The sequence below is a fragment of the Hibiscus syriacus genome, unplaced genomic scaffold, assembly GCF_006381635.1.
Source record: "Hibiscus syriacus cultivar Baekdansim isolate YM2019G1 unplaced genomic scaffold, ASM638163v2 tig00110984_pilon, whole genome shotgun sequence".
Taxonomy (NCBI): Eukaryota; Viridiplantae; Streptophyta; class Magnoliopsida; order Malvales; family Malvaceae; genus Hibiscus; species Hibiscus syriacus.
Genome location: NW_024062938.1, coordinates 829,350 through 901,438, shown reverse-complemented (window position 1 = coordinate 901,438; position 72,089 = coordinate 829,350). Strand labels below are relative to the sequence as shown.

The 72,089-nt window shown below is 34.1% G+C and overlaps 1 protein-coding gene and 1 pseudogene across 1 annotated transcript; one reads left to right on the top strand and one right to left on the bottom strand.

The window, feature by feature from the left end:
* The first annotated feature begins 38,393 nt into the window (after positions 1 to 38,393).
* LOC120148647 (E3 ubiquitin-protein ligase ATL6-like) lies at positions 38,394 to 39,707 on the top strand. The gene has a single exon (XM_039161712.1). It carries the CDS (start codon positions 38,421 to 38,423, stop codon positions 39,570 to 39,572), a length of 1,152 nt encoding a protein of 383 aa, XP_039017643.1. The 5' UTR covers positions 38,394 to 38,420; the 3' UTR covers positions 39,573 to 39,707.
* A 2,228-nt stretch (positions 39,708 to 41,935) lies between these two features.
* Positions 41,936 to 50,408, bottom strand: LOC120148662 (annotated as a pseudogene).
* Positions 50,409 to 72,089: the final 21,681 nt, after the last annotated feature.

Below are 72,089 nucleotides of genomic sequence, written 5' to 3'. Positions count from 1 at the left end.
AACATAATTGCCCTTACAAGATAACAAAAACTTTTTATAGTCTTGGGCTAAAGCATAAAAGATTAGTTCTGAGTATTACTCTGAGTTAATACTAAAAACTACGGGGAGATCTTCAGCAGTCCAATTGTTGAGTGTTTCACCAGGAAGACAAGGGCGAATTCCAGCCAAGTATTTGCCAGTCTTGTGGTCATTTGTGATCATATTGATAAATAATCCTCCCATAGCTTCTTCAACTATTCTTTGACCTTTTGTCAACTTTTCTTCTTAAAGAGCATCAACGAGATGTTGCTCCATATTAACCATTCCTCCGGATTTGAATGTGGACTTTAGATGAGGGAAAGACATGCGTTCCCAAGGAATTTCTTCTCCCTTCAATCTTGCCCTTCTATTTTCAACTCTTATTTTCATCTTTTTGTTCCTTTACTGAAAATTAGGCTTAAATCCAAGCCCAAAACGATATTTTTTCATCTTCATACTCACAGGAACTGAACTTCCCTGAAGATTCTTTCCCAAACCTTTCCCAGTTTTAGCTCCTATGCCTAATGTCTGTCGTACAGTCATTTTGGTGCAATCAGACAATCTGGGATGTGGAATTTTGCTTCTCTCAGCAATAAAGGTTGCATTGACAAATTCCAAAGCTCGAAAAGAGCACTTGAGAGCATCATCATTGGTTTTAATATGCGAAGCATCACTTGTCACATATACAATGATTTCTTCCTCAGCTCCTACGCATATCAGTTGACCATCAACAACGAATTTCAGTTTCTGATGTAACGACGAAGGAACAACTCCTGCAGAATGAATCCACGACCTCCCCAATAAACAATTATATGTAGGGTGGATATCCATTATCAAAAAGTTAATATTGTACACGACTGGTCCGATCAATAATGGTATTTCCATTTTTCCAAGCACCTCCTTTTGAGTGCCATCAAAAGCTCGCACTATGTTCTGATAATTCTTCATGTGCGATTTATCCACTAGCATCCTTTGAAGTGTAACCAAAGGCATCGAGTTAAGAGCAGACCCATTGTCAATTAGTACTCCTGGCAACACATGGTCATGACAATGTGTGGTAATATTCAAAGCTTTCACTAATCCCATTCCACCTTCAGGTATTTCATCATCAGTGAACGTTATGTAATTATCAGTGGCTATGTGCCCCACAATCCTGTCAAGCTTGTTGAGAGATATATCTTCAGGGATGAATGTTTGATTAAGAACTTTCATCAAGGCATTTCTATGTACTTATGAATTCATCAACAGATCAAGAATTAAAGTTCGCGCTTGCTGTTTATGTAGCTGCTCAACCACACTATATTCGCTATGTTTCAGAAATTTCAAAAATTCTTGCGCTTGTTTCTCCTTTATGGGCTCATTGACTGTTGGCGGGGATTCATCATCAAATACCTTTTGGGGCATCACTGTAGCTTTTCCCTTTGCTTTTGTCTGTTCTGATACATTCGATGTCTCGGGGGAATATCACCTCCCACTTCTAGTAAAGAATCTGACTTCACTTACTACTTCAGATGTCGAATCCACACTCTATACTTTCTCTTCTTCTTTTTCTAGAGAAACAGATCCTCATACCATTGAAACATTGGTAGTATAATTCCAAGGTACCCTGCGGGTATCCTTATATGGAAATAGTAAAGGAGTTGTGATAACCACTTTCGACTTTGTGAGTGCAGAATTCACTGTATATGATTTCACAGTAATAATCACGGGATCACTTGTTCTCTGCTTAGGTTTAGAATCTTCTGATACACAAACCTCATATTCTCTTTTTCCTGGTTCTTCTTCAAAGAACTCTATCTCTTTGTCATTCATCAGTTTTTGCACCAATCCCTTAAATTCTAGGCATAGTTGAATCCCATGTCCCTTTTCTTGATGATATTCACAATAATTCTCGCCTTCATTATGCTTTGGCTTGAATTGTTATTGAATCATACCAGATAGGGAGAGTTGTTGAAATATCCAACCAAAGGGAGATTTAATTTCAGAAACATCAATTTTTGTTTTCCTTCTGTTCTCTTCCTGGACTACGTTCATGCTTTTATCTCCATGATTTGGCAGTGAATGATTTGATGTAGCTAGTGAATTGAATTTTAATTTTCCAGTATTAATCAAATTTTGGACCACCCTTTTGAATGCCAAACAATTTTCAATAGAGTGACCCATAATTCCATCGTGATAAACACAATGTGCTTTTACATCGTACCATGGAGGGAATGATGGTTGTATGGGAATTAAAGGATAGGGTTGTATGACATCTGCTTTTAACAGCAAATCATAGGTGTCAGCGTAGGGTACTGGTAATGGTGCAAAAAGAAGGCCTTTCATTTTCCCTATGAGATCCTCTGGATTCCATTCGATTAGTGTTTTTTTTCCTTCTTGACCCTTGGCTGGGTTATTGTAACACTTTTCGAGGTATCCTTGTTGTATGCGTTCGGATTGTTAACTTCATTCTCCTTTTTTCGATACATAGGTCTTTTTGAACTAGACCCCTCACTTGATTCAATTTTGCCGCTTTTCATGACATTTTCAATGAGTTCTCCAGAAATGACCAGATCTGCAAAATTTCTGGTTGCATTCCCCATTAAATGACTTGAGTATGGGGCTTTTAAAGTGTGGATGAACATTATTGTGGCTTTTTTTTCTGATAATGGTGGCTGAACTTGGGCCGCTGTATCACGCCATCTCTGGGCGTACTGTCTGAATGTTTCATTGTTCTTTTTCTCCAGATTTTGGAGAGTCCATCTATCAGGGACCATATCTGTCATGTGACGGTACTGCTCGAGAAATGCTTTCGCCAGATCCTTCCATGATCTAATGTGGGCTTTGGTTAGTTGAGTATACCACTTTAAAGCTGGTCCTGTCAAACTATCTTGAAAGCAATGAATTAACAATTTCTCGTCTTTCACATGACCTTCCATTCCGCGACAAAACATGGTTATATGGGATGAAGGGCATGTAGTACCGTCATATATTTCAAATTTAGGAACTTTGAACTTGATGGGGAGGATTAGGTCCGGGACCAAACTCAATTCGCTGGCGTCAAATCCATAGAATGATTCAGTTACCTCTACGGATTTTATTCTTTCCTCCAAGCTCTTGATCTGTCTGGTCAATTCTTCATTGACTTTTTCTTTCTCATTCAACTCATTCAAATCTTGAATTAGATTCTCGAGATTAAATTCTCCTATCTTTATATCTGACATAAGAGGATTTTTACTTGAAGACGCGAGATCTACTTGTTGATTTTTCATTAGGTTTGGTCTCCTGAAGTGCTGAAGTGCGAGCATGAATTTGCACATGTGTGATACCAGAATGATAAACTGGTTCCGACTGGAAACCTAAAGGATACATAGGTTCCTAGTCAAAAGATACAGGATTTTCATGAATTTTCCCAATGGTAGCTTGCTTTTTGAGCATATCTTCTATTTTATGCATCATACTGTCTTGTGAGTTTGCAATGCTAGCTTTAATTTTTTCTAACTTCATTCTCATTTCTGCTTGTTCTTTACTATTTTGTTCCTCGAGACGTTGTATTTTATCCTCCATGATTTTCTTAGTCGCTTTTTTAGTACCGTAGTGATGTTGAATTTCTTGTTTGGCCAGGATAACTGTGATTGAAAATCCTTTTGATATTATTTTTTAGAATTTTATTTAATGAATGTTTATCTTAATGTAAAATAAAAATTATACATAAATAAAATAATGAAATGAATGTATGCAAAAGGTATTGATCCCAAAAAGTTAACTCTCATAGAACAACTTTCATCGGTATACAAAAGTTTCTTTATAATAGTTCATAACTACAGATATGGCATAGCTTTCCTATTAAGCTCTATGATTTCCTTCATCAGCCATGACATCTTCTTTCCAAACTTAGAAACTAGATCAACGTGATGCTCAATAATCTTTGCTTCAGCAGATAACTCCCCAATATATCTAGCAACTTCGCTCATTTGTACCATGGCCTCGAATACCATACTTCTTCTTTCTTCACTTCTTTCTTTATATAAATCAGTAGATTTTTGCCATTGTTCATTAGTTCCCTCGAGAGTTTGCTCTAATTCAGTGATTCTGACTTGACAACTGTGTAAAGTATTTTCAAGATCTCGGATTCGTCTTCGTAGTGAAGCGTTCTCCTCATAACTCTCTTTAAGATCACTAGGTCTTAGACGAACCTTTTCTTGGAATAATGATCCTTCAAGTTGTAAGATGTAAGCATTAAACTCTGTGTTTTTGTTTCTACACTGATCCAAATCCTCTTCATGTTTTGTTCGTGTTTCTTGTGTCCTTTGATTAAGCTTCTGGATTTGCACATTCTTGTTTCTACATCGTTGCATTCAATTGTTAGCTACCTCTTGCTCTACTTCAAGTCTGGTATTGAAGTTCTTTCTCTCCAAATCCCATTTTCCTTTTCAACATTGAACTCTTCAATCCTTTGGCCCCTAACTTCAAGTTCGTCAATCATATTATTCATTTCAGCTTCAAATCCCTTGAACATAATGTTTTTCTCAACCTCAAATCCCTCAAGCATGCCATTCTTCATATTTCCTAGTTCTTTGGCTCGATCCCTTTCTTTCTTCATTTCATTCATAATCTTGCAACTTTCAGCTTTGTGATTCATAGTTCGCTCCCTTTTGTCAACCTCAAGATCTTCCATTTTATGCTTTCCTTTCTCAAGGCTTTTGAGTGAACGGCTATTTTTTCCTTTCAAATCTTCAACTTGGCATTTCTGAATGTTCAATTCTTCGGTCATCTGTGTTGTTGCTCTGCTCAATCCTGATGCTCTCGTGGATTTTTGCAACTCATGGTAATTTTTCCTCAACGTTTTGAACTCACCATCTACTTTTTCTTTGTTTTCCCTTACCATTGCACATTGTGCTGAATGAAAGTTAACGTCGAAGCCCAACATATCTTTATCTCATCGAATTTGTTCTAACTATTTCGACCAACCCTCCCTTTTTGCTTCAAACTCAGCTCTTAGGGTTTTAATCTCTGATGAAACTAGCTGAATGCGATCTTCCATAGAGATATCCTCATTTTGGTCTGGTAGAGGAATATTTTCATTTTTCCTGACAGACCTCCATTCCTCATAATCAGGAGTTAACATTACTTTTGCTACTTTGGCTCGAATACAAAAAGTTGTTTTCCAAGCTTTAACAACCTCCATGATGTTTCTCTTGTAATTTTTGCTATGAAAGGCGAACTCAGACAAATGCAACCCAGCAGTAACATGAACAAATTAACGACCCTCGTACTGTCTTATAACCAGAAGTGGTGCATATCCAATTCCTTCCAACAAACCGAGCAACATCACCCAGTTGTAGTCACCACATTTGTAAAAGAATTCCCTTTGAATTTGCCATGGGGCACGCTAAACGATGTCATTGCTTTGCAGATTTCAAAGGGCATTTATCCACATATCTTTCGTGACTTCTTTCGGCCATTCTTGCTCCAGTAACTCTTTCAATGGTGAGTAGTTCGTACTAAAATGACGGTAAGAGACCTTTTCTGTCCTCCAAAAATGGCTACGGATCCATACATATAACAATTGTGCACATCCCGAAAATCGTCAACCTCCCAGTCTTCTACAAGCGCTTAAAGATCGAAAAGTCTCTTCTAGGATTGTAGAAGCATGATTGACCCTTTTTTGTAGTTACTCGAACAAATATGCTATTGCAGCTTCAATGTATCCCAATGCTTTCGGGAAGATGACCATACCATATATACCCAGAGCCAAGAGATCAAATCGTACTTTATCATCTGGATGACTGAATAATTTCTTTGATGTTGGTCCAGGCAATGCCTTCACCCTCGCCCTTTTGTTTCGTACGAGCTACCCATTCCTCTCGTACTCTTACAATCTTTGCTAATTTAACTTGGAAAGGTTGAGTTTTAACTGACCTTGAATAAATTCGATTCTCCAAAGTCCCATCTATATGTAGCAAAGTTGTGTACTCTTCAATAGTAGGAACCAAGTCCTCTTTATTGGACGTGAAGCAATTATACCCTGGATTCCAGAATTGAATCAGGGCTCGAAGCAAGTCATCATCAACTTCGATATAGAGAAAATATGGGATGTCCCCGTAAGACTGATAGAATTGCAGCTTTCTATTTGAATCCCAACTCTCCTAAATGCCTCGCAAATCTTGCATATCATTTCTTTTTAGAGAAACCGGAGCATTACTTGCTAAATCAGGTACATAATCATCCTGCATACTGTCTCCCCCTTGTCTTTGTAAGTCTTCAGACCATTGTCTTACTTCTGAGTTTGGAACTATTTGATTTGAACACTTTTTATCCATAGATGAAGGTTTTCCAATGAGACGATTAACTCGAAGATCAATACCTTTAATCTTGTATGATGCTATGCAAACTTTAAAAATAAAAACATAAAAAAGAAATAAATTAGTTCAAATAATAAAGAAGGAAAAACTTAATTTAATGATAATGTCTACCCAAATATTTCTACTTAAAGCATGCTTTTTACATAGTATAGTTTAAATAATCTAAATTCATATGCAATTCATATGCAGAGTTTCAGTTCTAAGAGTAAAGGTACCCGAATTGTCCTTGTTAGTGCCCCTTGGGCTGCCAACCCTCAATCCTAGTCCACTACAAACTTAAGCGGATCGAGTTCAATTCGAGGGGACACACTTCCCTATGCCTGACACGGAGAATAAATTCTCACGTAGACATAAAGCATATGAACCCCGAAAGCTACTTGCTAGGTCTGACACGGAGAATAAATTCTCACGAAGGCGTCGCTTTCACTCCCACTTAAAAGGGACAAGCTTGATTATAAAGCTTATGATATGCAATGCAAATGTTGTGTATAAGGAGAAATTTTCAAACCTTTAACAAGCAATTAAATAAAAAATTTAATACTTGAAAATAAAGTAAAAATATTAATAATATATATATATATAGTATAAGTATAAAAGATTTGAAAGAAAAGAATTATAAATTAAGTAAATATGAATTTTTAATTTCTAATTGATAGAGACAATTTATAATTGATTTTAAAACTTGATCAGGTCCCCAGCGGAGTCGCCAAGCTGTCGTAACCGGATTTTGCCCGGGTACGAAATTTTTTACTTTGCGGGAAAATTAAAATGATTTTGATTTTAAAAATATTTTGAGAGTCGCCATTGACCTTTTGGGTTAGGTAGGTCAAATACTTAAAAATAATCTTTTAAAATAGTTTTTTTAAACATAATTTAAAAGATAAACTGATATGCGTATAACAAAAAAAAATTAGTAAAGAAGGGATTCGTGGTCGATTACGTTTAGGGAATGATTAGCACCTCTATAACGCCCAAAATTGGTACTATTAATTATAAATTGTCTCTATTATTAGAAATTTCAAAATTCAAAGATATATTTAATTTATAATCCTATTTATTTCAAATTTATTACTATAATTTTAAGAAAATTTATTAATTTATATATATATATATATATATAATATATTTATTTATTTAAAAATATCATAAAAGGACTTATAGGTACTTTAAGACAGCTCTTTTCTTAATATTAAAAACTAAATAAATATTAATAAAAATTTATCTAAAAATAATTAAAAAAAATAGATTAATATATATAATTTATAAAAGTAAAATATTTATTTATTTAAAAATATCAGAAAATGGACATCCAGTTGCTTTAAGACTGCCCTTTCTTAATATTGAAAAATAAATATATATTAAAATATGACTATTTTTCTTAAAAATAATTTATAAAATTAAATTTATAAATATGATTTTAATAGAAAACAAATAAAATAAATAAATAAATATTATTTATTATATATATATATATATATTTATATGACTAAATAATAATAATAATAGTAATAATAATTAAATATATTAAAAATAAACATATAAAATTAAAATATAACTAAACAATGAATAAATAAAATTAAAACTATATATTTAAAATATAAAAAACAATAAAACTTGTAATTAAAAATAAATGAAAATATTAAAATTAGTGACTAAATTATAACATATTAAAATTAAATACCCTAATTCATAATTAATTATTTAAAATTACAGAGACTAAACATGCTATTTTACATTTATCTAATTTAGGGACTAAAATAAACTTATATCAAATTTGAATATTAAATTAAAACAAATTAAAACATGTTGTTCGGGACTAAAATATTATTTAACAAAATTATAATGGTTATTTCGGTTATTTTACCTAAAATATCTATTATTTTATGTAAATGACTAAAATAAATAAAATTAAAATTAAGAAACCGAATTAAAAGTATCATAAATTTAATTTAATGACTAAAATAAAAGTTTATAAACATGGGATGGCAGCGGGTATAATTTACCCCTTTAAAATTACGCATATATCCCTCCCCAAAACGGCGTCATTTGGGAAGGGGTATAAATCCCCTAAAATGGTCGGCCCTTGGCCATTTCTCTCATTCTCTTCTTTCTCTCTTTTCTCTCTAACTGAGAGAGTTTAAAAAGTCTCTTGCCTCTCTTTAAATTCCTCCAACCGGAGGAAGGTCGACCGCCGGCCTACAGTTGTCTGCCACCGTCTATTCCGCCGCCGGCCATCGCAATCGATGGCCAGAAAATTCCAAATTTTCCCAAATAATAGATCAGAGTGATCTAAACTCGATTCCAACTCCCGTTTCCCCTAAAAAGTCTCTTATTTGTGTAGATCTACAAAAGAATACCTTCGGTATTTTGTTTCTCTGGCGAGATTCAGAGGCTCCGGCGACTGCGTAGCTCCTCGGTAAGGTTTCTCTCTATTTTTTATCTCGGTATTTTGGTGATTTGGTTCTTGGGTTGTTTTCTGGCTTGCTTCTTGTTTTTTTCTTCTACAGATTTGATGGTTTTTATAACCATCACCGGTGATGGCTTCGGACCGGTTAATAAGACTTATTTTGATGAGTCACCAAACCATGGTGGTGACTCACCTATGAGTGGCGACGTGTGCGGTGGGCTTGGCTCTTCTGGAAGCTTCATTCGGCGTCGTGGCAGCGGCGGAGCGACGTGGAGGTGGTGGCAGCAGATGCGGCGGCCGCGTGGTCCCTAGGGTATCGGTTTCATAGTGGAGAGCTCTGGGTCATTGGATCTTGCCAGATCCAACGGCTGATAGCATTGACGACTATGGCTGAGATGTAAACCCTAAAAGGGTTTAGGGTTTGATTGGGCCGGTCCGGTTTTGGGCATGTAATAATAATAATATTAATAAAAATAAAGATAATAATAATAGTAATTAATAATAATAAAAAAAACTAAATGGAAAAAAACTAGTGTCTTCACTTATGGATGCCGGCTGGGTTGGTAACAGTTTTACTTGGGTCAGATTCAGGCAAAGTAACATTGTTCTTTAAGAAAGACTGAATAGGGCGTTTTGTAATGCTGAAATTATTGATCTCTTCCCCAATATTCACATAATAACTCTTACGAGACGTTACTCGGACCATCATCCGATCCTTTTGAACACCAATGTTGATTTTCAAATTGACAAGGATAGAAGACCGTTCAGATTAGAAGCCATGCGATTATCTCACCCTGACTTTAAGTAGGTGTTCGATAGAGCTTGGAACAGGAAAAAAGTTTCCCTTTCGGAGGCTATCGAAGAAACCAAGAAAGAGGTGTAGAGTTGGAAAAATCCCTACCCAGGATCAACAGAAATGAGGTGGATGATACTTCCAAGGTGATTTAGAAGAGGTTAAGAGAGCTCTTTTCTCAATGAAGAATCTCAAAGTTAATTTGGTTCTTATTCCTAAAACTAAAGATGTAGATTATTTCGTCCCATTAGTCTCTTTAAGTGTTACCTAAGATTCTGGTCAACAGGTTGAGACCTATTTTACAGAGGAGCATTGGCCCTTTCCAAAACAGCTTTTTAGCAGGAAGATGCGCAGTAGATAACATACTTATTGTTAAAGAAGTGGTGCACTCTACCATGAAGATGAAAGGAAGAAAAGGAGCCATTATCATGAAAATAGACCTTCAAAAGGCCTATGACAATGTAGATTGGAATTTTCTGCATAAAACGATGTAAGATTTCGGGTTTCCGCTAGACATGGTCCAATTAATAATGCATTGCATCCAAAACAGCGAAGTTGAAGTTCTATGGAACGGTGAAAGAATGAAAGGCTTCCATCCCGGTCAAGGATTGAGACAGAGAGATCCCTTCTCACCTTATCTATTCATTTTAGTTATGGAAAGATTATCTCACATTATTCTTGAAGAAGTTGATAACGGGGATTGCAAGTTAGCAGAGCCAAGGAATGCCTCAACATGTTCAGTAAAGCTTCGGGTCTCTCGATTAACTTGCAAAAGTCCAAATTGTTCATCTCGCCCAATATAAATCAAGACACAGCGGATTACTTAAGCTCACTGAGTGGAATTCCTCTCACTACCGACCTTGGAACGTACTTGAGAGTGCCTATTATCTATAAAAACCACAACCAAAACACTTGCTCTCACATACTGGAAAAGGTTATGAATAAACTAGCCGGTTGAAAGGGAAAAATCCTTTCCATGGCAGGGAGACGCATTTTGATTCAGGCAGTAACAACCACCATCCCTGTCCACGCAATGCAAACGACCATTCTTCCCACGACGGTTTGCAAACGACCACACAATGCAATTTTTTTCTGTAGTCCTTTTAAGTTTGCTTGAAAATTCATTTTGGTTCCTTCACTGTTTTTTAATTCTTTTGGTTTGTCATTTAATTTTGTTTTGATTCAGTCCCTTTTCCCTTTTTTTTTTTGTCGTTTTTGATTTCTTTTGTTCATGGATTTTAATTTTAATTTTATTTCAATTTAGTCTGCCCTTGATTTTGTTTATTTTATATATTCGCCCTTTATTTATGCTTTTTAATTATTTCACTAATTTAATGGTTTTTCGATTTAGTCCAACATTGTAGTTTTATTTTTATTTCTGTTATTCGATTTGTGCTAATATATTTATGATTCTATTCATTTTGATCCTATATTTCAGTATACACTCACTAAATGATGTTTGTTTAATTTTAGTTCGCAATTTGTATTAATTTGCTTAATTGGTTGTTTATTCTGTTCACATGTTTAATTTGATCCCTAATTATTTATGTTGGTTTCACTATTTGTATCTAGCATTTATTGTTCACGCCATTTTGACCTATAAATAATATATATGATGTGTTATAATACATTTATACATAATAAATTACTTTTGTATATTATTTATCATATTTACATCATATATATAATATTATTTTGAATAAATATATTTTTATATTTACTTTAAATATTACCCTATACCTTATGTATATTATTATTTTAGAATATATATATTATTATTATGGTAATTTTACGTTATTTTTAAAATATATTTTTATCATATACTTTTCAGGATGCTTTGTATGGGAGTATATCTTGAAAAATCCTTTTAAATTACTAAAGTGTAACTTCATACGATTATTCAAATGAAAATTATTGTTTTAAAACAAAACTATGATTTTTTATCATCTGCAAGATATACCTTCTTTATAGATTAATTGGTGGAAAAGCCGCTTTCTTTCCCCTCCTCTCTTTTTTTTTATTCTTTACAATTTGTGCCAATTTTATTAATTAATCCAACTTTTTTTTCTTTAATTTTATTTAACCGGCGGCGATACTGGTTTTGAAGTTGGTTGCTGCATGTCGATTATTTGTTTCTTTTTTTTTAGTTTTTAATATGAATAATTATGTATTTTTGACATGTTCTTTGTCTTTGTGACACGTTTATCTATTTCTTCGTGACACATTTTTTTTCCTTTGTGACACGAATAATTATGTCTTTTTGACATGTTCTTTGGTAGCTTACGGTTTTTTGCCGTTGTTTTCATTTATCTTTTTTCTCAGGGTTGGATTTGACATCGTCACTACTGATCAAGATGATGTTTACTTGTAATCATGTTGATATTCCCTGTTTTGAACCCTTAGATTGATTTGGATATGCGTTTTGAGCTCTTGGATAGTTTTCTCACGTCACTTGACTCTGATTTGCGATTTGTCGGTGGTATTTTAATAGTTTCATCCCTTTTACGGTTCGTTTGCGATGTAATCAAATTTGTTCGTATCTTTATTTTGTTCGAGCATTGGTTATGTTTTTTTAACTTTTTCCTTTTATGGTCCTTATGTGATCTAGGTGGCTAGTTTTTATGTCAATGGTTATAGGAAAATTTCATAATTATAATTTAGTTTACATTTACGGTTATGCTTGTAAATCTTCATTGTAATTCTGTATATTTTTTATTTTTAATAAAACTAACTGCTTTCTATATATATATATAAAAGATTAATTTGTGGAAAAGTCTTCTAAATCATTGAAGTATAATTCTATAAAAATATTTGGATGAACTAATATTGATTTTTTAAGATAGTTTTATAAATTACGCTATTAAGACAATATATAACTATTTTGGTATCGACTTTGGGTGTTGTGAGGTGCTCATCATTCCTCATGCATAATTGATTCACAAATTCTTTCAAATGAGTTTTTGATAAAATGTAGACATCTTTCGTCTTTTAAAAAGAATTTGAAAATTTCTTTAAGCAAACGATTTTTAGGTATTCAACATTATTTAACATAAAGGTTGATGGTGATTCTGAAATTAATTTTTCAAAAACACGAGATTTGTTCTAAACTTAAGGACTGTTATGACAAATACCTAACCTTAAATATTAATACTATTGGTATGATTATCCATACTCAAGCATACAATTTTACCATATTTATTGGTTAGTCCCCTAACATTATAATAATTACTTACATACCCTTGATAAACGAATTGTTTGTATATAATTTTTATACCTTGTAAAAAATCTTACAATTGTTGCATGTAGGGGTGAGTAAAACTTGACTCGACTCGAAAAATCTTTTTTTTTAATTTTGAGTTATTCGAGTCAACTTGAATTATCAATTCGATTTTCGAGTTCGAGTAAGGTTGAAATTTTGAAATTTCAAGTTACTCAATAAATCAAATATTTGACTAAGTTTTTTGATAATTTTACGATTTAGTCCCTGATTTCATTATTCATTAAATTTCTCCTTCAATTTAAGTCCATTTTTTTTCCAAATTTGAATTACATGCTCCTAAACCATCATAGAATACATAGGCACTTTTAATTCCTCTTTTTGATAACAAATTTTCTATTTTTCAATTTAGTCCCTCATTTTTTTCATAATTTTCATATTTCTTCAATTCATGCTTTATTTTAAATCTTTTTTTACCAAATTTGAACCACATGCTCATATTGATATACCACAATAGAATATCTATGTAATTTTAATTCTTACTTTTTCACTAAAAACATACTCATTTTATTTAGTCCCTTAACTTTGTGTTTTACTCAATTTAGTCTCTTAAATATAATTGATTGCAAATTATTTCTTCTCATCAATTCCTTGACTCCTTTATACTCTCATCAATATTTTATTCTCAAAATATTTTCTTTAAAATATAATATTAAGAATATATTTCATAATTTTAGATTGTATTTGATATATTAAATAAACGTTGCAATGTGAAAAGAATATAAAATATATAGACACTCGAATTTCTTAAACTTGACTCGACTCGAAAAATTTTCAAGTTAAGTTTTAGTTGTAAAAATACGACTCGTCAACTTAAATAACTCAAAATTTTTTGACTCGACTCGATCGAACGCTCACCCATAGTTGCATGTATCCCAAAATACTCAATTACTTATTTGATGAATAAGGAAGTCTCTCTTTTATGTTTTTTATTAATATAATGTAAGTAGAATATAATATTTAATATGTTAGTTCTGAATAAAAAAAGTTATCATGAATCAATAAACATAAATATCTAATTTCTAAAAATAAAAACCTTAATATTTTTAATAATAATCCCAAGATCTAAAATTACGAGAAATAAATTATACTTAAACCTGATGGAATTGGGCAAATAATCCAGGCGGGTGGATTATTTAGCCCAATAGCGCGACAGGAAATTTATTTTGGGATCTACGACAAATGCTACAGTGTACATGGAACTTGTCATGCCGGCAAGACGAGTTCCATGAGATATATTTTTTTAATGGTCCGTGTCATGTGGGTCCCACAACCCAAATTTATTTAATATATTTTATAGGACTCATCATGCCCGCGTGACGAGTCCCAATAAAAATAATTTTTTTGAACTTTTTTAAAAGCATTGTTTAAAAAATATATTATTTTAATGGTGAATGAACTCGTCACGTCGGTGTGATGAGTTCCAACGGCTAGAAATTTGAAAGTTTAGACCGTTTGATTGACCGTTGTTGAATGGTCAATTTTAAAAAAAAAATCAGTGGAACTCGCACTACAACAAATTTATCATTTTATGACAAAATTTCTATTTGACGTTGCATATAACGTCACAAAATATACTAAAAATGTGACTTTTTTAATTTTTGTCACATTTGATGATTGATGATATATCTCTTATGACAATTTTAAAAATGTCATTGATTTCGTCACTATATATTTGGAGCCAAAATTTACCTCCAAAAAAATTTGGTGGGAAACTTTTTAGTGACATTTCGATAAATTGGTGACATTGTAAAATCGTCTCCAATGAAATTGAAATATTAGTGCAATTTATTATTATGACGATCTAATTTGAATTAGTGACATTGCAAATTTGTCAGTAATAATTTTTATTTGTGACAATTTGATATGTCATGTTTTATAATACATAAAATGTGGCATTTTATTTGTGTCATGAAAATAGGTTTAACGTGACGAAATAAATTATTTGCTACTCATTGTTATAGCTCATCTTCTATATGATGATTTTAAAAGACATCATCATATTGTGTCACATAATGTTTGGAGCCAATTTTTAATAAAATTTTGGATGTGTCGTTTATTGAAAATCTTATTGGTTACGATTTTTCAAATGTTTTTCCTCATAATTTCAATTAGGCCGATTAGTTTTGACACACTAGTGTGTTCTATATATTTATATGTATATGTATATTTATGACTCCTTTTTCCGTTAAAAATAATCTTTAGCTGGCTATGTCAAAGTCGAGTACTAATAAGATAATCGTATGTCTCACTCCACAAAATCCATCTTAAAAGAATTAGTTTGATTTAAATTTATTTTTTTGATAAATTAATTATAAAATTTAGATTAAACTAGTAAACTAAAGTTTCTACGGTTAATTCATAATTTTTAGAAGTTTAGGACAATTAAGATGAATTCTAGACTACTCAAGGACTGAACCATTAATTATACCCTTTTAACTTATATCGAGAAAAGGAATTAAAAGAATTTATTTGGTTGTAATTTGATTTATAATATACTAATTATGAAATTCATATTAAATTGGAAAACTTTTAAAGTCTCTACATTTAATTGATAAGTTTTAGAAATTTTGAGCCATTAGTGTGAACTCTAAACTACCTAAAGACTGAACCTACAATTTCCCCTTTTCACTGATATATCAAAAATTGTTCTTAGCAATAAATTAATTCTGAAATCTGGATCAAATTAGAAATTTTGTAAAGTTTTTGCAAAAAATCATAATTTTAGAAGTTCCGACCATCAATGTGAACTCTAAACTGCTTAAGGGTTGAACCTCTAATGTTCCCCTTTTAACTTATAATTGAAAAAAAATAAACTTTATAGGAATTAAAACCTTAACCCGTTGTCAAACCAAATAAATATTAATGACATGAGTGCACCGCATTACAATATATATAATATTTATAACTTATAACATCTGGTTAGGTTTTCAAAGAGAAAACCCTAAAGTCATCAGCTCCAATTTCCTCTCCTTGCACCACACACCTCCCTTAGTTAGTAGCCGTCGTTGTCTATCTTATGGACCAGCCAACGTTCGTCTTCTGATCATCCAGTCATCGATGTTCAGAAGCACTTCGTGAACCCCTCAGGCCCCTTCATACACCCCTATTGCAGCACCCTAACCCTCCGCAGTTCAGACGATTCCTCCCCCCAAATCGAAGCATTGTTCACTGTCAAATGTAAGCCTCCACTATTCTTTTCCTTAGGATTTTCTGTGAAATGTGAAATCTTATTTTTTGGAACACTTGTATTTTCTGTAATTAATGAATACATGTATACTCTTTGTACTTATGATGCAGTGGTTGCTCATATAACTGGTATACATAGTCCGATCAAGATGATGAATAACAGAATCGGTGTGCTTCATCACTATCTTAATGGAATTCAAAAAGGTATGATCCATTTCCTTCTGAATATAATGTAAATTACATTCATTATAATGCATGTGATTGTTTCAAAGCTTCCTAAAGGAAGCCTATATTTTTAGTGTAGAGTCTGGATAAAAGTTTAAACATAGAAAATACTTAAAAAATAAATTATGATTTTCTATTAATGTTGAAAATTATTTATGCATCAAACAATTATAAATACAACCATCTTTTATAGTGTAGAGTCTGGATAAAAGTTTAAACATAGAAAATACTTAAAAAATAAATTATGATTATCTATTAATGTTGAAAATTATTTATGCATCAAACAATTATAAATACAACCATCTTTTATAGTTTTTTAACTTTTCATTACTCATTTCTCATTTTCTATTGGATGTTGTATATATTACTTATATATTATATACAATGGTAATATGTTTCCCATTCCAGATGGTTTCATAATGGTGGTTGATGGTAGAGGTGATACATAGGCAGTTGTGACATGGTTGAGATTTGGGGTTGGGTTTTGAAATTTTATGGGGAATGTATCAAAATGTAATGATTGTGTAATTTTGGGCATTTATTATAATTTGTAAAAAGTGAATGTTATTATTATAACTTGTGAGAAGTTTTGGCCTTTATTATAATTGAGAAAAAAGTTTTGTCCTTCATTTTAATCGAATCATTAAAATTTATAAAAAATTTGCCCTTTATTGTCATTTATAAACAACTTTATCCTTTTTGTAATTTAGAAACAAATTGTTTATAACAACCCGGAAAATTGGAAAAGAAAAAAAATTGTAATTAAGTAATTTGGCAAAATTTGAGGATTAAATTAAAAGTTTTCAAAACTTGTAGCATATTTTAGAGTTGAAGGAAATTCAGGGATCAAGCCCTGAAGTTACCTTTGGAGTGTCTGCAGAATCATGTTATATACGTGGTTTTCTGTTTCAAAATAGAAAACCAATTTCATAAATTTCTTCCTTTATCGCCCAATTTCCAAACCCGATCCCGACGTCGTCTGGCCTCCGATCGTCATTTTGAAACCACCATCGTGTTCCTCATCGAGCGATGAACAAACCTCTTAAATCAATTGAAGTAAAACACTATCAAACGCAGTGAATTTCGATTCAAAGTTTCAACTTTTTTTAGCACCACCGCCGTGAAAATCTTAAATTCATCGTCGATCGTTGCTCCGTTTTTGACACTTCCCGCACCATCGTGTTCCTTGTGTCATTTCAAGTTCATCGGTGTCCTCCTTGTCTCCGTCGATGACAGCACGTGATGGAGGTGAAGCGGTCAAAGTTTCGAATTTATTGGAATCAAGCTCTCCACCGTTCAAAATTTTGAACCGAGCTTTGTAAGTGTCTCAAAATCGCTTAAAATAATTTTAGAAAATTTTTTCTGTAATTTTTCAGACACCGGAAGAGGTCCCACGCACCCCCACGCGCCACCACTGCGCGTGGGGAAGGTTCTGTCGTAGCTTGGATGCTTTAAAACCTGTTTGACTGGTTTCGACCCAACCTGACCCGTTGACCCGACCCGTTGACCGACATGTTGACCGTTGACCGGAGTTGACCGTCGTTGATCACCTTTTACCAGAACTTTGACCAGCGTTGACCGACCATTAAACGACCGTTCACTTTTTTCGGGTATAGTTATTCTGATTTTTTTTTAACGTCTTGAATCTGTTTTTGGGGTGTGTTTCGCCAAATTCAAACCTGAAAGCCTCCAAATCATCAGTCAAACCCGTTGACTTTGACCAAAAATTCAAATTTTCAAAAGGTCATATTTTATGTTTTTCGACGTCCTGAATCTGATTCTGAAGTCCGTTTTGCCAAATTCTGACCCAAAATCCCCGAATCGAGCTTGTTAACCAAAAAATGCTTTGTATTTTAGCATTTTTGATTATTTATTTGAGATATGGTTATGGAATTGATTTAGTAAGATATTTTATGAAGATACTCGTGTTTCACCTGAGTAAGGATCAGTTAGGTCCGGTGTTGTCCGTTCGTCAGATCATCCCCAACCGCGTACTACGAGAATTACCCGTAGGTTTTCATAAATTATTTATATAAATATTAAGATTATTTATATTCGGATTCCAATATGGATTTTTCTGATTCGTATGGTCTAGCGCTGCAGTGGAGCGTGATCGACAGACTCAATAGTAGGCTTCCCTATCTGATTTCTCAGACTGTTACAGGTGTGTTTCCTGACAGTGTTACATTACTGTTTTAAAATATCTATCTGAATATTGAGTATTTGATATCTGATTTACCGCATATTCTGATATGATTTATGGATTACTGTATTTTATATCGATTTTTGAATACTAATTATTTGACATCTGAATTACCTTATATTAATGATTTGAATTCTGATTTAAATATTTCTACATATGGTTTCCAAGCATGAAACATTTTTATGTTTTAAGAGATTAAACATTGTTTTCACTCGAATACATTCATGTTTAATATTGTCATTGGGGGGTACTGTTGGAGGAAGATTATCTGTAGATTCCTCGGCTTTGTGCTTAGGGTCTAAATGGTTGTGCGGTTGGGTGTATGGTTCTGGGAACCTACACATTTATGATGTGAACGGATGGGGTAGTGTTAATGTTTAAAAATAAAAACATGTTTAATAAATAAATATTACTGAAAGATTTTATTTGTATGTTTTTTACTGTATGGAGCACAGTGGGCTTTTTAGATCATTCTGTAAATTTTACCCTTTTCAGATAACAGCAGACCGTAAGTTAGTAGATTTGGCATCAGGGGATATCAACTACTTTTATTTTGTACGAACGTATATCTCTATATGTTTTCCAATTGTATTTGGTTACATGTATTTTGCTATTATTTTGGATATATATGTATTATCGATATTTTGTTATGTATTACCTCTAATATTTTATAAGTTGTTTTAAATATAAAAAGAATCTCTTAATGGGATATGTGACCACTTAGGTTTGGGTCTAGCGTTCAGGCCGGGTCTAGCGTTCAGGCCGGGTCTAGGGGGTTACATTTGGTGGTATCATAGCTTTTGATTTTAAACACTCGGACTGTGGATGAGTCCTAAACTCTGGATTTTTAAGAATTTTTTATATTTTCAAAAATGTGTGACCTTATTTTATGAATTATTTTTATACGAGATCTCTGATGCTAATTTGACTTATGTTTCAAATTCTTTTTGTAGAGCCTTATAGATCCAACGATGAGTGCTACTAGAGGTCGTAGGACAGGATGTGACTGTGGTCGAGGACGAGTCGCTCGATTTTCTGTTACGATAGACGATCCGATGTCACCACGTGATCCTCTTATTCCGCATATAGATCTGACCATTTCTCATTATGATCAATTTACTCCTGTGAGAGACCCTCCCGTCACTGAAGATGAGGGTACTGACATGAACGAAGACACCATTAATAGAGCTATCTTTTGCATGTTTCAGAGAGCTACTAGAGCCCCTAGTAATATGATTGCAGTCGAGATTTCAAATTCTTTGGTAGTTACTGGAGTAGTTTCTTTTGAGGGAATTACTGGTGGACCTCCGACTGATGCCGAGTATTGGCTGGAGGATACAGAGAGAGAGTTATGGATGAGATAGATCTGAGGCCTGAGCAGAAGCTAAAGGGAGCTCTGACTATGCTGAAGAAAGAGAGTTTTAGATGATGGTAATCAATTTCTGGTAGTATTCCGAGAAACCAGTTAACATGGGATCTTTTCAAGGCACATTTCCGTAGTCGCTATATTGGGGAGAGATATCTGGAGGAGCGACGCCAGGAGTTTCAAAATCTGGAGCAGGGTAATATATCTTTTATGGACTACGAGGTTGAGTTCATTCGATTGAGCCGCTATGCTCCTGGACTTGTTGACACTGAGACAGATCGATGCTTGAGGTTTGAGAATATACTTGGGTATGAGATCAGGAGTCGAGTTGCTACCCACCGGGAGAGAATTTTTTACGCCTTGGTAGAGATAGTCAAGACTATTGAGAAAATAGAGCGATTGGGTATGGAGCGCAAGAGAGATATTAATCGAGCTCAAAATCGATTCAGGAGGCCTTCTGGTTCTGTTGATTCTTCTGCACACCACAACAAGAGAGGCAGGAGTGAGTCCTTTCAGAGAGGCGGTACGAGTGTCAGACCTGTTGCATCTGGTTCTTCAGCTGTTCAGCCTTCTAGACATGGTGGATCTTTTGGGTTACAACCTTTGTAGACATATGATTATTATGGGAAACATCATTTTGAGGAATGCAAGAGAAAATTTGGCACCTGTTTTAGATGTGGTTCTGGTGACCATATTGTGAGGGATTTTCCAGTGTCAGTTCCTACAGTTCAGACACCAGCTCGTATTCCTGCTCGTACTCAGAGTACTGTTCAGACTTCTGCAGGTGGTCGTACTTAGGAGAGATCATCGAGATCGGCTAGTAGAGGTCGACCATCTCAGAGTAGGGGTCTAGTCAGATCTGAGGCCATACAACCTGCATTGGTTTACACTGCAAGACTTCGACAGGATCACGATGGCCTAATGTGAATACAGGTACTATTACTATTCATTCAGTTCCCTACTTTGCATTATTTGATAGTGGTTCTACCAATTCGTATGTATCACATTCCATTTATGAGGATCTGAATATTTCTGTTGAGAATACTGAGAATTCGGTGACAGTTCAAAGTCCCTTATGCAAGTTCATAGTGTTGGATCGTATTTTTAGAGAGTGTCCTATAGAGATCAATAGGGAGATTTTTCTGGCTGACCTGATGGAGTTACCTTTAGAAGAGTTTGATTTGATTCTCGGCATAGATTGGTTAGACAAACATTGATCCAATCTCGATTGTGAGACCAAGAGAGTTGTTCTGAAGACCCCAGATAACCGAACAAATATAATGATCGGGGAACGTCGTAGATTTTTTACGAATGTTGTGTCTGCTTTGGTAGCTGAGAAGATGATCAGAAAGGGTTCCAAGGTGTTTCTTGCTTATATTTTGGACACTAAGAGTTCTCAATCTGATATTGAAGGCATCCGGATAGTCAAGGAATTTTCTGATGTTTTTCCTGAAGAGTTGTATGGATTACCGTCGGATAGAGAAGTTGAGTTTGAGATTGAAGTCTATTCTGGTTCCACCCCGGTTTCAATGGCTCCTTATCGTATGGCCCTAAATGAGCTTAAGGAACTGAAAGTCTAACTCTAGTAGTTGTTGGATACGGGATTTATCCGACCCAGTGTATCACCGTGGGGAGCCTTAGTTCTCTTTGACAAAAAGAAAGATGGGATATTGAGACTCTGTATTGATTATAGGAAACTGAACAAGCTCAGGGTTAAAAAAATATCCTCTGCCCAGGATCAATTATCTATTTGACCAATTTCGAGGGGCTTCTATCTTTTCAAAGATAGACTTGGGATTTGGTTATTACCAACTTAAAGTGAAAGATTCTGATATCCCGAAGACTGCTTTTCGTACTTGGTATGGGCATTACAAGTTTTTAGTGATGTCATTAAGGTTAACTAATGCCCCTGCTTCTTTTATGGATCTAATGCATCGGGTGTTTCGACCTTATTTGGACCAGTTTGTAGTTGTGTTCATCGATGATATAATGATGTATTCCATAACTGAAGCAAAACATGAGGAGCATTTAAGGATTATTCTACAGACTCTAAGGGAAAATAAGTTATATGCTAAGTTGAGCAAGTGTGAGTTCTGCCTCAGTGAAGTGACTTTTCTTGGACATATCGTTTCTGCTGAAGGTATTCGAGTGGATCCGGGCAAAGTGGAGGCTATTTTGAACTGGAAGCAATCCAAGAACGTCTTTGAGATCTATAGTTTCTTGGGCTTAGCTGGTTACTATCGTCGTTTCGTTGAGGGGTTCTCCCTTATTGTAACTCCTCTGACGAAAATATTGAGGAAAGATGTTCTATTTGTCTGGTCTGAGAACCAACAAGCTAGCTTTGAGAAACTGAAGATTGTTTTAACTCAAGTCCCAGTGCTGATTCAACCTGAGTCTGGGAAATATTTTTCTGTCTACAATGATGCTTCTCACTCTGGATTAGGATGTGTTTTGATGCAAGATAGGAAAGTTGTCACTTATACGTCACGTCAACTAAAGTTGCATGAGCGTAGCTATCCTACTCACGATCTGGAGTTAGTTGCCGTGATTTTTGCTTTAAAGATCTAGAGACACTACCTCTATGGAGAAAATAGTTATGTCTATACTGATCATAAGAGTCTGAAGTATTTTCTTACTCAGAAAGAATTGAATTTTAGACAGCGTAGCTGGTTGGAGCTTCTAAAGGACTATGATTGTGAGATAGAATATCATCCAGGGAAGGCTAATGTAGTGGCCGAAGCCTTGAGCCGTAAGGCGATATCAGATCTCAGAGCCTTATTCACCAACTTGAGTTTATTTGATGATAATAGACTGTTAGCATAATTGCAAGTTAAACCTACTTTGGCCAAGGAGAATAAGGTTAAACAACTTCTTGATAGCTCATTGCTTCCCATTATTGAACAAGTTAACCAGAGATCGAGTTCAGAGTATACTGTGGACCATGATGGTATTGTGTGTTTTCACGGTAGTTACTGCATCCCTAAAGATGATGAGTTAAGACGGGTTATTCTTCAGGAGGCTCATAGTAGTCCTTATGCTATGCATCCTAGCGAGGATAAAATGTATAATAATCTCAAAGAGTGCTACTTTTGGACTGGTATGAAGAAGAATATTTCAGATTTTGTGGCGAGGTGTTTGACTTGTCAGCATGTTAAGGCAGAGCACCAGCATCTGTCTAGATTGTTACACTCAATTAAGATTCCTGAGTGGAAATGGGAGCGCATTACGATGGATTTTTTTATTGGTCTTCCTCTGACTCCTTTCAAAAAGGATTATATCTGGGTGATTGTTGATCGACTCACCAAGTCAGCGCACCTTATCCCTATGCGGGTTAATTATTCTCTGGACAAACTGGCTAGATTGTATATTTATAAGATCTTTAGACTTCATGGTGTTCCATTGTCTATCATATCTGACCGAGATCCGATGTTCACTTCCAGGTTCTGGAAGGCTTTGCACGAGGCTCTAGGTACTCGTTTGAATTTCAGTATAGATTTTCATTCCCTGACTGATGGACAGTCTGAGCGAGTTATTTAGGTGTTGGAGGATATGTTACGGGGTTGTGTGATTGATTTCCGAGGTAGTTGGGAAGATTTCTTGCCATTAGTCGAGTTCGCTTACAATAATAGTTACCAGACAAGTATTCGCATGGCACCGTACTAGGCTCTGTATGGACGTAGATGTCATACTCCTATATGTTGGATAGAGTTACATGATAGAAAAACTTTGGGTCCAGACTTGGTTCAAGAGACTGAAGATACTGTCAGATTGATCCGTGATCGCTTAAAAGAGACATTTGATAGGCATAAATCATACGCAGATAAGTGACGGAAGGATATTGAGTTTGAGGTTGGGGATCAGGTTTTTCTCAAGGTATCTCCATTGAAGAAAGTATTGAGATTTGGACGTAAGGGTAAACTGAGTCCGAGATTTATTGGGCCCTATTGTATTCTGAAGAAAGTTGGACCCGTTTCTTATCAGCTTGAGTTTTCTCCATAGCTCAGTCGTATTCATAATGTTTTTCATGTATCTATGTTGAGGCGATACCGTCCAGATCCAGATCACATCATTCACGTTGATGAGGTAGAGCTGAGACCTGATTTGTCATATGAGGAGGAGTCCGTTTAGATTTTAGAAAGGGATGAGCGAGTTCTTCGGAATAGGCGTATTTCAATGGTCAAAGTTCAGTGGAGTAATCGTGGCCCCTTAGAAGCTACTTGAGAGACATTAGAGTCAATGGAGGCTCAATTTCCTCATCTATTTTCATAAGGAAAATTTCGAGGACGAAATTTCTTGTAGATGGAGAGAATTGTAACAACCCGGAAAATTGGAAATGAAAAAAAATGTAATTAAGTAATTTGGCAAAAATTGGGGATTAAATTAAAAGTTTTCAAAACTTATAGCATATTTTAGAGTTGAAGGAAATCCATGGAACAAGCCCTGAATTTACCTTTGGAGTGTCGGCAGAATCATGTTATATACTTAGTTTTCTGTTTTGAAACAAAAAACCAATTTCATAATTTCCTTCCTCCATCGCCTAACTTCCAAACCCGATCTCGACGCCGTCCGACCTCTGATCGTCATTTTGAAACCACCATCGTGTTCGTAATCGAGCGATAAACAAACCCCTTAAATCAATTAAAGTGAAACTCTATCAAACGCCGTGAATTTCGATTCAAAGTTTTGACTTTTTTCAGCACCACCGCCGGGAAAATCTTAAATTCATCGCCGATCGTTGCTCTGTTTTTGACACCTCCCACACCATCGTGTTCCTTGTGTCGTTTCGAGTTCGTCGAAGTCCTCCTTGTCTCCGTCGGCGGCGGTGCGTGGGGGAGGTGAAGCGGTCAAAGTTTCGGATTTGTTGGAATCGAGCTCTCCACCGTTCAAAATTTTGAACCGAGCTTTATAAGTGCCTCAAAATTGCTTAAAATAATTTTAGAAAATTTTTCTGTAATTTTTCCGACACCGGAGGAGGTCCCACACGCCCCCACATTCCACCACTACGCGTGGGGAAGGTTCTACCGCAGCTTGGATGCTTTAAAACCAGTTTGACCGGTCCGACCCATTGACCTTTGACCGTTGACCGGCGTTGATTGCCATTGACCACATTTGACCAGAACTTTGACCAGCCGTTGACTTTGACCGGCCGTTGACTTTTTCCGGGTATACCTATTCTGATATTTTTTTTATATCTTGAATCTGTTTTTGGGGTTCATTTTGCCAAATTCGAACCCGAAAGCCTCCAAATCGTCAATCAAACCCGTTGACATTGACCAAAAATTCAAATTTTCGAAATGTCATATTTTATGTTTTTCGACGTCATGAATCTGATTATGAAGTCCGTTTTGCCAAATGTTGACCCGAAATCCCCGAATCGAGCTTGTTAACCCAAAAATGCTTAGTATTTTAGCATTTTTTTATTATTTATTTGAGATATGGTTATGAAATTGATTTAGTAAGATATTTTATGAAGGTACTCGTGTTTCACCTGAGCGAGGATCAGTTAGGTTCGATGTTGTCCGTTTGTCAGATCAGCCCGAACCGCGTACTACGAGAATTACCCGTAGGTTTCCGTAAATTATTTAAATAAAGATTAAGATTATTTATATTAGGTTTCCAATATGGATTTTTTCGATTCGTAGGGTCTAGCCCTGCAGCGGAGCGTGATCGACAAACTTAATAGTAGGTTTCCCTATCTGATTTCTCAGACTGTTACAAGTGTGTTTCCTGACAATGTTACATTACTATTTTAAAGTATATATCTGAATACTGAGTATATGATTTATGGATTACGGTATTTTATACCGATTTCTGAATACTGATTATCTGACATCTGAATTATCGTATATTACTAATTTGAATTTTGATTTTCGTATTTCTGCATATGGTTTCCAAGCATGAAACATTTTTATATTTTAAGAGATTAATCATTATTTTCACTCGAATACATTCATATTTAATATTGTCATTGGGGGTATTGTTGGAGGAAGATTATCTGTAGACTCCTCGGCTTTGTGCTCAGGGTCTAAATGGTTGTGCGGTTAGGTGTATGGTTATGGGGAACCTATACACTTATGATGTGAACGGATGGGGGTAGTGTTCATGTTTAAAAATAAAAACATTTTTAATAAATAAATATTATTGAAAGAATTTATCTGTGTGTTTTTTTACTGTATGGAGCACACTGGGCTTTTTAGCTCATTCTGTAAATTTTACCCTTTTCAGATAACAACAGACTGTAAGTTAGCAGATTTGGCATCAGGGGAGATCAACGACTTTTATTTTGTACGAACGTATATCTCTATATGTTTTCCAGCTGTATTTGGTGACATGTATTTTGCTATCGTTTTGGATATATTGTATTATAGATATTTTGTTCCGTATTACCTCTAATGTTTTATAAGTTGTTATAAATATAAAAAGAATATCTGAATGGGATATGTGACCGTTTAGGTTTGGGTCTAACGTTCAGGCCGGGTCTAGGGGTTATATTGTCCTTTTTCCTAATTTATAAAAATTGTCCTAATTTTAATTTATAAAAGTTTTTTTATAGTAATTTCACATTTTTAAAAGTTTAATAAAGAATTTTTAAATTTTATAATAAAAATTATGACAATATTTTTTTTCATTAATATAATAAAATTATTATATTATTGGTGACGATACCAATAATTAATGACAAAATTTTATATTATTTATTGACATAAATAATTGTCACTAAATATAAATTATAAAATGACGTTATATATTAATGTCACTATATGTTTAACTAAACGTGATAAAAGTATATACATCGTCACATTTGACATTTAGTGACACACATTGCGTGACGTTTGTCGTGACATCAAATTTTAAGTCACAAAATACAAATAATGACATAAATATAAGTTTTAATGACAATATATTAGATGTCACAAATAAACAAATTTGTTGCAGTGTCGTCAGGTCGGTGTGACAAGTTCCAACGGGTAAAATTTTTTCATCCCTTTAAGCAGTGTACATTATCTTCAATCCCGTACATAATTCATCTCTTACACAAAATACTCTTTCATCTTCAATCTCTTATACAACAAACTCCTTTCTTCTAACCAAATATATTTCAAACAACGAGCAACAAATTATTCACAATTGTCCATTATAATGGCAAAATTCTACAAACTGATGTTGGTTTTGAGTTTAAGTCACACAGGCCCATCAATATGATGTTCCCTGTAGATGTATCTCATCGCCAAATAAAGCAAAAAATTGAGAGAAAACTTGGGGCTTCTGTTTCATGTTTAAGTTATTGTCACCTAATCTCCTAAAATCCAATGACATATGGAAAAGTCCAGCTTGATGATGATTATGATGTTACTATTATAGTTGGAGTTCATCACTCATCAAATAATAATATGGTGGAGATGTACGTCGAAACCACTGATACAAATGATATTCCGACCTCATCAGTACCAGGTCAAAGAACAAAATAAGCATGCCCCTCTAAACCACATGCAAGTGATGGTGATGATAACCTTGTTGGACGGTTCGGTGAAAGTCTTGCTGAATTTAGAAAAGATGATGAAGATATTGTTTCGTTGGTAGACGATGATGACACACCATTAGTTGATGAGTCTAATGTTTTTTAGGCTGCTTCATAGGGACAAGGTATGGATGTTGAGGCTAATGTATGTGAGGCAACTCTTTCAAGATGTCAAGGATTGTAGAATGCTCCAAATGTTTGGGCAAAAATAGACCCTCAACCTAAAATGCCTCGCCATGATTTGCCTCGTTATCATTATGCAGTTGCAATGCATGACATTAACTACAATGCTATGTGGAATCCTAAAATATATGATATGCCAGAGTAATATGCTGCCCACTGGGGTTCTTCAGACGAGCGGTCATCTAAGTTGGCCATTAGGTCTCAGTTTAAAACAAAAAAGAGAGGTACAACTAGCAAATAAGTAGTACCGCATCAAAGCTCATCTTCAATTCTATGTCGCGGAGTCGGATCAAAAGACTTATTTCGTACAGTGTATACACCATGATGTTGGTTGTAAATGGAGGATACGAGTATCATACCTACCGGCAAAATAAATTCTTATCCGAATATCTACTTTGGTTGCACCTGACAACTTTATATCAGTTATTCGGTGTCTCAATTTAAAAAAATATAATATTTATTATCATTTTCAAAATATTTAAACAAATATTATAGAATATCAAAACTTTAAATATAAGAATTGACCTTGCGGCAAGAGGAAACTCCATAGGAGTAGATGTAATAGGCGTAAAAAATGGAGACGATACCATGCCCATGATTGTAGCAAAACTAAACAACTCGCTACATCCGTTTTTTGTCCTCTAACGACTATGGTCACCTTACAGATTTCTCGATACAAAAAAGCCAAAATTACAGAACCCCAACTATAATGGCGACATATAACGAAATTCTCTGATACCGGAATATATTGGGTGTGCATCAAATTGCCCGATTTATCCGGTAGCAAGATCCCACCAATCAACGTCATAAGATATGCTCAAGCTGCATATATCACCTCTTGCTCCGTAGATTGTTCAACTACTCTAAATTCTCTTTCCAACCACGTCATCTGTATCCACCTCCCATCAATGACATCGGCTGGAGCCTCTTTTACCAATAAATTTAAAATAGCAACAACTCGCGCATAATTGTTGCGAATCACCAATGACATACCATTAATCGGAACGCCAAGTTGATACGTGACATCTTCCAATGTTATCATCACTTCACCACAAGGAAAATGAAATATATGCTTTTCGGGCCTCCAATGCTCAATCAACGCCAATATCAGTGTCGACATCACCTTAAATCTGTAAAGAAACGTAGCTCAATATAATCCGGATTGTGAAAGATATATCATCATCCACTGATGTGGATCTTCATTCGTCATTCCTCGATGACGAATGCCTCGTTCTTTTCGCTATAATTTGAAAAATAAATTGGTTAATACAATTACATAAATAATTATTATTAATACTATAATTTTGTCAACAATAAAATGAAATAAAACAAATTAAATTTATCGTAGTCAACTCAGTCGATGAAATATGAACATCATCAAGACATAACATTTCTTCTCTTGAGGCCATTTCAACACAAAAGTTTTTACTCTCAATAGAATATTTGATTCCAATTGAAAATCAATTCAACTCAAACCTCTATTTATACTACGCTACCCAACGGCTATAAACGACTAGTTTTTTCAAATTGAAAATAGCATTTGGAACTCGTTACACTGGCGTGACGAGTTCTATTCAATTTTTTTTTTTTAATTTGACCGTTCAACAACGGTCAATCCAACGGTCAACAAAATCAAAATTATACCCGTTAGAACTCATCACACTGGCGTGACGAGTTCCTTCAGCATTAAAATAATATATATATTTTACAATGCTTTTAAAAATTTCTTAAAAAAATATTTTTTTATTGAAACTCATCACGCGGGCATGACGATTCCCGTATGATATATTAAATATATTCGTACAGTAAGACCCACGTGACACGATCCATTAAAAAAATATATCACATGTAACTCGTTACGTCGACATGACGAGTTTCGTAGACACTGGAGCATTTGTCATATATTCTAAAATAAAATTTCGGGTACCTATTGGACTAAATAACCTACCCGCCGGGATCATTGGGATAAAAATTCCCGCTAACCTTCGAAATAATCGAATTGTATAGAAAACTTCCAATAATCACAATCATTGTATTAATTCAATTGGTTGAACAATTGTATTTATTAGAAACCTCCGAAAGTCTCTCTTAAACCTTATAACTTTTCATGTATTAAGAAACTTTCTCAAACCTTATAAAAGTTTCTAACGTTCTTTATTTTTTTGTAAAATCGAGGAAGAAGATGAGAGAATTGTCCATCAAAGTAGTCTCCATCTCTTCGCTTAATATTTCCACTTTAATTTTATAAAACCGATTTAAAAAAAGTGCTCCAACTGTACTATTTGTTTCATAAAAAAAATTAGTGTTCATATTATATTATCTGTCCATTTTAGATGTTTCAAGTATTTTTTTTTTGTTTAAAGCAAGTGTCTAATGTTATTATTTTAAATGTTTTCACCTAACCACCATTTAAAGCATGTCGTTTTTATACATTTTTTAAAATTTTTATTTAAAAAATTTAGAGTTATATATAGTTAAAATAAACTTCAATTTTTCTAAAATTTTAAAAAATCCAAAATCTTAAAATCTTTAATTCTAAATTTCATTTAACAATCATGGTCGGTCACCATTGTTGTTACCAGGGCATATGCTTCATAAGGGATCAAATGCATACCTATTATTTTAGATTAGATGTTAATTATAGTTTAATATATTAAAGAAATAAGAAAAAATAATAAATTTTACATACTCAATATATTAAAAAATATTTAAATTTTTAGACTATTTCTAAATTTTTAAATTCGTCACTAGATGTTAGCGCCTCTGACGGATCACCCATCCATCATCAGTCCAAACCTCAAAAATGGGTCATTGGCAATAATCATCGTGATTGGTCGAACATGAGCTTGAATCATTTAGTTGATTTTCAGCTTGAAAGTAGCCAAGGCAACGGCGACAGTGACAGCTTCTCACTTTGTTTTGAGAACTTATCATGGAGCAGAAACCAAAGGCCAATCTGGGCTAGATTAGGTTGAGGACCATGACTTTCAAATTAAACAGGTTGCAGATGAGGACCAAGGCAAAGGCTCCAAGCCCACCCAACTCTGCTTATGTCAAATTGTTAGACACGCGTTAGACTATTTTTTTTAACAGCAATTATAGTGTAGATAGTTAAGAGAGTAACGTTAAAAATGTTCTAACAGGATAAGGTTGGTACGGTATGAATGTAAATTTTTTAATTAAATATAAATTTTGCTTTGATCTTTGAATAGGACGATTCTTTTATGCTTGACAAGAAGTAACGAGTATTATTAATGACGAACATCATTAATTTAATTTATAAAAAATTAAATTTTAAAAGACTTAGGTGGCGTTTAGTTGGATGGAATCCCTTGAAATTGGGGGAATTGGAATTCCTTGGAATTGGGGGATTAAAATCCTATTCTACCATTTTCTCATGTCTGGTTTAAGTTTTTCAAGGGAATTTGAATCTCTCATGGCTTCAACTTTCCATCAAATGAGGGAAAGTGAATTCCATCCAAGAATGGATGGAATTCAATTTTCTTGTTGGAAGGAATTGAAATTTGACCATACTACCCTCATCAATCTTTTGGTAATTTATTCATATATTGAATAAAAATATTTTTTTATTATTTCAGGTCGGGTCGGGTTTCTAATTCATATATTCGGGTCGGGTCGGGTGAAACTTTATTTTGGTCGGGTCGGGTCGATTTTTTTAAGTTTGATATTCGGGTCGGGTCGAGTTCGGGTTTAGGGTGAAAAATACCTGACCCGGAAATATATATAATTTTACCTTATATATTTAGGAATAATTACAATAATACCCCCTCTATATATATATTTTTTCAATTAAGTCACTGTTTTTATTGAATAAAAATATTTTTTTATTATTTCGGGTAGGGTCGGATTTCTAATTCATATATTCGGGTCGGATCGGGTGAAACTTTATTTTGTTCGGGTCGGGTCGGGTTTTTTAAGTGTGATATTCGGGTCGAGTCGGGTCGGGTTTTTTTAAGTGTGATATTCGGGTCGAGTTTTTTTAAATGTGATATTCGGGTCGGTTCTGGTTTAAGGTGAAAAAAATCGGACCGGCCCAAAAAAATATAATTTTACCTTATATATTTAGGAATAATTACAATAATACCCCTCTTTATATAATTTTTTTTCAATTAAGTCAATATTTTTATTGAATAAAAATAATTTTTTTATTATTTTGTATCGTGTCGGGTCGGGTTTCTAATTCATATATTGAATAAAAATAGTTTTTGGTAACTAATTAACATATTCTGATTGGAATGTATCAAAATATTGCTCTATCTTTTGGTAACTTACTAACATATTTTGATTGCGATGATTTTAACTTATGATATTTATTAGCATAATTTTTATAATTTATTGAAATGATTAATCAATCAATCAATCAAATGAAAATTTAATATATTTTAATTTTTATAATATATTACTACATGTAAATTGTAAAACAAACTAAAATAAAGCAAAAAAAAACAAGAAGGACAATTCTGTCATTTTACATTACTGAAATCAAATTCATCTGATATGTCTGTGAACCAATCAAAATATGGAATTAGATTCCAATTCCATTTTCTGCCAACCAAACAGAATATGGAATTGGATTCAAATTCCTCACAGATTCCAATTCCTTCACATATTCCAATTCTCTCATAAACATTCTAGCGAACTAAACGCCACCTTAACATATAATTATGAATTAGTTAAAAATTTAAAGATAAATTATTTAAAATAAAAGGTAAATTATATCGGTGACCGCCTACTTATTGCCTCATTTCGATCAATATTTTTAAATTTTTGTCAATAAGGTTACTCAATTATTTAAATACATTCAATTAAGCCATTTGTCGTTAATATTAAACAAAGAAACTGATATAACCGTTAAAATATTATATATAATTACACATTTAATCACTGTTATGCATATATTATATCAATTTGATCATAATTTTAATAAACTAAACTTACCCTCAAATTAACGTTTTCCCACGTATCAGTGTGTTTCTCAACCACCCTACTTCCTCAATATTATAGTCTCCCACTTTTTTTTCAATTAAGATATCTTTTTAGAAGACTGATTTATATAATTAAGATCATTTTTTTTATAAAAAGAAAATTATCTAAAATCAATTTCGAGACTTAATATTAATTAAAACTGAAACGATATTAATTTTTAATATATTATAAATTTAATCGATCAAACTCTCCACTTTTAGAACTATGGAATCATAAATAAATAAAGGATTTTGATGTTATTATTATTTTATTAATGTGATAAATTAAAATAAAAAGTTGAACTTTGGCTCATGTTATAAATATAGAATATGATGTAACTTTTAAAATTAAAATAAATTAAAATAAAAAGTTAAATTTTGGGTCATTATACATGGCACTATTTGATTTGAAAGTTAATTTTATTTTAATTCAATAAAATTGGAACTAAATTGATAGAATATATAAGTAACAGTGATCAAATGTGTAATTATACCAAATATTTTAACTACCACATCAGCTTCTCCATTAAATATTAACAGCAAGTTTCTTAATTGAATGCATTTAAATAGTTGAGTGACCTGATTGACAAAATTTCAAAAATATTGGTTAAAATGAAAGGGCAATAGTTAGGTGGTCACTGGTATAATTTACCCTTTTTTTTAAATAATTTATCTTTAAATTTTTAACTAATTTATAATTATACGTTGAGTCCTTTAGAATTAAATTTTTATAAATTAAATTAATGGTGCTCGTTAGTGGTGTTCATCGTTACTCGTTGAGCGCTGTAGGATTTTTCCTTTGAATATAACATCTTATGTATGTGTAGAAATGTCGAACCGAATAGTAATGCTACAAATAGGAGTGGAAGCGATAAAAGCAAGGGTAAACTACATATTTAGTTCTTTAATTATTCAATGACACGTCAAATAGTAAGAGTTAGATTACCAAAAAATTAAAAAAAATATATCATGTCAAATAGTTCTGTTAATTTTTTAATGACAGATTACCAAAATGTTAACGTTAGGTATGATTTATAAAAATAAGAGTTAGAGTACCAAAATAGAAAAAATTTGATAGTTGAGGGTACTAAATGTGTAGTTTATCCTAAAAATTATATCTATTTATTTTATTTCTTAAACCTTAATAAGTAATATCGCAAAGGGGCAGTTTTGTTATTTATATTAAGAGGATCATAGATGCTTAGAGTGTAAGTCTAAAAGATCCTTAATTGATTCATCATTAGCTCTCTTTTTTGTTCTTCTGATTTTTAAAATTTCACCCGTTAATTCAGATCGACTTACATTGTACACTTGATTTTTATGGATATATGTTTTGTGAAAATTTTCTACATACATAGACGTTGACTCTTACTCTTTTACTCGGTCTATCATTTACTATTAGTCAATCGTAATATACAAATCATACAAGATGTTAGGTGGGTGTTGTGATGGTTCAAACTATAGATGGTTCAAACTATAGATGATGCAAAGAATTACTAAGGTTAGTGGTTTTAGGAGTGGTTGAAATTGTACGTGGCCACAAAAATTTTATGAGTTCTTAGGAAACAAGTATATTGTTATCTTGGGTATCTATAAGCAAGGCAGGTATGGTGTGAATTCATTATTTTATCTTTTAGATGAGATAGTAAAGTGATAGGTCACCGATTAATTAGTGATAGATTGAGTGATGGTTGGGACAGTCGCATGTCTTAAAATATTATAAATTTATCTTTTAATATAGAATATTGTGTTAGCCCTTCCTGTTGACAATGTAACTATGAATGTTTCTAATTGTATATCTCTTGAGAACTAACGAAGGTGTTATGTTTTCGAATACTCTTTATCCTTACTTTTAATGCCTTGAATATCAAGCTTTTATACGAGAGAACAGGCTTTCTTTGAAGCTTCCTTAGATGGAACCTATTTTTTAAAGAAACAATGTGGTGCTAAGTCAAGCAGTGGACACCTTTAAAAACCTTTTTTTCTTTAAATGTGATGTAATTTTATATTGAAGAAGAGATCCATTTACTATTAAACTATTTTTATACAAAAAAATAATACAATATAAAGATTGTGTGTAACACGCACGAAAGTGAAATTATCCTGTTTTAATTAACAATAATTGCCTACTAATAGAATAAGATTATTAGTAGCGCAAAACTTTTTGGGATTCAAAAATTAATGTTTGTACTTTGCATTGAAAGTTTTTTTTAGTCAAATTATAGGATTAAATCTATAATACGGGTTGATTCAAGTGGTAAACAACTTGATATTGTTTAAGTAAGGTCTTAAGTTTTGAGTTTTTGTATATGAAAAAAATTCTTATTAAGAGATTCACCCATCAAATCGAAGTATGCGACGCGCGTCAATCCGAATTAGTCAAGACGAAACCTTAAAATCAGATGTGAACTAAAAATATATATAATATATAAAAATTAAATATACTAACCACATAATTCGACCCTTCTTTCCATAGATAATTACAATGATGCTAAATAAATTTACTCAAAGAGATGCTATTCACTTGTCATTGAACTAGATTAAGTTAAAAAATAATAAGCGTTTAATTATATAAAAATTTCAAATCTTCTAGGAGATCACATTCGTCCTCTAGCTTAGGGTCCCATATTATGCCACCTCATCTTACCCAAACCAATGTTACCGTTGCATTGTATTATTTTTAGGATAAACTATGCATTTAGTACATAAACTATCAGTTTTGATCCGTTTTAATAACTACACTTTCATTTTTTTCAAAAGCATAACTAACATTTAGTTTTTGTTTTATTTTAGTACCATGTCATTAAAAACTTAACGGACGTGCTGATGTGGCATAGTTTCGGTGGACAAACAACCAATCTAAACGGTGGACCACGAGAGAATGACGAGTCAACCAACATAGTACAGTTTCAGCCCATTAGACAGTGGTCAATGAAGATCGGAATATGAAGAAATCGAAGAGTTCACCATCAATTTGGTGAAATTGAGGCTTTTTCAGGTGAAAGGGAGACTGTAATAGTGTTTAGAGGGTCGAAAAAGGTGCGAACTAAAAAGTTTGGGCTTCATCGGTCGACGGATGCAACGGAAAGTGATTATAGACGTGATGATCTTTGAGTCGGTCCGTTAAGTTTTTAATGATAGTGTACTAAAAACAAAAGCTAAACATTAAGTATGATTTTGAAAAAAAATGAAAGTTTAGACACTAAAATGAACCAATACTAATAGTTTAGATACTAACAAACAATTTACCCTATTTTTTAACTAACAAAGTGTAGATGAAATTTTTTTTAATAGTCTAGGGTGATTAATAGATAGTATTTGTTTTATAATTTTTTCTAGTTATTGACAACACATACTCCATCGTTAATATGTTAACGGGACGATGACATGGCATATTTTTTCCGTCACGACAATGACATGGCTCTCTCATCAAAACGACGTCGTTTTGTTGATGAAAAACATGTTTTTCATGAGATTTGAACCATAGACCTTTAGAATCCAAATCTAAATACCCAACCACCAAGCTAACTTAAGAACTTGGTATAACATTAACAAAACTATTATAAATGTTCATCACTACCACTGTCACCCTCATTATCTTCCTCATTATCTTCTCTTAAGAACTTCACTTTGGTTATTTCTTACATGGTTTTTTTTTTGTTTTTATTATGAGCATTAACATTTTGTTTGACTTCATTCTTAATTGGCTAGTGTTGAGACAGCGGTGGTTTATATTGAATCCTCGGCATATTGGGTTAAGATCAATGTGCAGAAAACTGTAAGTTTCTTTTCCCTAATCTCCAGAAATGACATGATTCTGGTTTTTTTGAAAATTTTGACTTGTTTTGATTTTGCAGAAAGATTGTTTTGAGGTATATAATTTAGTTCCAGGCCTTCTTCGTGAGGAGGTCAGTGAACAAGCTTGTAAAACTATGTATAGTTTTCATTTTCTTCTAGCACGCATGGTTCAAACCAATCCAAATAGAAGTGCCTTGCATTGAATGATCATCATCTAAAGATTATCTTAAAATGCAGCTTTACTAGCATTTGGTTTTATGGAGCATGAGAATGTGATGGTGCAACTTTATCTTAAAATCATATTTTTCATCATCAAAACGACGTCGTTTTGAGCATCAAAACGGTCATGCCAAAACGACATTGTTTTGATGAGGGGGCCATGACATCGTCCCGTTAACGGATTAACGGGGGAGTGGCAAAATTGCAGTGAAACATAAACGTTCGTGCTAAAATTGGCAAAATTGAAACGTCGATAGCATTTTCGAGTCCGAACTTAAAGATGAGTGGTATTTGACATAGATTATCCTATTTTTTTAATGTATTAAACGGATCCTATATGTAATTATTAATAGGAGAATTAGGTGGAATTTGAAAGTAACCAAATACTACTTTGCAGGGGTGTTGATTTTTCGGTTTTAACCGAATTAATCGATCGAATCAAATTAGTTCGGTTAATTTGGTCGGCCACTGAATTAGTTCGGTCGGGGAATTGTTAATAAATTTTTTAGAATACGGTTAATTCGGTTCGAAATCGATTAATTAACCGAAATTAAATTTTAAATATATTATACGTAACATATGAGCTCAACCCAAACCATTTAAAACCCAATTAATAATTTAAGATCCAATAAATTTTAAACTTAAATCAATATTAATTAATTAAAAAATCCATATAATTTTTTTATTTTATAATTATATGTTATTTAAATTAATTGTAAATTATTTTTTGAATTAAAAATATTCAATTTTTATATGAATTAAAAAAATTTAAAAAATTTCGGTTAATTCAAAAATTAACCGAATTAACCGAAATTTATTCGGTTCGGTTAATATTTTAAAAAAAAATCAGTTCGGTTAACGGTTAAAGAAAAAATTCGATTAATTCGACTAATAGTAATTTGGTTCGATCGACCACCGTTTTAACCGAATGAAACACGTTTTTTTCTTCTTTAAATATGAATCCGTTTAGTTATTAGTTCAGCTTTGAAACAATATCTATTAAATCATTAGTAGATTAATTTTGCATATATGAAATTTATTTCTGGTTCATTCGTTATAATTAATTTAATTTATTTTCTGTTTGTAGATCACATTATTAATGAAGATGACCACATGTTTCGGATATGGATAGTAAATGATAAAATAATCAGGATACTCATGTTTACTTGGCCTTTTTATGGAAACGAAAGCGCAAATTACTAGTATGCAATGGTAAGTTCTTACGTCACAAATTAATAGAAAGGGTAAACTACATGTTTAGTATCTCTACTATCATTTTTGTTATGTTTTGATCATCTAACTACTTACGTCACAAATTAATATAAAGAGTAAACTACATGTTTAGTATCTCTACAATAACTTTTGTTCTATTTTGGTCATCTAACTATTTTTTTTAAATCATACCTAACGTTATGTTTAGTTTTCATTTTTATCACCCACTATTAAAAGATTAACATAATTGTCAACATGATTTTCTTTTACTTTTTAAATGATTATGTGATATTATATTATGATAACGCGTCAATGTCATAGTTAATTTTTTAATAACAGGTGAATAAAATAAAGCTAAAATTAAATGTTAGGTATGATTTAAAAAAATTATTAAATGACCAAAATAGAACAAGAGTAATAGTTGAGGTGCTAAATGTATAATTTACCCTAGGGAAAAAAGTCTTCTCCGTGTCATTGGAACCTTCCCGTTATCCTAAGACAAAAATTATTTACAACCAAGTCCCATGTGGCTCGCCTTGTCTGAATTTCAAACAAGCTTCCAAGTCAAACACTGGACTGGACCCCCATTTCCAGCCACCTTCTTTTGCTTCTCACTTCTCATATAAAATCCATTAACCCCTTCTTTCTCCTCACTCTTCCCCCTTATGCTCCTCCTCTCACCATGTCCTCCTCCTTCAAAAATGGAATCGTTTTCTTTGTTTTTTATCTTCTTTTTCTCTCTCCGCTTCCCTCCGCCGCCCAACCACCCGATCCAAACGACGGGCGTTACTCCTACGCTCGTTTCACCCCTTCCATGGCTATAATCGTGGTCGTCTTGATTGCCGCTTTGTTCTTTATGGGTTTCTTCTCTATTTATATTCGGAGCCGTTCCGAAGCCAACGCCAATGCAAGCGTCGTACGCCCTATCAACGGAGGAGCCGGGCGTTCCGGCCGCGGGATGCGTGGGCTTGAAGCGTCTGTCATCGAGACTTTCCCCACCATGGTTTACTCCGAAGTTAAGGTCCATAAGATCGGCAATAGAGCTTTGGAGTGCGCGGTTTGTTTGAACGAGTTCGAAGATGACGAAACGCTGCGTTTAATTCCCAAATGCGACCACGTTTTCCATCCCGAATGTATCGATGCCTGGCTGGCTTCACACACCACCTGCCCCGTTTGTAGAGCTAATCTCGCTCCTCAACCCGGTGACCCGGTGAGTCAACTCACTGAGTCGGATAACACCACCATTGAAATGGACCTCGAGGCTCAAAACGACGGTGGTGACTCGGAAACGGAAGAAGAACGGAGCAGAAATGCTAATAACGTTGACTGTGACGGGGAGGCTCACGTTGCTCCGGGGATTGAAGTAATCGACTTGAACCGAACTTTAAACAGGAACCGTACACGTAGATCAGTATCGAGCCGGACACGTAGGTTCTTTTTCCCACGATCACACTCGACCGGACACTCTTTGGTCCAACCAGGTGAAAACACGGACCGGTTCACTTTACGATTACCGGTCGATGTTCGAAAACAATTAATGAACCGGAAGTTGAATCGGGCAACGAGCTTGGTGTTGCCTAGGGAAAGAAGCTCACGGCGAGGGTACCGAGCCGGAGAAGACGGTGGAAGCAGTAGAGGAAAGTCTTTGAGATGGTTCGACAAGTCGGACCGTGGAGCGAAGTCGGACCGGTGGGTGTTTAGTATGGCGCCACCGTTTATTAGTAGAGCATCATCCATGAAATCACCAAAGGTGGCGGCTGATAATGGCGAAGGGACCTCTGGTTCCAGTTTGACAGTTGGACCGGCGGCTGACTCAAACCGTCCTCCGGTTTAATGTCCTATCTTATTTTTCAACGACTTGGATCATGGTCGCTTAATACTATTTTTTTTTCTCTACCTAAAAGCCACGGCATTTGTGTAGATATGATCATTACAATGAAATGTTTATTTAATATTTTTTATGATTTTATATGTCAAAAATTTCTTTTAGTATTTTAATAAATAAAAAATAATAATTAATTAATTAAAATAGCTTAATCAATTCATATTTGTAACAACAACCTAGAATCTTCAGAAAATATTAGCAGTTATATGCTGTGGTGGATGCATGTGGTTGCTTAGGGGATTAGTTGTATACTCATTATTTTAGGATTTTTTTAATTTAATTTAATTTGTTAATAGAAATAGGAGTGAGGGTTTAATCAAGTCGAGTTAAAAAAACTTTGAGTTATTTGAGTTGACGAATCATTTTTTACAACTCAGAGTTTATTTTGAATTTTTTTCGAGTCGAGTCAATTTTTTGAGTTTTTGTTTAAATTTAATTGTAAATATTTAAAATATTATAATATTTTTTATTCTAATTTAAATGCCTTTTTATAATCATATATATAATACAAATATATTTCTTCATATTTTTGTTCATATGTAATCACATATATCATTCAAAATTGAATGACTCAACTCAAACTCGAAAATCAATCGACTAATTACTAAAAATTTTGATTTAATCGAGTTGTATTTTGCAACTCGATTTGAACTTGAATTTTTTTCGAGTCGAGTTTATGAAATTACAACTCGAAGTTAATTCAAGTCGTGTTTTTTCGAATCAAATCGAATCAAAAATCAATTTTTCGAGTCGAGTTGAGTTTTACTCACCCCTAAATAGAAATAGAAAAAAGGACATTTCATACATTTTTTTAAAATTATTATAATTTTTTAAATAAATTATTAAAATTAAAAAATATTCAAAATGACAATGAAGATTTACAAGCATAATTGTAAACTTAAAATATAATTATGACATTTTCTTATTACTATTGAGACAAAACATAGTCACCTAAATCACATAAGGACCAAAAAAGGAAAAAGTTAAAAACCTAACCAAAAAGCTCGAACAAAATAAATATACAAACAAATCTGACTGCATCGGAAAACGAACCACAAAAGGAGATGGGAACTACTGAAAGATCACTGACAAATCACAAATCAGAGTCGAACGACGTGAGAAAACTATCCACGAATGCAAAACGCATATCCAAATCAATTCGAGGGTCCAAAGCAGGAAATATCACCATGATAACAAATAAATGCCATCTTGACCAGTCGTTGCGATGTCAAATCCAACCCTAAGAAAAAAGATAAACGAAAACAACAGCAAAAATTCGTAATCTACCAAAAGTTAGAGAAAAACATATCACAAATACAGAGAACATATCACAAAACATAATTATTTTTATTAAAAATTAAAAAAAAAAAAGATAACCGACGACCGACAACCAGCATCAAAATCGGTGTTGCCGCCTGTTAAACAAAATTAAAGAAAAAAAATTAGATTAATCAATAAAATTAACACAAATTAAAAATAAAAAAAAAAGAAAGGAGAGCCAAATTCTAAGGTAGTGACAAATGACGTTAGAATGAAGAACTAACTTGTGTTACGGAATCAAAATTAAAGGGGTAACATACACAAAAAATTCAAAAACTGATGTGAAAAGCTTAGCTAAGTTCGAGGACTAATATTTATGAATTTAAAGTGGAAATGTTTGAAGGAAAAAGTCGAGAGAAGCTGAAAGGCGTCTTCAGGCCCAATTCTAGAACGTCGGAAGTAATGAGTTAGATTGAAAAGAACGTGGTCTTTTTCTTCATAATTCTGTAATGTAATACTATAATCTAAGGAGTTGAAATGGTCAGCCAATAAATTGAGAATAATTGTAGCCGTTTTTGTTGAATTTCGAGTTGTTTCTAGAATACTGCTTTTGACAAGTCATTGGTCTGCTCTAGTAAACTCTACTTTAGTTGCTCATGATTGCAAAAAAGGTAAAATATTTACATACTCTCCAACATATGAAGCATATTTTGTTTAGTTTTTTGATTATAAAAAGTTATAAAATGATCACTAACTTAACAAGTTGATCATATGTTGTCTTTGTTGTCCAAAAACTCCCAAGAATATGAAAGAACCGGAAAAAAACAGAAATCAGGAAAATTATACAATACACAAGTTGACATACAATGAAAGATCTAGAAATATTTGAAAGTGGGCATATATATTTACTAATAACGTAATTTTTTTGTTTAGGGTGACTACAAATAAAATTTCAAAGTTAAAATTATAAATAAAATAAAAATATAAGATAAAAAATTAGATTTCAGGGTGGGTACCAACCCTCTCCATTTACATCCGCCCTTGCGTACATATACATGCATCTAACACATCCATACCATGACATTAACCAAAATCACTACCTTCTAAAGAGAAAAGACCAGAGGGGATTTGTTTATGATGTGCAAATCCAAGAGGTGGGAATATCACAAATAAACTTCACTTGGGCCAATTGGTTATTAGGAAAGAAGCTTTACCTAGGAATCCTTAGTTTCTTATAATATATTCAGCCTCCTCAATCTTCTGGAAAACCAAGAAACCCGTTTATGAGCTTGGCCACCGGTGTGGCATCTCCAGGAGAGTATGGAACAAGAGACTTCGGTGAAGCGTAGGAGGGCGAGCACAATATAAATGTTTTCTCTCGACAAATTCTTCGGCTAGCTCACTCTGATGATTATCCATCGGATCTTCATTGACAACCACGATTAAAGGTTTGTCGAGTCGCATGGTCTCAAATATGCTCCCAGAACCTGCATGATAGATGGAATCAGTTCCTCAAGAGGGTCAGTTTTTTTTTTTCTAAAAAAAGAATTTTACAATATGTACACAACTCCAGCAGGAATACTTGATGACAACGACAGAAATAGTAGTTTCAGGATAATGAGAAAACTCTTTAAGCTTATGAATGACTTCGAGAAGTTGTGCCATGTCAGATCATGTGTTGCATATAAAAGCTGAGGAAAGTAGTAATAACTTTTTACCAGAGAAAGGTGGGTAAAAACAGGGGAAAAGGATATATATATACATATATGATACATATGCATATATCAAGAGTTACCTGCATGACTGATCACAAAAGATGCAGATTTTAAATGTTCCGCAATGCTTGAAGAAAATGTGAAGTAGTCTACAGCCAAAGATCCATCATCACCAGTAGACTACATTAAGAAAATAAACCTTAGGAAAATCACAAGAATCAGAACAAAAGGACGAAGAGGACAAAATCTTCGGTTCAAAAGAAAAGTGGCATAGACTAATTTGGATATCTAGTGGAGTAAAACTCCATCTTCATCGTTAAATGTTTGAACCATACAAAACAAACAGCAAATTAATAACAAAAGTGTGAATTACTTAACATAGAATCCGGTAGAAGGATTTGACTTAACATAGAACCCTGTTAGAAGATTTTGATACTTCCTATATTTCTTGCTCTACTTTGAACTCATATCCATAAATTCACATCAGATATTTGATCAAAGCAGTTACAATAATCACTTCTTTTAATCCCATTAGAACTTACTGAACATTAGTTCATTACCTCATACAAGTTAAAATGAGGAGCTATTCACTAGTCACTCAGAGTTCTAATATATACCTTTGTAGGAAGATATGACCCTCGACCCATTTGAATGAGAAGATTAGTGTACCCTCTTCTCAGTAATTCATCCTTAACTTCCTGAGAGTCCACCCCCTTAACAAGTGCATCGAAACATGTTGTTCCCACCGTAATGAAAACAACCCTCTTTCCCTTCACCCCATGCAGAGACTCTCCCATCTAGAATCACCTACAGGTAACACAACATACAAAAAGATTGACCTCAATCATGAAAAACCAGTCATTTTTTCATATTTCAACTCAGCCAAAAACGATAGTATTTATTAAGCATCTCAAATGATCAGAGTATAAGCTCTGTCAAAAGAGAGAAAAACCATAGAATATATACTAGACCTACGAAATGGAAACCAACTCTAAAAGAGGCAATCCGAAGCTGGAAACAAAAGCAGAAAAAGCCAACTACAACCTTAATGAAGAATAATGAAATTAGAGAACCATGAAATGGCATCACCAGACTAAACTGCACTCCGAACACTATTATTTGTAAGTACAGAAATAGAAGTTACTGGAATCCTTTGGAGTTCTTCTGATAATTCCCAATGGCATGCATACACAAGCATAAAATGATAGCAAACGAACAAAAATTCTACAACTGGTTTAACCCAACCAAATTATAAACCCAGAGCCTGATTCTAACAGGATAGGAAATTATGCCACTAAACACCAGTGAAGCTTATTAAAAACTCAAGACCATAGTGCTCAAATCTGGAATAGTTAAAAGAACTCATTAAAAATTTGCAGATTGGTTACAACCTCTACCTCGAAGACCGAAATGTGCTGCTGCCCCTTTCGGTCCTTACCAATTGCCCTTTGTTGGGGAAATTGAGTTATTTCCCACACGAATGTAGTTTCAAAATTGACCTAAAATGTCAAAATCAAAACCACCAAAGGTTGCACAGCAGATAAACCTGTCAAACTATTGAATATTGAAACACAATGGAAAAACCGAATAAAAAACAATAAAGGAGAGAACACACCAAATTTACGAGGTTTAATGAGAATATCGTCTACTCCTCGGACACCACACCGGATGATAACTTCACTATTAACAAAATATTACAACAAATGGAATTCTTTAGAATTCCCAAAGTGAGAGAATGAAGAAAACAAATGGAATAGAGAACATGTTTTTGGTATGATTTCTAATGAAATACTTAGGCTTATTTATAGTTGAGTTTTAAGGACTAAACTTATAAATAACCTAATATTTTAGGGATCAAAGATGAAAAATAAGTTGGTCACCTACCAAGTTTTTTCCAATAAGTTGGCCACTAACCAAGATAAAATTTCCAATTTGCCAAACTTAATTTCAAACCAAACATAACAAATCTCCACCTTGGCTTGAAATTACCAAGCCTACTCAACTTCTTCAACTCCCCAAATTTGATGTTGTGCCTCTAATTGCGCTCACAAGCGCCATAAACCCGAAGGTGTTCATACTTTCAGGATGTTAATCAAGTTCAAACAATGATTGAACTTGATTACTGTTACTACCTTGGTCTTCATATCTGCAGGATTTTCTGCTGTCGCAATTTTCTAAAGCAGAATCATTCATTCTTCAAAGATCTCCCGCACAAAGTGATACCTCACGTCGATATGCTTAGTCCTTGAATGATATACTTGATTTTTCGCTAAGTGAATAGCACTCTGACTGTCACAATAGAGACTAATGTGACTTTGAACAACTCCCAAGTCTTCCATCAACTCGTTAAGCCAAATTGTTTCCTTCACAGCCTCTGAAACTGTCATGTATTCTGCCTCTGTAGTAGACAAGGCCACCGTAGATTGCAATGTACACTTCCAACTTACTGGGGCTTTAGCAAGAGTAAACAAATACCCAGTAGTTGATCGACGGTTATCCAAATCACTAGCATAATCGGAGTCAACATATCCAACCACACACTAACCAAGTGCTTCATCCTGTTCAAAAACTAAACCAACATCCACGGTTTGTTGGAGATACCGTAGAATCCATTTCACAGCTTGCCAATGTCCTTCTCCAGGATCATGCATGTACCTACTCACAATTTCAACTACTTGTGAAATGTCAGGACTCATACACACCATTGCATACATCAAGCTCCCAACTGCATTATCATATGTAACTTTTTCCATATACTCTCGTTATTCGTTAGTTTTAGGAGATAATTGAGAACTAAGTTTCAAATGAGAAGCCAATGGGATACTTACATGTTTGATATTTTCATTCATGCCAAAACATTGTAATACCTTTCTCAGATACTGCTTTTGTGTTAAACAAAGCTTCATTCTCTGTCTATCTCTACTTATCTCCATACCAAGAATCTTCTTGGCCTCACCTAGATCTTTCATCTCAAACTCTTGATTCAACTGAGCCTTTAATTTGTCTATCTTTTTTTGACTCTTCAAAGCGATCAACATATCGCCAACGTACAAGAGAAGATAAATGAAAGATCCATCTTTGAGCTTTAGCAAATACACACAATGATCATATTTGCTTCTAGTGTACTTTTGCCTCCTCATAAAGCTATCAAATCGCTTGTACCACTGTCTTTGAGATTGCTTCAATCCATACAGCGATTTATTCAGCTTACAAACTCATTTCTCACAACCACCATCTTTGTATCCTTCTGGCTGAGTCATATAGATCTCCTCTTCTAAATCACCGTGCAAGAAAGCCGTCTTTACATCAAGTTGAGCTAGCTCCAAATTCAACTGTGTTACCAAGGCCAACAATATTTTAATGGAGGAATGCTTCACAACAGGGGAAAATACTTCATTGTAGTCGATTCCCTCCTTTTGAGCGTAGCCTTTAGATACCAACCATGCCTTGTAGCGAACATCTTCTTGCTATGAGATCCATATTTCTTTGCAAATACCCACTTGCATCCAATTGCTCTTTTACCTTTCGGTAATTGTGCCAGTTTCCAAGTGTTGTTCTTTTGGAGAGATTGCATTTCTTCATCCATGGTACTTCTCCACTTATCACTTTCCAAGCTTTGTATTGCTTTTTGGTAAGTGATAGGGATATCATCATCAACAACTAGAAGAGTATAGGCCATCATATCAACAAATCGAGCAGGTCTACGAATTTCTCTCATTGGCCTTGTAACTGCAAGTGGTTCTGGTGTCTCAAATAGTTCTTGGGTTTGAACCTCTTCATCTTCTGATTCTTCTATTAGAGTTGAAGAATCAGCTTCATCAACTTCTGGGATCATCGTCTGTTGAAACTCCACTTATTTTGGAGTATGTTCCACCTGCTGAAGAGTACTACTTGTCTGGACAGCTTCATTTGTTACCTTCTTTACTAGGGCAGATTCATCAAAGGTAACATCTCTACTACAAATTATCTTCTTAGTGTCTAAACACCAAAGGCGGAATTCCTTCACTCTATGGGTGATTCCCATAAAGAGAGCATTTTTTGCTCTCGGATCAAGCTTGGATTTCTTTACATGATAATAAGTAGTGGATCCAAATACATGTAAGGAATCATAATCAGTAGCAGGTTTTCCAGACCATACCTCCAATGTTGTTTTTCCTCCTATCGCTGATGACGACAAACAAATGATGAGATGACTAGCATATGTCACAGCCTCAGCCCAAAATGCCTTGCCTAACCCAGCATTAGACAACATACATCAAACTTTCTCCAATAATGTTCGATTCATACGCTCTGCCACCCCATTCTGTTATAGTGTATTTCTAACAGTGAAGTGTCGAACAATACCATACTTATGGTAAACGTCAAAGAATGTGTCACTTTTATATTCCCCTCTATTGTCTGTCCTAAGACGTTTGATCTTTCTACCAGTCTGGTTCTCGATCATATTTTTCCATTTAAGAAATATTCGAAGCATTTCATCTTTAGACTTCATCGGATACACCCAAACTCTTCTGGAAATGTCATCTACAAAAGTTACAAAATAATGGTTTCCTCCTAAAGACGATGTCTTTGAAGGACGCCATACATCTGAGTGTATATAATCCACAATACCTTTTGTATTATGTATAGTGGTGCCAAACTTCACTCTCTTCTGCTTTCCCAGAGCACAATGCTCACAAAAGTTTAATTTGCAAGCCTTTGCACCTTTCAATAATCCTTTCTTTGCAAGAATTTGCAAGGATTTTTCTCCAACATGTCCCAACTGGGTTGCGTCTAAATCATCACCTCCAGAAGCTGCTGCAACTGCTCCAATAATTGTACTACCTTGGTAGTAATACAAATTATTTTTTCTGATGCCCTTCATTATCACAAGTGCGCCATATGTGACTTTTAAAACTCCATCTCTCATAGTGACTACTAAGCATTTGGATTCCAAGGCTCCCAACGAGATGAGATTTTTCTTCAAACTGGGCACGTGTCGGACATCAGTCAGAACTCTGGTTGATCCATCTTGATTCTTCAATCGAATTGAACCTATCCCAACAGTTTTACATGCATTGTCATTGCCCATATAAACAACTCATGCATTTAGTTATACTAAATCGGAGAACCACTCTCTATTAGGGGACATATGGTAGGTACAACCAGAATCTAATATTCATTCATCTGAATGGAATGTTGTTGATGAAGAAACCAATGATATGTCAGAGTCATTTGCATCATGCTCTGCAATACATGCATCTGGAGCAACTTTTCCTTTCTTCTTCAACTTCGGACAATCTTTCTTCCAATGGCCTTTCTCATGACAAAAGGCACATTCATCTTTTCCCAGACTGGACTTCGACTTTGATCTCCCTTTCCACTTTGGCTTTTGACTTTTCGAGCGACCTTTTTCCACCATGGCCTCCGCTGCTTCGTACTTGCTATCCTTATTGGTTTTCTTCCTGAGCTCATAACTATACAGAGTAGCAGTTACATCTTTAAGGGTAACATTATCCTTACCATGAAGTAACGTTGTCTCAAGGTGCTCAAATTCATCTGGAAGAGATGACAACAACATCAAGGCCAAATCTTCATCTTTGAAGGTTTCATCCATGCCCAATAAGTCTGCCACTAGCTCATTGAACGCAGTGATGTGTTCATTCATACTGGTGCCTGGTTGATAATCAAATCTGAACAATCTTTTCTTCATGTGGAGATGATTCTGAGAGCTTTTCTTTAGGAATTTTTCCTCCAATGCTTTCCACATCTTACTTGCAGAAGTCTCGTTCTTGTAGCCATACTTCTGCTCCCTAGAAAGACAAGATCGAATCGTGTTGCACGCCAAACGATTGATTGTTGCCCATTCTTTCTCCTCCATATATTCGGGCTTTTCTTCCTTAATGGAGATGTCTAGACCTTGTTGGAATAAAGCGTCTAACACCTCGCATTGCCACATGCCAAAATGATCGGATCCATCGAACAACTCCACCGAGAAATTTGCATTTGACATCATCCTCCTCACCGGTCCGGATGAAGAGTTTGATGTCTCAACTGATCCATATTTTGGCATTTTAATTCAAACGAATAATATTCAATATCACGAACTGTATCTTTTCAGCAACGAAACCACCAGGACAACCTCAACCGAAGCTCTGATGCCAATTGTTTTGGAAACTGGGTTATTTCCCACACGAACGTAGTTTTAAAATTGACCTAAAATGTTAAGATCAAAACCACCAAAGGTTGCACAGTGGATAAACCTGTCAAACTATTGAATATTGAAACACAATGGAAAAACCGAATAAAAAACAATAAATGAGAGAACACACCAAATTTACGAGGTTCAACGAGGATATCGTCTACTCCTCGGGCACCACACCGGATGATAACTTCACTATCAATAAAATATTACAACAAACGGAATTCTTTAGAATTCCCAAAGTGAGAATGAAGAAAACAAATGGAAGAGAGAACTTGTTTTTGGGATGATTTCTAATGAAATACTTAAGCCTATTTATAGTTGAGTTTTAAGACTAATCTTATAAATAACCTAATGTTTTAGGGATCAAAGATGAAAAATAAGTTGGCCACCTACCAAAGATTTTTTCAATAAATTGGCCACCAACCAAGATAAAATTTCCAACTTGCCAAACTTAATTTCAAACCAAACATAACACCCTTCTATACATTGAACTCTGCAAAACCCATAATTTTAATGAACTTTCCATATTCGAAGCTAAAAATACAAGTTTCTTAAAAACAACAACAACAATAAACACCTTATTAGATTAAGTTCCTAAAACATACCCAAATTCTGAAACTTGCCCAAACAGTAATTAACCAAATTCAGGCTAAAATCCCAAGCTTCAAGCTAAAAAAAATATACACCACTATAATAAATCTCTGCTTAGTCATCATACAAAACTCTCCAAAGCTGTATGATTAGGGTATTCTTCTACTGCAGTTTGATGCAAAAGAATGCCGATTAAACCTTATTTTTCTTTTGTTTAACATTGTTGAATTCGTTATCAAAAGAGAGAAACGATTTTATCTAAACAATGAAAAAGAAACAAAGCATACTGTCTCTGAAAAATCAATAAAACTAAAGTTTCTCTCCCATTGATTTCAGAACGAAAAGACCGCCGTCTATCTCATAGTTCATAGAATCACAGTTGATATCCTATTTGAAAGGCATTTACAGCGTGTGAGCATATATTATTTCTATTTTTAAAAGACCTTATAGATTTGCTCTTATGTTCTTTTTCTTTAAACTGGAGTTTATCAATTTGGCAAATATTAATATACAAATATCAACGCTGTTGAAATCCGTCTGGCGATTGAACATGCCAGACCACTGGTTCAACTGGTTGGCAGTGCAACTGGTTAGAAATTCAAGACTGTTCCAAACTAGAACACTTATCATCAAAGTCGTCCTCTAATCACAAACTAAAACTTCAATCGGCATCAACTCACAAAAAATTACGATCATGATCATCCCATAACATATATATCACGAATTCATTCATTTTTAATTAAACATTAAATTCCAATACCCGAAAAGAAATCTTCAATCATAAAAGAAAATTTAATGATCGAAAACAAAATTTCGACTATGAACTACAAGATCTCATTAGAGAACCCATCATTCGAAATATTATATGTAACCAAAAAATGAAACTTGAGAAAATGAGAGGAAGGACCCAACACTGCAAGTAGCAGCAGATGAGCAGAAAATGAACATATCAGAAGATAAACAATCGAGCATAAATCAGCAAGATAAAATAACAGTTCAAGGTCAACAGTAACCGGCAGCAGCAGAGGAAAGCAGCGAAACGGAACTGGAAACAAACGGCGGGGAAACAAAGAAAAGAAAGGGGAAAAAATTGGACTGGGTAGAGGCCGTTGGGCTGTAAAAAATTGGTTCATCGACATTTCTTTTCAGTCCGGCCCATTCAAATTATCTCATTTCTTACTTTAAAACATACGCTTTATATTTCTCGAAGAAAAAAATCCGCTTTATGAAAAAAAATTGTTCAAATTATAGAGTTAATTTTAGGTATTTAAAGATTTTTCCCCATTTAAAATAGGTTTCAAATGTTTTCAAAATTACTCTTTTAAGTGTCCATACTATAGCAGCAACTAAAAAATAGTTATCTGACATACATCGTATTTATATATTTTTTAAAATTTTATTTAAAAAAATACTTTTTTGAAAAAAAAAACATAAAAAACCTAATATTTTAAGTGGTGCTATCCCCTCACACTATGAAACCTCCCCTACGTGGTAAATTGAAAAAGTCCTAATATTTTATGCATTATTATTAGCCATTTTATACTTCTTATAAGTCTAACTCGTTATGTTACCATATTATGATTTGTCTAAATAATCTAGACATATAATTAAGACATAAATATTTTGATCAACCTATGTATGCTTGATTGACAAGTGTCGTTTTACACATCAAAAATAAAATAAGCATATTCAAAAATAAAATAATAAGTGAAAAGTAGAACCGTGAAAAAGGGTCGATCCATAGGGAAATATTGAAATCTCTGATGTGATTTATGTTGATTTCATCTAGGAAGTTGTAACAAATAAAATAAAGAAAAAAAGGTAGGCGAATTTAAGATGAAGCAAACTAAGTAAAATCAAATGAATAATTGAATAAAGTAATGAGTCAGAAGAAAACAATGAATAATTTAGGAAAAATTATGATAAGAGAAACTACCTCGAGCTAGCTTTGTTTCGATTCCCTTAATCATAGAAATGTATTTTTGCTCAGGGATTCATGTCGGTTAAAGTCTACAAGACCCAACACGTTGTAACTTGCCCTCCTCTTGTGTAACCGATCTTTCCAAGTCTATCTTTGAAAGACGATTCTTTAGTGGATTAACCACACCTATTGCCATTAAAACATTCATATTAAAAACTAGAAAGACTCGACAAGGATGTTATCTCGTCGAGAATCGATTCCGATCTAGTTTTCCCTTAGCGGACAGCCGCTAAGCGTGTTCACATGAAGTCGAAGTGCCACATGTCGATCCTTTCTCCCAATGGTATTTTCAAACAATGTTCGGACCAACGTCGACTTTTTAATTTGAAAATGTTTAAAAATTATGAACAAGCCCGATTGCTAAGCTCTTTTATAAAAAAAAATGAGAATGTACCCCTAAGGGATTTAAGTGCTTTGTTTGATTCTCACGAATAAAATCGATTCATTACTAGCTCTTGGCAAGAGGAAATTAGATAAGCATGATTTGATCATCATACTTAGCATGGATTTTTAAAATAAAATAACTTGGAAATGAAAGAAAGTGAAAAGAAAATGTAACTTTAATTAAAATAAAAATGCCGAAAAATAAACAAAGTAAAAACAAGAGATGTTCAAGCCCTTACCCATGAAGGGTATTTATAGGCTTCTTAAATCTAAAAATAACAAGATAATAAAAAGAAGATAAATCAAAATAATTCAAATGTTTTTAAGTATTAAAATTGAAAACTAAAATGAAAATCCTAGAAAATCTCCTCGGATAATGTTGACTGAGCGACTTTCAAAATCTTTGTGCTGACTGGACCTTTTAGAAACTGCCATGTTAGACCCGCGTCGTGCCCAGCGTCATGCCCATGTCTCCAACCACGACCAGAAAACAACAAAAAGTTGCAGAACACGCCATTTTGCTTCCAATTCTAGTAAACAAGTTATCTGCACAGAAAATAAACCAAATACAACCAAATCAGTAGTGAAAATTTCATAAAGCAAGAGAATTGACAAATAAAAAGTGTCAATTGCATGCACTCATGCTTGATCGATGCTACAACATTGATCATAAAACCAACAAACTTAAAAACTTCATTCAACCATTAAAATTAAAAACCAATACGTATCATTATAAGTCATAAGCACCAACAATATGTCAAGTTCACAAACAACTCTGAAAGTTCCCACATTGTCTCAAAGTAAAACATAATTTAACATAAACTGATATGCGTTTTCTTGTTTGATCACCATCGAATAATACACATGCATTATTGCATTTGCTATTATTTGTTTGGCCTACACATATTTTTATTTATAATCAATTGTTACTTTGTTCAAAATACAACTTGCTTATCGGATAACTGGAACTCATACATCTTTTGTTTTATTGAGACTCACAAAGGTCCCAAACCACAACAAACGGAGAACACTCAACATCTCAACCTTACCACATATCTTCAAGTAGAGTAAAATCAACACTTTCAATCTTACCTCATGTATGAGATTGACTTACACTTATTACAAATCATAGAGTATTTTTTCCTAGACATGTCTTTCACATCCAAAGGTCTCCTAATAAATAATTTTTCAATTAATCTAAATTTATCATATGTAGTTGCTTTTTGATGCATGACATATATAATATTCATTTTAGAATATAGTTTTGAAGTCTGTTATACGTTGATTGTTATAATCAACCTAATTTTGGACAGTAAAATTGTTAGTTCTAACGATTAACGAAATACGTCAAGAAGGGATGAATTGACTTTTTAAAATTTTTGTAGAAGCAACTGAAAATAGAAAGATTTGCCCAACGATTTACAGTGTTTCAACTTATCAACCAAAGTTTACATCTACTACCTTAGCATCCACACTAAGGATTTCTCAAATCTACTAGATTTACTTACCTTTAAGGATAAGGTGTAACCTTACAAACACTTCAAGGTTTATACCCAAAACCTTGAATACACACTCTCTCAAAGAGTAATTACAAATGAAGCAAACAATTGATAAAACCTCACATGGCAAATATGTTTGCAACAAATAAGCTCTCACCCAAATCAAACTTGAGCAAAATAAACAATGTAGCTCACAAGTGTGTTTTCAACAAAAAAATTTGACAAATTAAGCACAAAAGAATACTTTGATGTTGGTAGATTAGTTCAATATGGTTCTTACCGACCTTGAGATGCTTTTACCTTTAATTTATACGTTCTCTAGCAATTTTAGTCGCTTGGTGTAACACCCCAGAAATCGGACAAATGAAAGTTTTTGATATTTAGTGCCCAATTTAAGAAAAATGGAAAAATTCAGGGACTTAAATATGAATATTTTGGTCTTGGATTAAATAGTAAATATGGAAGGAGTGAAGGGAATTATGGTATTTTTAGCTTAAAAGATACTTATCTCCTTTATTTAAGAGATAAACACGTGGGATTTGAGAGAGATATCTGGAAGCTTATTTCTTCTTGCTTTCTTCTTCTTCCCGTTAGCTCCAGCTCAAAGGTGAGTTAAGATTTAGCTGTTTATTTCTTGGATTTTAAGTTGGGTTTTGTTCTTTGAGTGTTATTTAAGCTTAAGGAAAGCTTAAGTGGTTTTAAAATTAAAAGATGAAGGAGTTAGGATGGATTAAAGATAAGAGGCTTATAAGTGAAATATTGGAAGAGAGTTTGTAAGTATAATTTGAGACTAAAATTGACTTGTCATCAGTCAAATTAAGAAGTATGAAGTGTTCGAATTGAAATTAGAATATGTTGGAAAATTGGTAGGATTTTTTTATTTCAAGATATATGATGAGATTTTGAAGATAATGATGTGTTATATGAATATTAATTGATTAGAATATGTGTATTTAAGTTTAGTAGTATGAAATGAGTTAAAAATAGAAGTTATATGTAAGTATGAGTGAATTTTCGAGCTAGAAAGGTGAATTATGGGCATGGGTATCGATACTGTTCATCCAATACCGATACTTCAATGAGAAAAAGGTTAAAATTTGAAAGAGGGTATCAATACTCTATGAATCAGTATCGATACCATAAGCTAAAATTTTACAAGTCATTCAAGGGTATCAATACCTAAGGGGTAGTATCGATATATAGGGCACCGATACCATTTTGGAAATAAGGATCACATAATCGATAGTGGGTATCGATACCATAGCTAGGGAAGTGTCGGTACCATAAATAGGGTACTGATACTACTCAAAATGGAAATTTGTATAAAGCCTTTCTTTTAGTTGGATTATTAAGGAACGAATTACGATATTTAGAATGCTGATGTGAGTATCCCATGTATATTTGTGTAGATATCGATCAAAAACAAAGTCTCGACAAGTCGCCAAAGTAGGAATTTCCGAGAGAGCGATCATAGATTTATATTGACTAGTGAGATCAAGGTGATGATACATGCACCACATGCCCTAAAGCTAAGGATGATGAATTTACTATACCACTTGGCCCTATCACACGAGGCCGGACAAAACTTCTTAAAGACAAGCTTCAAATCGCAGTTCAAGCATTCATCCGTAAGAGTCTAATAGCAGCAGATTTGCAACAACCGTTTTAAGGGGATTCAGTTGTTATCCGGTCGACATGTCTTCTGGAGATACAACTGTCTATCTCTTATCTTTCCAACGGTTCTTGAATCGCATCAATCCGATATCGGGAACTCAAGATATGACCATTTTACTGAAGACGGTGCATGCAGGAAATCCTATACGGGATTAATACGTTATTTTGTAAATATTACGAATTTTCAATATTTATATTGATTATTTGTAATATAATTTAATATAGGATGATTAATTATATTTTAGGATCAGAATTATTATTTTATTAGGAATTAAGGTTGGTTAAAACAATATTTTTAGTTATTATTATTTTATTAGGAATTAGAGTTAAAACATGTTTAGTTTATTAATATTTTATTCTTTAGTTATTTAGGACATTTAGAATTCAACCCCTATATAAAGGAGGCTTCATTCAACTTTGTAAATCAGATTTCATTGATTAATAATACAACGAGAGTTCGTTTTTGCAAGTGCTGATTGCCTTGTGCCTTCGAAGCTTCTTCTCCTGGAGTTCTTTCAAGTTCTTGTGAGGGAGATTAATCTTCACACTCCAATTTGCCTTTTCATCGCGACTAGGAGGGTTGGTTAGAGCCATTTATCGAGTTTTCTTTTTCATTACGACTAGGAGGGTTCGATAGGACACTTATCCATCTATTTTTCCACAAATCCATCTGCACCATCAATCATCTTTATCGTCCACCTTCGTAAGGTAGATCTTTTGATTTTTTTATTATCTTATCTTATTTTATTTTCAATTTCTTTATCTTTTATTTATTTTGTTCTAATCTTATTACCTTGAAGAAACCCTAAAGAATCCTAGTTACTGCTGCCACCTTCCCCTATTCATCCCCTTTATTCTTAATCGAGTCTAGAGCTTTCTAGGTTTGATTCTTCAACAAGAGCAACGTTCATTAACCCGCCACCACTTCCCTATCAATTGGTATCAGATTTGGGCCGATTCTTGGAAAGAAGCAAGCAATCTTGCTTATTCTTGAATACAAAACCGTCAAGGTACCCCGACGGAGCTAGTCCAAAAAAGATTCATCGTTTCAGGTTCTTTTTTATTTAATTTTAATTTAGATTCAAATCATTCTTGTTAGTTTGCTATGTTTTTCAAAAAAAAAAACAAAAAAGCCAACATTTCAAAAAAAAATGCAAACGAAGGTATTTAGGGCTGATTTTCTTCAGATATCATATTCGTCTTAGGTTTAATCTCCAGTCCAAAATTCACTTCGATCAGAGTTCATTAGATCCTTCAAATACATCATTCAAGTTTTATCAGCATATTCAGTCTAGAATATTGTCGAATTTCTTGAAAATTCTACAGGAGGAATTTTGTGGTGAAAATTTCCAGATTGAAACTCAATATATTGGAGATCATTCACACAAAAAAAATCAGAATTTTTGGAGATCAAGAACAACTTCGAACAAAGCGATCAAGAAAAACAGATAATTTGAAGACTCACCGTTCAACAGAGTCAACAGGTGGCTTCTTGACGCATCGAAAGACATTCAAGAATTTTTCCAGAATTTTTGGATACCGGTAACCCCCTCAAAAACGTTGCTCAAGTTGATCCAGTGTTTTCTAGGTTTTCTGGTTTGGTTCTTTTTTTCTTTAACTCTTAGTGCTTTAGGTTCTTTTGTTTTTCCCTGTTATTGTTCTTTTGCATTATCTAACACATTATCTTCCTTGTGTTAGTAGGACTAAAGAGTTTGCATACTTCTTCCTTCTTTGCATTCTTGTTCTCTTGGAGTCTAACCTTTGTTTGGCCTCTTAGAGCTTTTAGGTTTTTCTTATCGCCTTTGCTAGTAATCAAACTCCGATACGAACTGTGAAAGACTACTTGGTAAAGTGAGTTTTAAAGAGTACAAGATCGGCTTACTTGCCTCTTGTTGTGTTACTTTCTTGGAGTGACTTGTGAGGTTTCTTGCTTTGTTAAATTTATTTTCTTTTATTTTTATTCTACTTTAAAATCTTCTTTTGAGTGTTATAATTGCAGGATGGGCGACAATAACAATGAGACACTTACGGCCATCTTAGCCGCACTTGAACGACTCACAACTCAATTTGATAAACTTAACAATGCCTTGAGAGAACGACAAGAACTACAACTGGATCTACCAAACCAGAATCCAAGGCCAAACAATGCTGAACTTTTGGTCCCCAGGCGAGCACAACCACGTTTTCAAACACCCGAACTCTTTGCAAAACCAAAGTTCACGATCCCGTCTTTTAAAGGAGACTACGATCCAGACAAGTACATCGATTGGGAAGGAAAAGTTGATCTCTTGTTTGCATACCATGACTGCCCCCAAGCTGAACAAGTTCCCATCATCACCTTGGAATTCGAAGGATATGCTCACACTTGGTGGATGCAAACAAGGAAAAAGATCGACAGCTACCAAATTCAACCAATCACTTCTTGGATCGAACTCAAACATGCCATGAGGAATCGATTCCTACCGACACATTATACACGAGAAGTTAAACAACGACTACACCGACTTCGACAAGGTAGAAGTTCAGTTGAAGATTACTACAAGGAGATGCAATCCTTACTCAATAGGGCTAACATAATTGAAGAAGAAGATGACACTATGTCAAGATTCATCGTCGGCTTGAACTCAAACATCACTGATCTTCTTGACCTCCATGGGTACGAAAACCTCGAAGATACACTAAAGAAAGCAATGACAATCGAAGCACAAATACAAAAGAGATTCCGATTCAGAGAACATTACCAAGGTACTTCATTCTCTTATAAAGGTAATCCTTCAAATCCTTCCTCATCTTCTACTCCATCTTCTAAAAAAAATCGAGAGATGACAAACTCGACAAAGAGAAACAACGACCAGCAAAGAATGAGACACTTCCAACCCCTAAAGACGACACCCGAGCAAGAGACATCAAGTGTTTTAAATGCTTAGGAAGAGGCCATATCAGCCGCAATTGTCCAAACATGAGGACCTTAACCATACTAGGCGATGGATCTTACAATTCTGACTCCGATGACGACATCGCCGACATACCAGTACATGTCGAAGCCAAAGAAGATAGTGATGACTATGGAAGCGATGAGTACAATGGCACAATCTTGGTGATCCGTCATACATTGAACATCCAAGCATCCGACGAGTCTGACATACAACGTTCCAACATCTTCCACACACGCTGCCTAATCAAGGAACAACCATTCTCCATCATCATTGACAATGGTAGTTGTGTCAACGTCATTAGCTCCAACGTTGTTGAATCACTCAAACTTCCTTGCCAACGACATCCAAAACCTTATTGCTTACAATGGCTTAATGAGAGTGCCGAGATGAAGGTGGTTAAACAATGCCTCGTTAATATCAAGATGGGAAAGTATTGTGACGACGTATGGTGTGATGTAATTCTGATGCAAGCATCCCACATTCTCCTAGGACGGCCTTGGCAATACGACAACGACGTCACATATTATGGTCGAAAGAACACTTACACAATTTCAATAAAAGGTAAACCGTTCCGACTTAACCCCCTATCCCCCAAAGAGATTCTCATAGATCAACAACGAATTCTCAAGGAAACAGGAAATTTGAAATAAAAGGCAAAAGAGGTCACAACCGATAAAAGCCAAACAAATAACCCACGGGTGGTGAGTGAACCTCAATGTGAAAATAAAAGTGCCTCAAAACATTTATGCGAGTGCAAAAGATATGAGAGAGACCCTTTTTCAAAATAGGCCGTGCATTCTAGTCCGTTTCAAGGACTCCATTTTATCAACTATCACTAACATCACAGATTTGCCTAGTGTGTTTTCTTCTTTATTACAGGAGTTTCAAGATGTCTTAAGCAACCCACCGGATGGTTTACCACCTACAAGAGGAATCGAACATCAAATCGACTTTATCCCTAGATCAACCATACCAAACTGCCCCGCTTACCGATGCAAACCTGAGGAAACGAAGGAATTGGAACGACAAATAGATTCATTATTACAAAAAGGACACATCCGTGAGAGTCTTAGTCCTTGTGCAGTTCCCGTCATTCTAGTTCCAAAATAAGATGGCACATTCCTAATGTGTGTAGATTGTTGACCTATCAATCGGATAACAATCAAGTATAGGCATCCTATTCCACGCCTAGATGATATGTTGGATGAACTACATGGTGCAAGTATCTTCACCAAAATTGACTTGAAGAGTGGTTACCATCAAATTCGAATGAAAGAAGGAGACGAATGGAAAACAACATTCAAGACAAAGTTCGGCTTGTATGAATGGCTTGTTATGCCCTTTGGACTCACAAATGCTCCAAGCACCTTCATGAGATTAATGAATCACGTTCTTAAGGAGTTTATAGGTAAAGTTTTTGTTGTTTACTTTGATGACATTCTTATATGCTTATCTTCTCTTAATTCTCATGTCATTCATGTTCGAATGGTTCTCGAAGTTCTTCGACGAGAACATTTATATGCTAACATGGATAAGTGTGTGTTTTGTAGTGATAAGCTTATGTTTTTAGGCTTTATAGTTAGTGTACAGGGTATTCATGTAGATAAAGAGAAGGTCAAGGCAATTCAAGAATGGCCCACGCCTACTTCCATCACCGAGGTAAGATATTTTCATGGTTTAGCAAGTTTCTACCGTCGCTTTGTCAAAGATTTCTCAACCATTGTTGCACCATTAACCGAGATCATTAAAAAGTCAGTTGAATTCAAATGGGGACCACTACAACAAAAAGCTTTTGAACTTCTTAAAGATAAGTTATATTCTGCCCCTATTCTTCGTCTTCCCAATTTTTATAACACCTTTGACCTAGAATGTGATGCTTCAGGCATAGGCATTGGTGCCATCCTCATGCAAGAAAGAAAACCTATCGCTTACTTTAGTGAAAAGTTAAAAGGTGCACAATTGAACTACTCTACCTACGACAAGGAACTTCTTGCACTCGTCCGAGCACTCGAAGTGTGGCAACATTATCTTCTCCCTAAAGAGTTTGTCATTCACACGGACCATGAATCACTCAAATGGTTAAATGGACAAGGTAAGTTAAACAAACGATATGCTCGATGGGTTGAGTTCATTGAATCTTTTCCTTACATCATCAAATACAAATAAGGGAAAGATAACATTGTAGCTGATGCATTATCTCGATGATACACACTTATCACTCAAATGCATGCTACTGTTCTGGGTTTTGCACATATCAAAGAACTTTATCCTAACGATCTAGATTTTTCTGAGATTTATAAACAATGTGTAAAAGGTGCTTTTAACAAGTTTTATCTTGTAGATGGCTTTCTTTTTTGCATGAACAGGTTGTGTATACCACAAGGCTCTTTGCGAGAGTTCTTGGTTCACGAGTCACATGCCGGAGGACTTATGGGACACTTCGGTATTCACAAAACACTTGATATGGTCATGGAACACTTCTTTTGGCCGCATATGTGTAAAACAGTGGAAAAGATTTGTGCATCATGCATCACGTGCAAACAAGCAAAGTCAAAGGTAAATCCTAATGGTTTGTACATGCCTTTACCAATTTCTTCTTCTCATTGGATCGATTTATCGATGGATTTTATACTTGGCTTACCCCGCACTAAGAAAGGACGAGATAGTATTTTTGTGGTTGTAGACAGATTCACAAAGATGGCATACTTTATTCCTTGCCATAAAACGGACGATGCCACACATATTACTGATTTATTCTTTAGAGAAATAGTTTGCCTTCATGGCATTCCTTGCACCATTGTGTCCGATCGTGACACTAAGTTTATAAGCCACTTTTGGAAGGTATTGTGGGGTAAGATTGGCACAAAACTTCTCTATTCCACTTCTTGTCATCCTCAAACCGATGGACAAACCGAAGTAATAAATCGGATTCTAGGATCTTTGCTAAGAACTGTGGTAGGTAAGAATACCCGTAATTGGGAAGAATGTTTACCTTTTGTTGAGTTTGATTATAATCGATCCATTCACTCCACAACAGGTTATTCTCCATTCGAAATAGTTTATGGTTTTAACCCATTAACTACTTTGGATCTTATTCCCTTACCTTTAGATCAGGTTGTTAGTTTAGATGGTGAAAAGAAGGCTGCCCTTGTCAAAGACATTCACGCCAAAGCCAAACTCAAGATGGAGAAAACCTACGAGGCAATCGCAAACCGAGTTAACAAGGACCAACGACATGTCACCTTTGAACCAGGAGATTGGGTATGGCTTCAAATGAGAAAAGAAAGGTTCCCGACACAAAGGAAATCCAAGCTAGACCCACGAGGCGATGGCCCATTCCAAGTCCTTGAACGAATCAATGACAACGCCTATTGATCTTCCCGGTGAGTATAACGTGAGTACATCCTTTAATGTTTCTGACTTATCTCCTTTTGATATTTCAGATTCGTGGACTAATCCTTTTAAGGAAGGGGGAGATGATGCATGCACCACATGCCCTAAAGCTAAGGATGATGAATTTACTATACCACTTGGCCCTATCACACGAGGCCAGACAAAACTTCTTAAAGACAAGCTTCAAATCGCAGTTCAAGCATTCATCCGTAAGGGTCTAATAGCAGCATATTTGCAACAACTTTTTTTAAGGGGATCCAGTTGTTATCCGGTTGACATGTCTTCTGGAGATACAACCGTCTATCTCTTATCTTTCCAACGGTTCTTGAATCGCATCAATCCGATATCGGGAACTCAAGATATGACCATTTTACTGAAGATGGTGCATGCAGGAAATCCTATACGGGATTAATACGTTATTTTGTAAATATTACGAATTTTCAATATTTATATTGATTATTTGTAATATAATTTAATATAGGATGATTAATTATCTTTTAGGATCAGAATTATTATTTTATTAGGAATTAAAGTGGGGTTAAAACAATATTTTTAGTTATTATTATTTTATTAGGAATTAGAGTTAAAACATGTTTAGTTTATTAATATTTTATTCTTTAGTTATTTAGGACCTTTAGAATTCAGTCCCTATATAAAGGAGGCTTCATTCAACTTTGTAAATCAGATTTCTTTGATTAATAATACAACGAGAGTTCGTTTTTGCAAGTGCTGATTGCCTTGTGCCTTCGAAGCTTCTTCTTTTGGAGTTCTTTCAAGTTCTTGTGAGGGTGATTAATCTTCACACTCCAATTTGCCTTTTCATCGCGACTAGGAGGGTTGGTTAGAGCCATTTATCGAGTTTGCCTTTTCATTGTGACTAGGAGGGTTCGATAGGACACTTATCCATATATTTTTCCACAAATCCATCTGCACCATCAATCATCTTTATCGTCCACCTTCGTAAGGGAGATCTTTTGATTTCTTTATTATCTTATCTTATTTTATTTTCAATTTCTTTATCTTTTGTTTATTTTGTTCTAATCTTATTACCTTGAAGAAACCCTAAAGAATCCTAGTTACTACTGCCACCTTCCCCTATTCATCCCCTTTATTCTTAATCGAGTCTATAGCTTTCTAGGTTTGATTCTTCAACAAGAGCAACGTTCATTAACCCGCCACCGCTTCCCTATCAGGTGAGTACATGATATTAAGTATAAGTTATGTTAGGGAATTAAGACATACGATGAGTCTAATTCCGATATTAGATTACATGAGTACAAGGATACAAGCATGTTGTGATATGATATGTACATAAGTATATATATATATGTCTAGAAGTTAAGTGCATCTTTATATGTGATCTATGTGAATGCATGTTTGTGTGATACATTAAGTAACTATGAGTTATGTGATAATAAATTGTATGATTATATGATCATAAGAGATAAGACATATGACAAGTGATATGTGAAAGTAATCTATGTGAATATATGTTTATATGAATACAAGAATATGTGATATGAGATATATGATAATGAGATATAAGACTTCATGAGAGTATTACATGATATATGTGATAAGAAGACATGAGCTTATATGAATATATGATATGAATGTGTATATGTGAAATGACATAAGTTATAATGCCCATGTTATATGTTATGAGAGCTAGGGGTATAGTTGGCATGCCAAGAGTAAAGGGTTCTACGTGGTCATTCGGGACATATATATAATCATTTGGAACATATATGCGATACTTCAGTACACCTATTTGGTTCATTGGAATATGTATGTGGTCTTTAAGGATTGGTCTTTAAGGAGTGTCCTTCGGGATATATGTGTTATATGTGGTCCTTCGAGACATCTATGTGGTCCTTCGGGACATTTTTACGCGGTCATTCGGGACAAATTTCATATTCCCCTAGTGGGAATTATACGAGCTGTGGTAACAGCATATGTGCATAACCTCTATGTACTCATATATCTTTAGTTCTCAGAAGTATACATGGGATTTAAAGAAAATAAATAAATAAACTTGGTATGATGCTATGTGTGTTATTTTGTGAAATGATATATGGGTTTTATGATGTATATAAAAATGATAAGTACAAGATCATATGATAAAAGGAATTAATGTTAATAATATGAATAATGATAAGCATGATGACGACGATCTTTGTGTGTATACAGGTCTTGTGTTGCATCATATGTACATGCATTTGTTAAGCAGTTATAGTTCTATTATTTGTTTCCATGTCTCACTAAGTCTGTGACTTAGCGTGTGAGTGTTTCACACGTAGGATCCGAGAAGTTTCAAAGTGAAGATAAGCAGCGGAGACAACATAACTTCAACAAAGATCAGATCAGAAAAATTTATAGTAGGTTTCCATTTTGTATTATATAGTGTTGGCATGTATTTGAAGGATTAAATTGTATAAGCTCTGAACAGTTTTATAAACGTTTTTGAGTATATATATTTAAATTATTTAGTATGTTAAATTTTTCCTCTATTTTAAGTAAGTACATGATTTGAGAGGGTGATGTGACATCTCAGACTTGTATTCGGATCGAATACGGGTTGGGGTATTATATTTAATGATATCAGAGCTAAGGTTTAGCTGATTTTTGGCTTAAACCGAAGTTAAAAGTGTTTTAAAAAGTATACATGCCAACAAAAAGTGAAAGTTTCTGATTTGATAGAGTCATGAGTATGTTGTCTTCTAATAAAGCTATATGGTTATATCTTAGATGTCTGATCATGAGAGTTCTCGAAGTAAAAGGAGAAGTAATAGACATGAAGGCAGTAGCAATTCACCTGCCCTGGCCAGACAGGGTGAAGAGCGAACACCTCCAGTAGTACAAGTGAGAGATCAAGGGTTGTTTTTCGGGACGCTAAACGCTATTTTTTCACGTTTTCAACCTCCTGATCCCCCAGCTTCTAGAATGAATATAGCTAAGGAATTGAAAGGTTTAGGAGCACCTGAGTTCAATAGTGAAGCTGAGGAAGATCCTATTGTTGCGGACCTTTAGTTAAACGATATTAAAATAATGTTAGATGGACTCTACCATTCTGAAGTGGAGAAATTGGATGAAATAGTTTCACTGTTGCGGGGTCAAGCTAGAATATGGTGGATAAATGTCACCATGAGATTGAGAAGTAATCAAGTGACATGGTTATTCTTCTTGGAAGAATTCAAGCGTAAGTACATTGTGACCAGTTTATTAGACAGATAAAACTAGAATTTCTGAATTTGAGACAAGGGGATTATACAGTGTATGAATATGAATGTGAGTTTAACAAGTTAAGTCGTTTTGCTGCTGAACTTATTCCGACTGAAAAGGGTGTATGTGATTGGTTTGTGGAGGGCTTGCGCCTTATGCTAAAAGAGTTGTTGTTAGCCTTGAATTTTTCATCGTTTCAAGAGGTTGTCAATCGAGCTAAAGCTCTAGAGAGAGCTCAGAATGAGAGATTTAAAGAGCAGAAAATTCAGAAGTGTAAGAGAATGGGTACTTCTTCGAGTTCCTCGCTATCAAAGAAAAGTATATATTTGGATTCTCAAACTCATATTATGTTTGAATCAACTGCTTCTTTGGCTAAAATATCAAATATAAGTCAATTCAGGCAATGTTCACATTGTGGAAAGAATCATACATGAGTATGTCGAGTGGTTTTAGGAGCATGTTTTAGATGTGGGGATGTTGGACATTTTATTCGAGACTGTCCATTCATGACTGATGAGGTTGTACAAAGAGAGTGATCTGTTACGGTATCTCAGAGAGGTAGAGGTAGAGGTCATGGAAGAAATCAGTCTGAGTCATCCACTCAACATGATATGCATCCAATTGAACAAGTTTATAATTTAAGGATAGATGAAGATTTTGAGGATCCAAAGATTATTGCTGGTAAATTTCAATAACGTGGTAGAGTAGTTTTGGTTTTAATAGATTTGGGAATTATATAGTTATATGCTAGTGGTAATTAGAAGGAGAATTGATTTGAAACGATAGGTAAATAACTGCTATAGATTAATTATTATGGCATGGTTTTCAAGTGAATAAGTTGTGTTGAATTTGTATATAGTCTGAGTAGAAGTTTAAAACCGGATTTTGTGCAAGTAATGGAAACTATCAAAGTTATATGTATTGAGTTTCGAATGAGAACTGTATATAAGTATAAGGTTAGTAGTAAGAGTAATCTAAGATAATTTGAGTATTATGTAAGAGGATTGCTCCATCTTGTTGTGAAGTGAAAATTTGAGGACGAATTTTCTTAAAGGAGGGGAGATTTGTAACACCCAGAAATCGAACTAGTGACTGAAATGAAAGTTTTTGAAATTTAGTGACCAATTTAAGAAAAATGATAAAGTTCAGGGACTTAGATATGAATATTTTAGTATTGGATTAAATAGTAAATATAGAAGGAATGAAGGGCATTATAGTATTTTTAGCTTAAAAGATATTTTATCTCCTTTATTAAGAGATAAACACGTGACATTTGAGATATATATTTGGAAGCTTATTTCTTCTTGCTTTCTTCTTCTTCCCGTTAGCTCCAGCTCAAAGGTGAGTTAAGATTTAGATGTTTATTTCTTGGATTTTAAGGTGGGTTTTGTTCTTTGAGTGCTATTTAAGCTTAAGGAAAACTTAAGTGGTCCTAAAATTATAAGAAGAATGGGTTAGGATGGATTAAAGATAAGAGGCTTATAAGTTAAATATTGGAAGAGAGTTAGTAAGTAGAATTTGAGACTAAAATTGACTTGTCATCAGTCAAATTAATAAGTATAAAGTGTTAGAATTGAAATTAGAACATGTTGGAAAATTGGTAGGATTTTTTATTTCAAGATATATGATGAGATTTTGAAGATAATGATGTGTTATATGAATATTAATTGATTGAAGTATGTGTATTTAAGTTTAGTAGTATTAAATGAGTTAAAATGGAAGGTATATGTAAGTATGAGTGAATTTTCGAGCTAAAAAGATGAATTATGGGCATGGGGTATCAGTACTGTTCATACAATACCGATACTTCAATGAGAAAAAGGGTTAAAATTTGAAAGAGGGTATCGATACTCTATGAATCAGTATCGATACTATAAGCTAAAATTTGAAAAGTCATTCAAGGGTATCGATACTTAAGGGGGTAGTATCGATACATAGGGTACCGATACCATTTTTCTAGTATCAATACCATTTTGGAAATAAGGATCACATAATCGATAGTGGGTATCAATACCAAGCTTGGTATCGATACCATAGCTAGGGAAGTATCGGTACCATACATAGGGTACTGATACTACTCAAAGTGGAAATTTGTATAAAGCCTTTCTTTTAGTTGGATTATTAAGGATCGAATTACGATATTTAGAATGCTGATGTGAGTATCCAATGTATATTTGTGTAGATATCGATCGAAAACAAAGTCTCGACAAATTGCCAAAGTAGGAATTTCCGAGAGAGCGATCAATGATTTATATTGACTAGTGAGATCAAGGTGAGTACATGGTATTAAATATAAGTTATGTTAGGGAATTAAGACTTGCGATGAGTCTAATTCCGATATTAGATTACATGAGTACAAGGATACAAGCATGTTGTGACATGATATGTACATATGTATATGTATATGTATATGTATATGTCTAGAAGTTAAGTGCATCTTTATATGTGATCTATGTGAATACATGTTTGTGTGATAAATTAAGTAACTATGAGTCATGTGATAATAAATTGTATGATTATATGATCATAAGAGATAAGAAATATGACCAGAGATATGTGAAAGTAATCTATGTGAATATATGTTTATATGGATACAAGAATATGTGATATGAGATATCTGATAATGAGATATGAGACTCCATGAGAGTATTACATGATATGTGTGATAATAAGCCATGATCTTATATGAATATGTGATATGAATGTGTATATGTGAAATGATATAAGTGATAATGCCCATGTTATGTGTTATGAGAGCTAGGAGTATAGTTGACATGTCAAGAGTCGAGGGTTCTACGTGGTCCTTCGGGACATATTTGTAATCCTTTGGAACATATATGCGGTACTTCAGTACACCTATTTAAGGAGTGGTCATTTGGGACATATATGTTATATGTGGTCCTTCGAGACATTTCTACGCGGTCCTTTGGGACAAATTTCATATGCCCCTAGTGGGAATTATACGAGATGTGGTGACAGCATATGTGCACAATCTCTATGTACTCACATATCTTTAGTTCTCAGAAGTATACATGAGCTTTAAAGAAAATAAATAAATAAACTTGGTATGATGCTATGTGTGTTATTTTGTGAAATTATATGTGGGTTTTATGATGTATATAAAAATGATAAGTACAAGATCATATGATAAAAGGAATTAATGTTAATAATATGAATAATGATAAGCATGCTAACGATGATCTATGTGTGTATACAGGTCTTGTGTTGCATGATATGTACATGCATTTGTTAAGTAGTTATAGTTCTATTATTTGTTTACATGTCTCACTAAGTCAGTGACTTAGCGTGTGAGTCTTTCAGACGTAGGATCCGAGAAGTTCCAAAGTGAAGATAGGCAGCGGAGACAACATAACTTCAGCAAAGATCAGATTAGAAAAATTTACAGCAAGTTTTCCTTTTGTATTATATAGTGTTGACATGTATTTAAAGGATTAAATTGTATAAGCTCTGAACAGTTTTGTAAACGTTTTTGAGTATATATATCTAAATTATTTATTATGTTATATTTTTCCTCTATTTTAAGTAAGTACATGATTTGAGAGGGTGATGTGACATCTCGGACTTATATTCGGATCAAATACGAGTTAGAGGTGTTACACTTGGAGCCGTTGGGGATCATTATAGTCGTAACTTATAACAAAAAACAACATTTAATGCACAAGGGATCGATCCTTTGATGAAATGATCGATTCTTTTTCAAATAATTTGACTATTGCAAGAAATGGATCGATCATTTACGGGTAGGCATCAATCCTTTTCATTGAGGGATCGATCATTTCCTCAAGGGATCGATCCAAAAGGTTTTGGAATTCAACAGATCGATCCTTTTTCAAGGGGATCAATCCTTTGGTCAAAAGGATCGATCCTTTGAGCCAAAAATCCTTAGAAACTCGATTTTGAAGTGCAAAAATAATCGAGTATGTTTTTGAAAAGATTCAATTAAGTTAGAAAATATTTAAAACATATTTTTCAAGTTAATTTGAACTTTGAATTATTTTTGATAAATTTTTGACAAATTCGATTAAATCCAAAATCAATTTTACAATTAATTGTTATATCAAAATATAAGTTCTACAAAGATACGCCTCACTTGTCCATAGATAGTAAGACATTTATCGTTCATCCCACATTTATATATATAAATAATTTTTCAAAGCAGTATTCCAAAACTTCATGCATCAAAGAGTAACGAAATGCACATGCCATGTATCGCATGCTTGTCGTACTCATACCAATTCAATGTAACATAATTCACATTCAACCATTAATAAGGAGAATTTTAATTACACAAGAGTCTTAGTATAGGATCATCATTTATTGCCAATCTCTCTTTCAACATCAATGATGTACATCTAGCATAAATGTACAACTACTTGCTGCAATGGAAATCAGTGCACAAAACAATGAATTGATGTCAAGATGTTGCCCAAGAAATCTTCAATCAAGAGCACACCTCAACAACTAATCAAACACCTCAAATAATACAATATAAATTCATTAAACTTCTCAAATAATAGCATAAGACGCTGCTGTAATTAGAACCATGGTTTTCAGAACCGGACCGGTTAGCGAACTGGCCATGCTACCGGTTCACTGGTTCAACCGGTCGTACCGGTTCGAAGAACCGGACGACGTCATAATTATTTAAAAAATTAAATAAAAATACCAAAAATATTTAATAAAAAATAATTTTTTATATCACAAGTCATATTCAAAGCAAGTCATAACATATAAGTTAAAAACCATAAAATCAAGTGAAACAAAATGATTCAAATTAACTACAACATAATATTTAAGGTAAAACATATTAAATAATAAATATAATTATATAACTATAATTAAAAAATAAATTTGGGGCTAAAAAATAATAACAAAATGATATTGTTTGATTTAATTTTTTTTTAAAAACAATCTCACATGGCTAAGAAACATAGAAGAGCATCACAAAAGTCTAAAGAGTAAAAATATGAGAACAGAACAATCCCACATGGCTAAGAAACATATAAGAGCATCCCAACTAACTTCTATAAATAATAGAGGTAATTTGACATTCAAAATCATGGAGCCTTTTGGTGAACATTGAGTGAACTATTTTTTCACTTCAATCAAGCTCGAATTTTAGGCTTCAATAGAGTTTCTAATTTTTTTTTGAGTTCAAGCCTTTTCGAGTTCAAGTTTCAATATTATATTTCAAGTTTGAGTTGAACTTGATAATTTTTAGCTCGTGAGTTTGAGTTGAGCTTACTTTTAAAGTTTTCAAGTTCGAGTCGAGCTCAACAATACTTGAGTTTGACATGGCTCAATTAACAAACGACGTCGTTTGGTTTAATTTAAAAACAAAACAAAATTAGTGGTTTTTTTCGATTTTCAGCCGGTCCGGTTCAAACGGTTTAGCGGTTCCGGCCGGTTCACTAGTAGCGGTTCAACCGGTATAGATTGAACCGGATTAGACAACGGTTCTCGGTTGAACCGGCCGATCTAATCCGATTTTCAAAACACTGATTAGAACCACAAATCACTAAGAATATAAAAAAATATCGATCTTGTCAAAACAACAAAATTACTCAAAATGATCAAAACTGATTAGATGGAACCTGCCCTTGGCTAATTTTAGCAGCGTTGATAGTGTGTTTGATTGGGGATTTTCGGTGTCCCTATCATGTAAGGTGAAATGCTTGTTTTTGGTTTGCTTTTCTGCGACACTCTGGTGTATTTGGTTGGGTCGCGATGAGGTAATTTTTTAAGGGAAAAAAAGCTATGTGAAGGATGTTTTCTTCTATGTTAAACTCCGTTCCCTGGTATGGTTGAAGGCGATCAAATCTAGTATTCCCATCAACGAGGATCTGTGGTGGCCTAATCCTAAAGAATGTCTTGTGTCACCTGTCGTATCCGTTAGTAATGTTTCTTCCTGGTGCGATCCTGAATGGGTGTTCGAGGTGTCCTGTTGTGCAAAGGAGGAGCAGGGGGCTGTGGTGTCCTTCGGGGGTGCTAAAGGCAATGTTTTTGGGTCCTTCCTCGTTTAATAGTGTGGATGACCTGTTTGTACGTAGGGTAGGCGTAGCTTTGGAGATCTATGGGGAATTGGCTGGAGTGGGGGTAAACCGTTTGGTTATTTCATTACCGTTAAAAGTTGCTTTGTTGTGGTTTAGGAATCCGTTATCTAGGCCTATGCATTTGTGGCCTCTGCTAAGAGGTTTAGATGGAATGTTAAAGAAATCGGGTTTTGTTCATTTTAAATATGCAGCTTCTCATCAATCTCCTTTGGCGAAGTGGCTGGCTATCTCTGGGTTGTCGAGGTCAAATTGGTATAAAGCGTGGTGGTAATAAATTGAGGGTTTTGGTAGTGTGAGAAGCAAAAGTTATTGGTATTCTATGTTTTGTTGTGGATTTCTTCCATCAGCTTTGAGGACTTGTGGTCTGCTGCCTTATGCTTTGTGTTTTGGATATTTTAGTTTAGTTATGCGTTGTTTCGTCTCTTTTAGTAGTGGCCCGAGGGTTGTTTTAGTTCTCTTGAATGGTTGTTTTGGTGCTGATGAAGTCTGTTCAGGTTTAGTCGAGTCCGTTGTTGTGTCTTTGTTCTGTTCTTCCCTTGTTTCCAAAGTACTCTTTTCCTTTATCTAGGTTTAGTGAGGTTTTTAATGAGACTTTGGTTCAAGGTTTTTCCTTTAACAAAATTCTTTTTGCCTATAAAAAAAAACATAAACAACAATTAGAAAAGCTTCAAATCATCACGATTAACAAATCAAGGGAAGAGTATGATTTCTCAAAAATTTAATTAAATCGATTTAGCTTCGAAATCTTAAATCATCTTATTACAATTTGTAAATCTGATTTCAATATATTATTAACACTTTAAAAACAAAAAAGTTTTCATTATAAAATCATCAAAATTCATTGGAGAATAGGAGCTAAGGGAGAACTCCGAAATTACAATTGGTTTTCATAAATCATCTTCCAAAAGATAGATGATCATTGAACTAGATGAACATATCCTTAACAACACCAACCTCAATAAAAAAACAGTATTCATGTTGACTCTTCAGTTTTTAACCCAATTTTTATATCTAATGAAGTTTCTGTTCTAGCCCAGGAAAACTATGCTATGCCTTTGCCCACGTTTATCTCTACTACAGAGCATAATAATTCTCCAATGTCCTCAAACACCGCTTCAGCATCCATGAGAAATTCCAAGATGCCATCCACTAACGACAAGAAAGAGCTCAAGACTAAAGAACCCTTATTTGTTAAGAAAAGTGTTATTACCCCACTCCCGGAGCTCCATCTCACCGAATATAATTGCTTCAAGAGGTTCTTTGAAACATGCAACATCCTTTTCTCGACCAACATGCAAGTCTAATGCTGTTTTAAACCCAATGAAACATTCAGCTGTTATCATAAAAAATGGGTACAATCTGACCCTTCCACAAAGCATCATGCCCCGTGTTATAATCAAGCCCGTGACGTCTAGACTGAACATACCCGACCTACCAAAGGTAGATAACAAGCTCCCTCATACCCCGAATGTGTCGGAATCTTTTATTTCATCTTTACCAGATGATCAATTTAGACATGATGGAATGATTTGCTCTCATCTCTTCATGTCTCA

Excerpts from the sequence above, each read along its gene's own strand:
- LOC120148647 (XM_039161712.1), top strand. The coding sequence starts at position 38,421 with ATGTCCTCCTCCTTCAAAAATGGAATCGTTTTCTTTGTTTTTTATCTT.